The following is a 72,089-nucleotide window of genomic DNA, read 5'->3' as shown; positions in this document are numbered from 1 at the left end:
CAGATCAATATATGAAGGCGTTTTGAAAAAAGTCTGTATAACTGCTAATTTCATGAAATTTTCAAAAAGTCCAAAGCCCGTTTTTTCGACATTAATAAGCGGAGCGGAACCAAACATTAACTTGATCTGTAACTCATCAAAGTAAACTCACATATTAAAAATCAGCTCAATATATGAAGGCATTTACAAAATAAGTCTGTATAACTGCTAATTTCATGAAATTTTCACTCCAAAGCCAGTAATTTTGACAAAAATCTGTGGAGCGGAACCAAACGTAAACTCAATCTGTAACTCGTCATAGTAGACTCACATACTATTAGTCACCTCAATATGTGAAGGCGTTTAGAAACAAAAGTCTGTCTAGCTGTTATTTTCACAAAATTTTCGAAGCCCATATTTTCACCAAAAATCAATGGAGCGCAACCAAACGTATACTCAATCTGTAGCTCATCATGGTGGACTCACATACTAAAATTCAGCTCAATATGTGAAGGCGTTTTAAAATAAATTTGGTATAACTGCTATTCTCATGAAATTTTCAATGTCCAAAGCCCTACTTTCGGCAATAATCAGCGGAGCGGAACCAAACGTAAACTGGATCTGTAACTCATCTTAGCAGACTCACATACTAAAAACCAGCTCAATATGTGAAGGAGTTTGAAAAAAAGTCCGTATAGCTGTTTTTTCACAAAATTTTCAAAGTCTAAAGCCCCTGGTTTCAGCAAAAATCAATGGAGCGGAACCAAACACAGACTCAATCTATAACTCATCATAGTAGACTCACATACTAAAAATCAGCTCAATATGTGAAGGCGTTTACAAAATCAGTCCGTATAACTGCTGTTTTCATGAAATTTTCAAAGTCCAAAGCCCATAATTTCGGCAAAAATCAGCGGAGCGGATCCAAACGTAAACTCGATTTTTAACTCATCATAGACGACTCACATACTGAAAAATCAGCTCAATATGTAAAGGCGTTTAGAAAATAAGTCCGTATAACTGTCCATTACAGAATGACGGAATAGAGTAAAACTGTATGGCCCCGACAACTTTGTTGCGGGGCCATAAAAAAAAACAGTTGCAGATCGAATGTTCTGATCTCCATCAGTATCCTTCAGCTCAGCTAGTAAATCGATTCGACCTGAATTTGCATGCTTTATTTGCAATGGAACGATCAACAAGCGAAAATCTATTTTCTAGGTACTTTAAATTCAAATTTGCACTAGTTAAATAATATGTTGACACAGATATTTCTCGCCCGTATATAATTTCTGATGGGGCAGGACCGACCTCCATAGAAATGAGTTGTGCTTATTCTTATATAACTACATACCTGATATTATCGACTTAGTATTCGTGGTTCTCTTTAAACTGACCTTATCACAAACTTTAGCATGTAAACTATGCAAGGTTTCAAAGTCAATAAATCATGACTGAGGGGGCAGGGCCAAATAATCTCCATGGAAATGAGATGTGCCGATATAAATACAACTGTATACCAAATATCATTGATTTAATATTAATGGTTTCCCTTAAATTGACATAATCACAAACTTTAACAAAATGTTGACACCGCCGCTGCCATAGTAGCACTCCTAAGTCTCGCCTTTTGACTCCATCAAAGCTAGACAAAATTCCTGTTTGTTCAATGCATATATCACATACTCTGATGAGTCAATATTGGTTGATTGAACTTGATTTTAAATCCATCATATGGAAAAATTAATATAACTTAATCTTGTTGTGTCAAAGTTGGTATGTACAAGAAACTTTGGAACAAAACAAAAATGAAATTAGATATCAAGTTTGAAATATTTGTAATCTTATTCATTGGCTTTATTGTAGGTCTTGTTGTTGATCATTTTAACTGTTTACAGTTTATCCCTATCTATTGAAGTTTTAGGATGAAAACGTAACTGATGGCAAAATCAAATAACTGGTACGATAATTTGGCCATGTTAACATACTTGTAGATCTTATTCTACTGATCTTTCTTGCTTTTTGATGTTTCTCTCCGAATCCTATTTTTTTGAAATATGGATAAAATCATCATTCAGGGCAAATAACTTCTATAAGTAGATGACATTTTCGCCACGGTGACTGATTTGTAGATCTTATTGTGTGGAACATTTTTGTTTGTCAACTGTTTCTTGTGCAAAAACGGAGAAAACAAATCATCTTTCAATGACGATAATTCCTCTCAGGGATTAATTGGTGATTTCAACCATTATTGACTTACTTTCAGATCTACATTTGCAGAACATTTTTGCTATATATTGTTGCTCTTTATGTATCTTTGTTTCTGCAAAAGAGCATAAAATGGGTAAAAATTGTCGTTCATGGGCAATAACTCCTAAAAGGTTTCAGTTGACAATTTGGCCATGTTCACTTATTTGTAGGTCTTATTGTGTTTAACATCTTTGCTATTTCTCTTTATCTATAAATGGTTTCTGCAAAAAATGAAAAGAAACATCATTCAAGTTCAATAACTCCTCTAAGCAGTCAGTTAACAATTTCCTCCAAGTTGACTTAATTGTAGATCTTGATATTCTGAACATTTTTGCTTTAACCATTTTTTCTCTTAGTTTCTGTCAAAAATACAAACAATAGTAGGGGAAATTAACGATTCATCCTTTTTGAACATTTTTACCATTCAATGATTTTCTCTATTAACTATAGTTTCCTCAAAAAATGCAAAAAGGGTAAAAATCATCATTTAAAGGCAATAACACGTAGGGGTCATTTGACAATTTCTGCCATTTTGACCTCTTGTAGATCATATTTTTCTGGACAGTTATGCTGTTTGAAATTTCTCTCTTTCTGTTATGGTTTTCAACCGTAATCTGCAGAATTTGCCAAAAAATGACATTTCAGAGGCAATAACTCCAAATGGGTTGTCCAATTTTTTACTGAAACTTCCACAGGAGATAAATCTTGACCTGCTGATCAATTCTATGCACTTGAAGCATTGAACCCTCTTTTTGACATTTTTTAAAATCTTTATTTTGGTGTTTTAAATTGTTTTAGTCAATTAATATTTCTTAAAAATTTCAATTTTTTTTAAAGTTATTTAATGTTAATACGATTTTACAATATTAGTAGTTTAAACATGCTGTCTCTGTTCTTCTGTAGAAAATAAAGAGGGGCAGCATGTATAAACAACTTTTATTGTACGGTCTGATGAATAGGAGTAAGAATACATCAACTATGTAAAAATAAGTAGAAACTAGAAAAGAAAAACTAATCTAAACACCATGGGGATAGAAAAAAAGGTCCATGCCCCAAACGCACGTGGTTTCATCTACAGACAGATTAGGCGCTTAAATTGGCTCTAACGAACGCAAGATAACAGATACACACAGATTTAGACAATTTGTCAAAGATAACGGATTTGATTTAGTTACTGGTTCCGATTTCAGTTTTGAGCGATTAAAAATTTCAGCTTTTAGTTTGAATTAAACTGAATCTGTCTATTGACATACACTGATTATGATGCCAGAATCATAAATGAAATGAGCAATTTATACTTTTGTAAAGGAATATCATAATATTAAGATTTCTCAAGTCTTTTTCATCTTTTTCCTTTACTAGCACATATGGCAGAACAAACCAATTCATCGTTTTAAAGGCTTTAAAATCCTAAGATAGTTCAAACTACTTACTTATCAAACTAAAAAAAACTTATATATATATTTTTGAGATTTTTTTATATTTAACACTTCAGTTCTCAAAAGGAATAACATCCCTAATTCATAGCTCAGCTATTTTGTCTCAAGTTCAAATTAAGTGGCAGTCATTTCATGTCAAAATTATACCTTATCCGACTTTTATTGCATATTAGAGCGCATTTGTTCCCGGAAGTTTGGTAGTACAAAAACAGGTACTTATCTAACAAAGGGGGAAAATATATTTTAATTTCATATAATTTTTAATTATTCAAAAGAAACTATAAACAAGGGTTCTACAGTGATCCCAGGTCCTTAAACTTTCATTTGAAACCAATTGTTTTTTTATTTATTGACAAAAATACAACTATTTTGTCTAAAATATGTACCTCTTTCTTGTATGTTTTTTTTTCTGACTGGTCGTGAATTAGTGGTGCTATAACAAAAGGACCCTCCAACAGACATTGTAAGATACAAATCTACCGTATCAACTTGACTTGGGCTAGATAGGATTTTTTATGCCCCCACAGCTTTATATTGTTTTACCTTTGTCTGTCCGTCCGTTCCAGAATGGGTATATAGTTATTCCACATAACTCCTCCTACAGTTTGAATCCTAGGAAGTTTTCACTTTGCTGGCTGTTTGTACATATATTGAAGGAGTGCATGTGGTCAGGGTTTTGGTTTTTATTAATATTTGCTCTTTTGGGAGATATTTAAACTTTGTCATTTTTGGAGTATAAGAGGTGCATAACATTATATTTATTCCGCATAACTCCTCCTACAGTTTGAACACTAGTAGGATTTCACTTTGCTGGCTGTTTGTACATATATTGAAGGTGTGCATGTGGTCAGGGTTTTGTTTTTTTATCAATATTTGGTCTTTTGATGATAGTTGAACTTTGTCATTTTTGGAATATATACTTGCATAAGAGGTGCATAGCGTTTCCTGATAACTCCTCCTACAGTGAACCATAGACCTGTGTATGCCTGACTTTCTGTATTATAAAATAACACTTTCCATCTGCGGGGGCATCATTTGTGTCTCCCAGACACAATATTATCTCAAAGAAAGTCCTACATTGACTTTGTTATAATACAGAGTGCGGGGGCATCACTTTGTCTAGTTTTATTTTAATATATTTGAAATTCAAAAACTAATGTGATGTTTTTATTGAAATAAATGTTGACTTAGAGATATATCTCGCCTATCGGCATAAAATTCAGAAAAAGACAATCTGATGGACAACAACATTGCTTATTAATTCAGTCACTGGACTATGATCTAGTGGGAAGGGCCTGAAAATAGTGGACGAACTGAGATGTACAGACAGTAATGTAACTTTATAGAAAAATATTGTTGTTTATTGTAAGTAGTTTCTATCAATATAACTTAAGCAGAAAAACTCAACATTGAAAATTGGAAATTAATTCAAAGTCACTGGACCAGGTCCTAGGGGGCATTTTTTTTTTTTTTTTTTCAAAAAAATGCATTTTATGATAACTATTATATAGCCGAAAGCCGATAAAATACCATTAATCAGAACTAAGCGACTGCATAAGGGCGTGATGGTAGAATTTATAAGTTGTATTCTTCGTTTAAGTAGTTCATACTGTGTAATATCAGAAGTTAAGTTATTATGTTTAAAAAGGTTTCAGTCTATTCGTTTGTATGAAGTAACATATTGAGAAACATCTGCTGATCGCCTTTTGCTTTGAGTTCGTTCAGAGTTCGGTAAAAAGAGCTCTAAAATTCGTGAAATTTTATAACTTTCTCAGACTATTGACTATTAATATCATTATATAGCAACATGAATTGCAAAAAGATATATATACGGTAAATTAAAAAAAGTAACTGTTTTTGTCTATGATAGATAAAACTAAAAGGTCTATGTCAGGAGAACACTCCCCATATACATTTTGGAGTATTGTCCGAAAGGGTTTTTCAAGTCATTTTAGGGTTCAAGTGGGGTGAGAAAAAAAACTATATTAAACAGTTAACTTTTTTCGAACGGTATATTTGGACAAATGCCTCCTTAGACCAGTTAGGTGGTATTACCGAATATTGGAATGTAAATAATGAATAATGGCTCCTTTAATACTTGAACTTTTTATATAATGCATAATCATAATTTCGAAACTGTCCAATTAGGATGGACAAAACAATTTGCATTCCGTGCATTTGAATTATATTTCGAAATGATAGCTAGACCCCTTTTGTTAAAACACAAGTAAAAAGAAACCAACGGAGACAGAAAAAAACAGATAACACCATGGTCAAAAGTTAAATACGAAAAGTCAACCAACACTCCACAAATAACTACACAGAAAACGAAAAATTTAACATCAAATACCGTGGATGAACTCATGTGTTACGACGGTTAAGCACTTCTTATGTCACCATTATAATATTCCTGTCATGTATACTACGAGTACAATTGTTTTGGTATTATATTCATATGCCTAGTAGCTTCTATATGGTTACTGAGCTAATGCCAACTTGGAATTGCGAAATTTCAACTCGGGAATGAGATATCTCAAGTTTGAAATGAAGATTTACTAATTACAACAGAATCTCGACTACCTATCGGTCTTTGTACTAAACAGACTTTTATCTTTTTCTGTATTTTTAGTTTTTGATCCGGAGAAACATAATATTTCAATTTTGATTTGAATCAAGATTATCAATGGGAAATTGTTCTTTAATAAGGAAGCCATCAAAAGGTTTCTTTATAACAAATTATTTGTAATTCCTGCAAGTCAGGTATCGAGGATGAATTTCATTTTGTTATGAAATGCAAAGAATTAAAAGCAAATAAGAAATACACAATACTATATTCATGTCATATTACCATCATTTTAGATTATCAATACCACGTTACCAAGCTGCCAAACCCTCAGCAGTATTTGGAATGTGGTGTCTCCAACATGGTCAAAACCTGCGACCTTTTGGGTTCGACCTGACGTCTCATTTACAAGGACCTGTGACCTTTACAAATGTTCAAAACCTTTTTACTTAAATGGTATTTTTGCTTAAAAGTGACGTGTTAACCAGAGGCAATTTTCAAATGTGATCTTGCGACTTAAGTGAGTATCCTAGTGGGGCCCCTCTGTGTATATAGTAGTATTTCAAAGTTGCTATATTTTTAATTGCTCTCCAAGATTTGTCTTTTTAATGTCATCGTTTGTTATGTTGTTGATTACAATCCTATTTTTGATTTCATATAAATAAATAATTGTTTATTCTTTAATTTTTTTTATTTTTCAATTCTTTATTCTTACTTAGTGTAATAATAAGACTTACAAACATTCGGGCTCGTGGATCTTAACATCCCTTTTTGTTCAGATGTCTTTTAGTTTCAAAATTTACTTATCATTGAACTTTTACTACTGTGGATTCATTTTTATTCGTGGTATACCAATTTTCGTGGGTTTCGTGGGTCACAGTGAATCACGAATTTAAGAATTCAACGAAGAATAATCCCGAGAAATGTGTATGGGGTCGGATGTTTATTTCTGGTTATGTTATGCAGTTCTACTATATTGTTGACTAGCGATAAACATTGTAACATAACACGTGTTTTTATTGAAAGAAGATACAAGTATTTTGATTAAATCAATAATAAATATATCGAATATCAGTGATCATTTACTTTTTAAAATTGATTAAAACTGTTTATGGAAAATAACTGCAAGTTGTTAATTACCGTGTCATAGTTTGGTTTACTGGTGATTAAAAATCAATAGGATTAAGTACGGGGATATTGCCCTAGGTAATATTGTTTATGACAGGAACATTTATTTTCACACCTTTTACTTATATGACTGTTTATTATATCGTGATTAGGGAAATGAGCTTTCAATCATAGAGTTTGGAATGCCTTATAAAATTCCGACAAGTATTTATAAATTGTAAAACAAACAAATAATTAGAGTTGTCTCTGTCCATTATTGTAATAGAAGTTTTCAAAGAAATTTTTAACCTAGAATGACCAAGCGAGGATTTTGACAATTCAAAACTTTTTCAATGAATTCCTGCTTTTTTGTTTGTTTTATTATCGATCAAACCAAGGAGGTTATATGATCACCTAAATCAAAAAGAAATCCACGAATTACGTATCTGAATTTTTTTTTTTGTAATCAGCGATCCACGAATTTACGTATACCACGAAACGTCTTTTTTTCTCTATCCACGAAAATTGATACCCACGAAAATAAATGAATCCACAGTATAACAAAGAGATGGAGTTTGCGTTTCGTTCCGGTTGAGCGACTTTTTATGGAATTAAAATCTCTTTTTGGTCTTTTTGTGCCTTTGGATCTATTTACACTTGTATATATGATTACAAGCTAAATTAATGGCAGGTACAAGGTTTTAAGAACTTTTACTATCCTGAGTTCGTTGATCTAGACATATCGCTTGCAGCAGTGACACTGTTGTTTTGCATAAAACTTTCAAGGCTAAAAAATATATGATTTAAAAGATTAAACTGCCTACAGATCATTCAGTTGTTACAGTGACAAGACGTATTTAAGGAAAGGTGCAAAGTACATGTATCCTACCACCTTAATGTAACTTTCCCTGAAAAAATAATATTCATCTGGTTTTCGTAAATTTTGGTGATGGTAAATCCAGAAATCCTTATCAATCGCAGCCATTTAGACTTTTCCCGTGCAGCACCAAGATCAAGATCGAGGAGGCGTCCGTTTGGTTCTTCATGCGTCAAAAACTCGTCAAACATGCAGTCTTTGAAGGGCGGTCAGGGGAAATATCTACTTAACTAGATGTGTCGGTACATTCGGAAAAAAGCTTGGAGCCATTTTTTGGAGTGATAATTTGAGAATGAAAGTCCGTACAACTGTTATTTTCACATGATTTTCAATGTCGAAAGCCTTTAATTTCAGCAAAAATCAATGGAGCGGAACCAAACGTAAACTTGAACTGTAACTCATCATAGTAGGCTCGCATACTGAAAATCAGCTCAATATATGAAGGCGTTTAGAAAAAAAAGTGTATAGCTGCTAATTTCATGAAATTTTTTTGATCTGTAACTCATCATAGTAGACTCACATAGTAAAAAGCAGTTCAATATGTGAAGTAGTTTAGAAAAAAAGTCCGTATAACTGTTATTTTCACAAAATTTTCGAAGTCCAAAGCCCATAGTTTCAGCAAAAATCAATGGAGCGGAATCAAACGTAAACTCAATCTGTAACTCATCATAGTGGACTCACATACTAAAATTCAGCCCAATATGAGAAGGCGTTTACAAAAAAAAATCGGTATAACTGCTATTCTCATGAAATTTTCAATGTTCAAACCCCGTAATTTCGGCAAAAATCAGCGGAGCGGAACCAAACGTAAACTCGATTTGTAACTCATCATAAAAGACTCGATCACATACTGAATAAAAAGGTTCGCTGAGCGCAGCTGGATACGACCGCAGAGGTCCAACCCTGAACAGTTGGGGCAAAAATGGATACAATATTCGCGCTTGATACAGGTCTGAATTTGGATTGTAATTAAATATTTGACACATAATAGGTTTCTGACACCGAATAACTGTAGTCAAAGAACTTAGAATTGGTTATATGATTTGAATTTATATTCATTTTTTTGCTTTTGTGTAATACACTATGCTGTTGCGAAATTGACCCCCCCCCAAAAAAAATTGTTTTACCCCCCCCCCCCCCTTTTTTGTGCAAAAAGAAATAATAATTTAATAATTGAAGAAATTTTCTTTTTAATTTCTGAAATCTTAAATGAAAAAAAAATTGCCCCCACAATTTCTTTTTTCCCCCTCCCCCCTAAATTTTTTTTTTCACCTCCCCCCCCCCCCCCCCCCCCCCCAACCCCCATTTTCCAAAAAGAAAAAAAAAGATATGGTCATAATCTCAATTCAAATTTCCAATGGAGTTTGCAACCATAATTACCAATTTAAATACATCATAAAAGTCTTAAAATAAAAAAAAAATCCCCCCTCCCAAATTTTTTGAACCCCCTTATGATTCATCATCCCCAAACTCAATCCCGGCCTTCACTTTGTGGTATGGTACCTTGCAGTACAATTTCAGAGAGATCCATACTCTTGAACCCAGGTTATTGTCTGGAAACTAGAAAAATGCTTGTTTTTAGCCCCTTTTTTGGCCCCTTATTCCTAAAATTTTGAGGCAATTATCCCCAAAATCAATCCCAGCATTCCCTTTGTGATATGGAACCTTGTGGTACAATGTCAGAGAGATCCATACACTAACACACAAGTTATTGTCTGGAAGTTACAAAAATGCTTATTTTCGCCCCTTTATGGCCCCTTATTCCTTAACTGTTGGTACCATAACCCCCAAAATCAATCCCAACCTTCCTTTTATGTTATTGAACCTTATGGTAAAATTTCATAGAGATCCATTCACTTAAACTAAAGTTATTGTGCGAAAACCAATGTGTCTTCGGACGACGACGACGACGACGACAACGTCATACCAATATACGACCGCAAAATTTTTTGCAGTCATATAAAAATTAGCTAAATAAGTGAAGGGGTATAGAAAATAAGTCCGTATAAATGTTCATTGCAGAATGACGGAATAGGGTAAAACTATATCGCCCCGAAAACTTTGTTGCGGGGCCATAAAAAAATATTGTTTCAGATCCAATTTTCTGATCTCCATCAGTGTCCTTCAACTCAGCTAGTTAATCGATTCGACCTGAATTTGCATGCTTTATTTGCAATGGAACGGTCAACAAGGAAAAAATTTCTAGGTACTTAAATTCAAATAAGTCAATAAATCATGACTGAGGGGGACAGGGCCAAATAATCTCCATGGAAATGAGATGTGCCGATATAAATTCAACTGTATGACAAATATCATTGATTATAGGTTCCCCTTAAATTGACGTAATCACAAACTTTAACAAATTGTTGACACTGCCGCTGCCATAACAGCACTCATAAGTCTCGCCTTTCGATTCCATCAAAGCTAGACAAAATTCCTGTTTGTTCAATGCATATATCACATACTCTGATGGGTCAATATTGTGTGATTGAACTTGATTTTAAATCCATTATGGAAAAAATTAATATAACTTAACCTTGTTGTGTCAAAGTTGGTATGTATAAGAAACTATGGAACAAAAAAAAATGAAATTAGATACCAAGTTTGAAATATTTGTAATCTTATTCATTGGCTTTATTGTAGGTCTTGCTGGTGATCATTTTAACTGTTTACAGTTTATCCCTATCTATTGAAGTTTTAGGATGAAAACGTAACTGATGGCAAAATCAAATAACTGGTACGATAATTTGGCCATGTTAACATACTTGTAGATCTTATTCTACTGATCTTTCTTGCTTTTTGATGTTTCTCTCCGAATCCTATTATTTTGAGAAAAATGGATAAAATCATCATTCAGGGCTAATAACTTCTATAAGTAGCTGACAATTTCGCCACGGTGACTGATTTGTAAGTCTTATTGTGATGAACATTTTTGTTTGTCAACTGTTTCAATCTATTATTATAGCTTGTGCAAAAACGGAGAAAACAAATAATCTTTCAATGACAATAATCCCTCTCAAAGGTCAATTGGCGACTTCAACCATTATTGACTTATTTTCAGATCTAAATTTGCAGAACATTTTTGCTATATATTGTTGCTCTTCATCTTTGTTTCTGCAAAAGAGCATAAAATGGGTAAAAATTCGTAAGGGTTCTGCGGGACCCAGTGTCTCGCCTACTTTTGCTGTTAGTCGCAGGCTCAACAAAAATGGGGGAAAAAATATCAAAAATTTCTCCTCTAGATACTATCTTTTGATTGTAAGAAGTTCTGTTCAAGTTTGGTAAAAATCCAAGAAGGTTTATGAATCTAATAAATGTTTTAAAAACTTTAACTGAAGACTGTACGTAATGTTAACTGGAATAAAACTAAGTCCATCTATAAGTAATATACGGAAAAACAGGAAATAAATTTTTACAAAATTTCCTTCTAGATACTAGCTTTTGATCATAAAGAAGCTTCTGTCCAAGTGTGGTACAAATCCAGGATAGTTTAAGAAAGTAATTAAAATTTTGAAAGCTTTAACCACAGAGTGAATGAAATGTTAACTGGCAGAAAAACTAAGTCCATTTATAAGTGAAATACGGAAAAACCGGATTTTTTTTTACAAAATTTTCTTCTGGATACTATCTTATGATCATAAACAAGCTTCTGTCCAAGTGTGGTACAAATCCAGGATAGTTTAAGAAAGTTATTAAAATTTCAAAAACTTTAACCACAGGGTGAATATTTGTGGACGCCGACGCCGACGACGACGACGCCGACGGAATGTAGGATCGCTATGTCTCGCTTTTGCGACAAAATTCGCAGGCTCGACAAAAATGGTCGTTCATGGGCAATAACTTCTAAAAGGTCTCAGTTGACAATTTGGCCATGTTCACTCATTTGTAGGTCTTATTGTGTTTAACATCTTTGCTATTTCTCTTTATCTATAAATGGTTTCTGCAAAAAATGAAGAAAAAAAAACATCATTCAAGTGCAATAACTCATCTAAGCAGTCAGTTAACAATTTTCCCCAAGTTGACTTATTTGTAGATCTTGATCATATTCTGAACATTTTTGCTTTTACCAATTTTTCTCTTAGTTTCTGCCAAAAATACAAACAATAGTAGGGGAAATTAACGATTCATCCTTGTTGTACATTTTTACCATTCAATGATTTTCTCTATCAGCTATAGTTTCCTCAAAAAATGCAAAAAGGGTAAAAATCATCATTTAAAGGCAATAACACATAAGGGTCATTTGACAATTTCTGCCATTTTGACCTCTTGTAGATCTTATTTTTCTGGACAGTTATGCTGTTTGAAATTTCTCTCTATCTGTTATGGTTTTCAAACCATAATCTGCAGAATTTGCCAAAAAATGACATTTCAGAGGCAATAACCCCAAATGGGTTGTCCAATTTTTTACTGAAATTTCCACAGGAGATAAATCTTGACCTGCTGATCAATTCTATGCACTTGAAGCATTGAACCCTCTTTTTGACATTTTTTAAAATCTTTATTTTGGTGTTTAAATTTGTTTTAGTCAATTAATATTTCTTAAAAAATTCAGTTTTTTTAAGTTATTTAATGTTAATACGATTTTACAATATTAGTAGTTTAGACATGCTGTTTCGATTCTTCTGTAGAAAATAAAGCATGAATAAACAACTTTTATTGTACGGTCTTATGAATAGGAGTAAGAATACATCAACTATATAAAAATAAATAGAAACTAGAAGAGAAAAAAAAACTAATCTAAACACCATGAGAATAGAAAAAAAGGTCCATGCCCCAAACGCACGTGGTTTCATCTACAGACAGATTAGGCGCTTAAATTGGCTATAGCGAAGGCAAGATAACAGATACACACAGATTTAGACAATTTGTCAAAGATAACGGATTTGATTTAGTTACTGGTTCCGATTTCAGTTTGGAGGGATTAAAAATTTAAGCTTTTAGTTTGAATTAAACTGAATCTGTCTATTGAAATACGCTGATTATGATGCCAGAATCATAAATGAAATGAGCAATTTATACTTTTGTAAGGGAATATCATAATATTTAGATTTCTCAAGTCTTTTTTCATCTTTTCCCTTTACTAACACATATGGCTGGACAAACCAATTCATCGTTTTAAAGGCTTTAAAATCCTGATAGTTCAAACTACTTACTTATCAAAGTACAACAAACTGATGTATATATTTTTGAGATTTTTTTATATTCAATTCTCAAAAGGAATAACATCACTAATTCATAGCTCAGCTATTTTGTCTCAAGTTCAAATTAAGTGGCAGTCATTTCATATCAAATTTATACCTTATCCCGACTTTAATTGCATATTAGCCCGCATTTGTTCCTGGAAGTTTGGTAGTACAAAAACAGGTACTTATCTAACAAAGAGGGCATATTGTTTTACCCCTGTCCGTCCATCCCATTATGGGTATAATTATTCCACATAACTCCTCCTAGATTGAATGCTAGGAAGTTTTCAATTTGCTGGCTGTTTGTACATACCGGTACATTGAAGGTGTGCATGTGGTCAGGGTTTTGATTTTTATTAATATTTGGTCTTCGGATGATAGTTGAACTTTGTCATTTTTGGAGTATAAGAGTATTATAGTTATTCCGCACAACTCCTCCTACAATTTGAATGCTAGGTTTCACTTTGCTGGCTGTTAATACATATATTGAAGGTGTGCATGTGGTCAGAGTTCTGATTTTCATCAATATTTGGTCTTCGGATGATAGTTGAACTTTGTCATTTTTGGAGTATATACTTGCATAAGAGGTGCATAGCATTTCCGGATAACTCCTCCTACAGTGAACCATAGACCTATGTGCTCCCATGCCCAACTTTCTGTATTTTAAAATAACACTTTGCATCTGAGGGGGCATCATTTGTGTCTCCCAGACACAATATTATCTCAAAGAAAGTCCTACATTTACTTTGTTATAATACAGTTACTTCAGAGTGGAGTGCAGGGGCATCACTTTGTCTAGTTTTATTTTAATATATTTGAAATTCAATAAAATGCCCCGCTGGGGCGCAGCTTGATACGACTGCAGAGGTCGAACCCTGAACAGTTGGGGCAAGTATGGACACAACATTCAAGCTTGATACAGCACTGAATTTGGATTGTAATTAAATATTTGACACAGCATAGGTTTCTGACACAATGAATGTGGTCTAAGAACTTAAAAAATTTTAATTTACCTATTCAAACCATATCATTATTATTTGCTTTTATATATAAATCAGAAATAACCAATTTAAAATGGAAAATTTCAAAGAAAAACAAGGGAAAAAAAATCCCCTCCCCCCCCCCCAAATTTGTGGAACCCCGATATGATTCATCACCCCTAAACTCAATCCCAGCCTTCCCTTTGTGGTATGGTACCTTGCAGTACAATTTCAGAGAGATCCACACACTTGAACACAAGTTATTGTCTGGAAACTAGAAAAATGCTTGTTTTTTGGCCCCAAATTCCTAAACGTTTAGGGCAATTACCCCCAAACTCAAACCCAGCTTTCCCTTTGTGATATGGAACCTTGTAGTACAATTTCATAAAGATCCATACACTTACACACAAGTTATTGTCCTGAACTAGAAAAATGCTTGTTTTTTGCCCCTTTATGGCCCCTTATTCCTAAAATTTTGAGGGAATTACCCCCAAAATCAAACCCAGCCTTCACTTTGTGGTATGGTACCTTGCAGTACAATTTCAGAGAGATCCATACACTTGAACACAAGTTATTGTCTGGAAACTAGAACTAGAGGCTCTCAAGAGCCTGTGTCGCTCACCTGACTCTACTTTGGTTTTAGAAATCATGTAAAGATAGATAAAAATCATAACAGATACCCAAATAATGATTGAGGCCAAATTTTGATTAATATTGGTCCTGTTATTTAATAAAATATCCTGGTGGCCATCTTGAACAGTAAATCGGCAACAAAGTAGCAACACTTGGTCAGCACTTCATAAGGAACATTCATGCCATGTTTGGTTTCATTCCATTCAGTGGTACTCTAAAAGAAGACATTTGTATGTATTTCCCATAGGGTCCTATGTTAAACTAAGCCCCCCCCCCCTAGCGGCCATCTTGGATGATGGATCGACTGCAAAGTAACAACACTTGGTCAGCAACTCATAAGGAACATTCATGCCATGTTTGGTTCAATTCCATTCAGTGGTTCTCTAAAAGAAGACAATTGTATGTATTTCCCATAGGGTCCTATGTTAAACTAAGTCCCCCGCTGTCGGCCATCTTGGATGATGGATCGGCTGCAAAGTAACAACACTTGGTCAACATCTCATAAGGAACATTCATGCCATGTTTGGTTCCATTCCATTTATTGGTTCTCTAAAAGAAGACATTTTTATGTATTTCCCAAAGGGTCCTATGTAAAACTAAGTCCCCCGCTGGGGGCCATCTTGGATGATGGATCGGCTACAAAGTAACAACACTTGGTCAGCATCTCATAAGGAAGATTCATGCCATGTTTGGTTTCATTCCATTCAGTGGTTCACTAAAAGAAGACATTTGTATGTATTTCCCATAGGGTCCTATGTTAAACTAAGTCCCCCGCTGGCGGCCATCTTGGATGATGGATCAGCTACAAAGTAACAACACTTGGTCAGAACCTCATAAGGAACATTCATGCCATGTTTGGTTTCATTCCATTCAGTGGTTCTCTAAAAGAAGACATTTGTATGTATTTCCCATAGGGTCCTATGTTAAACTAAGTCCCCCGCTGGCGGCCATCTTGGATGATGGACCGACTGCAAAGTAACAACACTTGGTCAGCATCTCATACGGAACATTCATGCCATGTTTGGTTCCATTCCATTCAGTGGTTCTCTAAAAGAAGACATTTTTATGTATTTCCCATAGGGTCCTATGTTAAACTAAGTCCCCCGCTGGCGGCCATCTTGGATGATGGATCGGCTACAAAGTAACAACACTTGGTCAGCACCTCATAAGGAACATTCATGCCATGTTTGGTTTCATTCCATTCAGTGGTTCTCTAAAAGAAGACATTTGTATGTATTTCCCATAGGGTCCTATGTTAAACTAAGTTCCCCAATGGCGGCCATCTTGGATGATGGATCGGCTACAAAGTAACAACACATGGTCAGCACCTCATAAGGAACATTCATGCCATGTTTGGTTTTATTCCATTCAGTGGTTCTCTAAAAGAAGTCATTTGTATGCATTTCCCATAGGGTCCTATGTTAAACTAAGTCCCCCGCTGGCGGCCATCTTGGATGATGGATCGGCTACAAAGTAACAACACTTGGTGAGCACCTCATAAGGAACATTCATGCCATGTTTGGTTTTATTCCATTCAGTGGTTCACTAAAAGAAGTCATTTGTATGCATTTCCCATAGGGTCCTATGTTAAACTAAGTCCCCCGCTGGCGGCCATCTTGGATGATGGATCGGCTACAAAGTAACAACACTTGGTCAGCACCTCATAAGGAACATTCATGCCATGTTTGGTTTCATTCCATTCAGTGGTTCACTAAAAGAAGACATTTGTATGTATTTCCCATAGGGTCCTATGTTAAACTAAGTCCCCCGCTGGCGGCCATCTTGGATGATGGATCGGCTACAAAGTAACAACACTTGGTCAGAACCTCATAAGGAACATTCATGCCATGTTTGGTTTCATTCCATTCAGTGGTTCTCTAAAAGAAGACATTTGTATGTATTTCCCATAGGGTCCTATGTTAAACTAAGTCCCCCGCTGGCGGCCATCTTGGATGATGGACCGACTGCAAAGTAACAACACTTGGTCAGCATCTCATACGGAACATTCATGCCATGTTTGGTTCCATTCCATTCAGTGGTTCTCTAAAAGAAGACATTTTTATGTATTTCCCATAGGGTCCTATGTTAAACTAAGTCCCCCGCTGGCGGCCATCTTGGATGATGGATCGGCTACAAAGTAACAACACTTGGTCAGAACCTCATAAGGAACATTCATGCCATGTTTGGTTTCATTCCATTCAGTGGTTCTCTAAAAGAAGACATTTGTATGTATTTCCCATAGGGTCCTATGTTAAACTAAGTTCCCCAATGGCGGCCATCTTGGATGATGGATCGGCTACAAAGTAACAACACATGGTCAGCACCTCATAAGGAACATTCATGCCATGTTTGGTTTTATTCCATTCAGTGGTTCTCTAAAAGAAGTCATTTGTATGCATTTCCCATAGGGTCCTATGTTAAACTAAGTCCCCCGCTGGCGGCCATCTTGGATGATGGATCGGCTACAAAGTAACAACACTTGGTGAGCACCTCATAAGGAACATTCATGCCATGTTTGGTTTTATTCCATTCAGTGGTTCACTAAAAGAAGTCATTTGTATGCATTTCCCATAGGGTCCTATGTTAAACTAAGTCCCCCGCTGGCGGCCATCTTGGATGATGGATCGGCTACAAAGTAACAACACTTGGTCAGCACCTCATAAGGAACATTCATGCCATGTTTGGTTTCATTCCATTCAGTGGTTCTCTAGAAGAAGTTCAAAATGTAAAAAGTTAACGCCGACGACGGACGACGCCGGACGACGGACGACGGACGCCAAGTGATGAGAAAAGCTCACTTGGCCCTTCGGGCCAGGTGAGCTAAAAATGCTTATTTTTGGCCCCTTATTTCTAAATGTTTTGGGCAATTACCCCCAAACTCAATTCCAGCTTTCCCTTTGTGATATGGAACCTTGTAGTACAATTTCATAAAGATCCATACACTTACACACAAGTTATTGTCATGAAACTAGAAAAATGCTTGTTTTTTGCCCCTTTTTGGCCCCTAATTCCTAAAATTTGGAGACAATTACCCCCAAAATCAATCCCAGCATTCCCTTTGTGATATGGAACCTTGTGGTACAATGTCAGAGAGATCCATACACTAACACACAAGTTATGTCTGGAAGTTACAAAAATGCTTATTTTTGGCCCCTTCTTGGCCCTAATTCCTTAACTGTTGGTACCATAACCCCCAAAATCAATCCCCACCTTCCTTTTGTGGTATTGAACCTTATGGTAAACTTTCATAGAGATCCATTCACTTAAACTAAAGTAAAAGTGCAAAAACCAATGTGTCTTTGGACGACATCGACGCTGGACGACGATGACGACGCCGCCAACGTCATACCAATATACGACCGCAAAATTTTTTTGCAGCCGTATAAAAACTAATGTGAGGTTTTTATTCAAATAACTGTTGACTCAGAGATATATCTCGCCTATCGGCTTAAAATTCAAACTAGAGGCTCTAAAGAGCCTGTGTCGCTCACCTTGGTCTATGTGCATATTAAACAAAGGACACAGATGGATTCATGACAAAATTGTGTTTTGGTGATGGTGATGTGTTTGTAGATCTTACTTTACTGAACATTCTTGCTCCTTACTATTATCTCTATCTATAATGAACTTGGCCCAGTAGTTACAGTGGAAAATATTTTGCAAAAATTTACAAAATTTATGAAAATTGTAAAAAATTGACTATAAAGGGCAATAACTCCTTAAGGGGTCAATTGACAATTTTGGTCATGTTGACTTATTTGTAGATCTTACTTTGCTGTACATTATTGTTGTTTACAGTTTATCTCTATCTATAATAATATTCAAGATAATAACCAAAAGCTGCAAAATTTTCTTAAAATTACCAATTCAAGGGCAGCAACCCAACAACGTGTTGCCTGATTGGTCTGAAAATTTCAGGGCAGATAGATCTTGACCTAATGAACAATTTTATCCTTGTCAGATTTGCTTTCAATGCTTTGGTTTCAGAGATATTAGCCAAAAACTGCTTTTTACCCTATGTACTATTTTTTAGCCATGTCGGCCATCTTGGTTTGCGGGCGGGTCATCGGACACATTTTTTAAACTAGATACCCTAATGATGATTGTGGACAAGTTTGGTTAAATTTGTCTTAGTAGTTTCAGAGGAGAAGATTTTTGTAAAAGATTACAAAAATTTACGAAAAATGGTTAAAAATTGACTATAAAGGGCAATAACTCCTTAAGGGGTCAACTGACCATTTTGGTCAAGTTGACTTATTTGTAGATCTTACTTTGCTGAACATTATTGTTGTTTACAGTTTATCTCTATCTATAATAATATTCAAGATAATAACCAAAAACGGCAAAATTTCCTTAAAATTACCAATTCAGGGGCAGCAACCCAACAACGGGTTGTCCGATTCATCTGAAAATTTCAGGGCAGATAGATCTTGACCTGATAAACAATTTTACCCCGTGTCAGATTTGCTCTAAATGCTTTGGTTTCAGAGATATAAGCCAAAATCTACATTTTACCCCTATGTTCTATTTTTAGCCATGGCAGCCATCTTGGTTGGTTGGCCGGGTCACCGGACACATTTTTTAAACTAGATACCTGAATGATGATTGTGTTTAAGTTTGGGTGCATTTGGCCCAGTAGTTTCAGAGGAGAAGATTTTTGTAAAAGTTTACGGACGACGGACGCAAAGTGATGAGAAAAGCTCACTTGACCTTTCAGGTCAGGTGAGCTAAAAAAGACAATCTGATGGACAACATTGCTTATTAATTCAGCAATGGACTATGATCTAGTGGGAAGGGCCTGAAAATGGTCGACAAACTGAGATGTCAGTAATGTAACTTTAAAGAAAAAATATTGTTGTTTATTGTAAGTAGTTCCTATCAATATAACTTCAGCAGAAAAACTTAACAATTTTTGACACCTGAGCCATCACCGGAAAAGCAATTCCTATGTCTCGCTGCCTCAGTAGAGTCAAAAAAGTTTTTTTTTTTATATAACTTGCATTTTGCTTTTAATCTTTCTAATTTCATTGAAAGATCCATCTGAACCATATCTTCAGTCATCGTTCAACAATTTGTAAAAATAAATGCATATAATAGTTTCCCCAACTATTAAACAGTAGTAAATATTGACAGATGCAGGGAGATATGTACAATCATACACCATGAATACTATATACCCGAAGTGGACAACCGTCTGCGAAAATAAAAATAAATACAAGCTCTGTACTGGTATCTGATTTTAATTTGTAACCATGTTACAATGACTAAAATGATCTCATCATGTATGATAAAAATTTCATGTTTATTTTACAATGGCAACCTTTTAATTCTATACACAAAACAATAACAAAACATTTATCAAATGGCTTCCCATCATGCTATTAAATGCTGAAACATAAAAGCTGTTACATAGTGAACTGTAGATTCATTATTATTCTGACATGGAAAACAAATTTTGTGGATTTCTTAGGCAAAGGTGAACTACGAATATAAATATTTAACAAAGTGCACATTTTCTATAGGCTTGTGCAGACTTTTGCAAACCATGAAATCAAATATCCAAGAAAATATATTTTTGTCTAAATCCACGAAAATTGGTACCCACAAAAATAAATGAATCCTCAGTATGTACATGACTAATACACAGAACATGTACTCCATAGCTAATTTTCTCTTTAACAAAGACTTAAAACTTGCCTGGTAGTGTATTTCTTAATCACAAAATCTTGGGCAATAACATAGCAATCATTAACTGCTTTAGAAATTATCAGCTGCTTCAGAAAATAAAACTTGAATTTATCTCGTCAGAAAGAAGTCAATACTTGAACTTTACAGTTTATATTTAGTGATTACAGTTGGTAAGGTAAGGAAAATAATTTGTATAATGTAGTTTCTAGCAAAAAATCACTACAAAAAAAAAAGATTCATATAAAATAAAGTGAGAATGTGTCCATGGGACACAGATGATGCCCCCGCTTGCATATCACGTTATAAAGGGACATAACTCAAGAACGGTAAAAGTGATGCTACCCAAATTCATACGTGATCTGAATTTTGTGGTAATAAGCATTGTGTTTAAGTTTCATAACATTTGGTGAATGCAAGAGAACAGAAACGAAAAATTCAGCAATTTTTCCATTTGTAAAGGGGCATAACTCTTGAACAGTAAAAGTGATGCCACCAAAATTCGAACTTGATCTGTGTTTTGTGGTAATAAGCACTGTATATAAGATTCATAACATTTGGTTGAGGCAAAGTAAAATTAGAGAACTGAAACCAAAAAATCAGCAATTTTTCCATTTTTAAAGGGACATAACTCTAGAAAGGTAAAAGTGACGCTACCCAAATTAGTACTTGATCTGAATTTTGTGATAATAAGCATTGTGTATAAGTTTCATAACATTTGGTGGAAGCAAACTTAAGTTAAAGAACCGAAACAAAAAATTCAGCAATTTTTCCATTTGTAAAGGGGCATTACTCTAGAACAGTAAAAGGGACGCCACCAAAATGCAAACTTGATCTGTGTTTTGTGGTAATAAGCATTGTGTATAAGTTTCATAACATTTGGTTGAGGCAAACAAAAGTTAGAGAACGGAAACCAATTTGTGGGATGTACAGACGTACGTGCAGACGGACAAGGGTAAAACTTAATGCCCCATCCGCTACCGCCGGGGCATAAAAAAAAAACAATCAGCAAGCTGCTCCTGAGATGGTTGAATGCAAAATTACCTGTTGTTCCATTCAAATTTTTATATTGTGGAAATACATGCAATAGAACACTACAGAAATTATCATCTAATTGAAGATTTCAACTATAAGATCTAATAAGGATTTTTTCGCGACATATTTCTGATGTCTGTAGTTGATCGATGTTTTAATTCACTTGTGACAATAATTATCATGGGTGTGGGTCTCTAACAAACTAAAAAGCAAGCAAAATTATTTGAAATGCAAGCCACAATACTCAAATTCCAAGAAAAATATATCTTTCATATTTTCCAATAAAAAAAACCATACAACAGATAAAATATTTTGGTATTGGTTTGAAAGTAGTTTATATAATATTGAAAGCTTAACAACGAATAAAATAAGTACATCAGCAGGGTTCTTAAAAAATCTAAATATTTGATTTCTTCCCTGTAATTTATTTGGTCATAACGGCTCAGCATTCCAATCTAAATTCTTAATGAGGACCCTCCTCAGGCAACTAACTATCATTAAAATTAAAATGAACAGATTTTAAGCACAGAACAAACCTCATTAACAGCTATCAGTACAGCAGATACATTAGGATCTGGGTTCCCCATTGCTATTAAAATCATTTATTTTGGCTTTCTTGTACAGCAGATTTTTATATACATTTCTTATTGCCATTGCCATACAATGGGTTTTGCAATTGTGTATTGTAACATATTTTGATCTGTGTTTCCTAATGCATCTGCCGTACTGAAAGCCATTTATAGGGTGTGGAGAAATTATGGAAGAAATCATAGAAGGCTATGACTGAAAACAACAATTAATATATTTCGAAGTGCTTTACTGGATTTACCTTCATCAGGAATGCTCAAACCTCAACATTTGAAAGCCAGGGATGAATAAATAGGTAGAAACGTTTGGAGCAAGATGGGTGCCATAATAAGCAATAATACCATTTATGATTGACATAATTTAAAAACATCTAATTGTTTGCTACATAATTAATTTAGTGTAAAATGGTTTATACAACAATCTACATGTATCATACAAAATAAAAATTTCTTCAATAATGATATAAGTATTTATTTACACTAACAATGCAAAATGACACAATATAATTTATGTAATGCTCAATGCCCAGTTATGAAATATGATAAGTATATAAAATGGTCTTTTCCTGCAGTACATTGTATTCAAATATATAAATGCTTCTTCATGAATGAGATTTAAACTGTACAGTCAATGGTTACAGGTTATGTAGGTTATTAACCAATGAAAATCCTTCTTTTTTAATAACCAATGAAATTCCTTCTTTTGTATTCAGCTTTTGTTTTCAAGATGGTAGATTATAAAAATCTTACTCTTAAATTCTAAATTTTTTATAAACTTTCACTGCTGTTACAAATCTGAGTAAAATGTAGGTTATGAATTAAATGTAATGTGTTTAACCAACATGTGTTTATGTAACCAACATGTGTTTATGTAACCAACATGTGTTTATGTAACCAACATGTGTTTATGTACACCAAAGTAAGTTTGTAACAAATCTACATTTGAATGTTTACTCCTACAATAGATCAAATAAATTCAAAGGTAATATTGCTGTTCACACTCTTATGGTTTTTCACCAATGACAGATTGTCTCCTTTTATCAGAAAGCTTCTAAATACCTGGTCTTTCAAAATTTTTAATTCTCAACACTTGTTTCCTATTTTGAATATGCATGTAGATTTTACTGGTGTATCAATAGAGATGTAATTCATCTTCCATTTCATGAATGTTAAATTATCACAAATTTTAATATTTAAAAATTTAAACTTTTAGGGTGGATAAATATCTTTTTTGCATGAGATAGGACTGTAGAATTTGTTTCTCTACATTATTTTTACCGTAAAAAGGCAAACTTTGATATTCCTTTTCCTAAAGTTCTGTTTTTTTCTGTTTCCTCACAAGACATGTTCATCTTTTTTCACATGTCACAATGGCAAAATCTCAATAAATAAATAGGAAATTTAATGTCGTAATTGAATTCTAAACAATTAAGAGACCAGAACAAGTAAACAACTTAATAACCAAAAAGTATTCAAGCGGTCAGAACAAATATAAATCATCTGAATATTATACTATAATTTGTAATGCATGTGTTGACTACTTTTACAGATTTATTCACCGTTAGTTAGACATTCTGAGAGATGATATTGTACAACATTGAGCAGATCATTGCTTTAATACAAAAATGTAAACAAAAACAAATTTCCGTACAACAATAATACATAAATTGCAGAACAACTACTGACCTTATATGTACACTAACAAATTTAACAAAAAGAACTCCTTTGGCACATGTTAATAACATACATTGTTTTATTTAAGGTTATGTCTACAGACTAAATATATTTTTCATATTACCAAATTCAGAATTTTTTGCAAACACAAACATATTAAAGAGAGGACCATTGAATTGGGGTTCAAAATGCATAGGTATTACTACAGCAGGACCGGACAAAAAGAATATTACCTTACATGACATGTTTTTGCTAAATAGAGTTCACCTTTTTAGCAGGTATCCTCAAATATATTGAAAATGATTGTTCAATTCAGTCAACTATTTTCCTTGGGACCCAAACAAGTTTCTCAAGCCTTTTTTCTATAATTTAATGTGGGTGGTTTTTGTTGTTTTATTTTCTTTTCTTAAAAATATGCATGGTTACAAATTCGGTCTGGATGTAAATGTCTTGTCGAAAATCTTATGAATTCCACAAAAAGTCAGTTAAAGACATTTCTCTTTAAATATGCACCCCTCTGTTGATCAGTCACCTTTATTTTTGCCTTACTTGTGTTAAATTTACTCAAAATAGTAATCATTTTTTTTCTCCAGGGAAATAGCTCTAACCAGATGTTTTGGGAAAAATGCTTTACAGATATTACATCTAAAAATCATTCATCCGTAATATTCAAAGTGAATGTTCTCAAACCCTTTTAGATATCTGATCATGAATAAAACTTTGAATGATTTCAAAAATAGTAAAATATATTTAATTTGCATAAATTAAAAAATAATGAGAATTCTTATAGATCTATACAACAAAGGAAAGATATAAAAACAAAAAAAGGAAGTCATGTCTCTTGCTATCCCCAAATAATTATTTAAACAGTAATGGTAAGAAAATCCCCAAAACCATTCAGATCAAAATTAAAACAGCATATGCATAACCTTATATCCTGTAAAAGAGTCTGTGCAAGTGTTATTGAATTTTGTCAAGATATTTTCGAAGAAGTGTTGATTAACAGAGAATAACCCTGAAGAAACTGTTGTTACAGCTTTTATGTCCAGGCCTGCGTTCGACAAAATATCTGAAGACTAAAATCAATCGTAAGTAATGAACAATTCAGTATACTTACAATCAATTTTAGTCGTAAGCCAGGAGAAACAATAAATTGACTATATTCTAATTAAAATTATTACAATATCTATGGTGATGATGCTTTTAAAGTTGATTTAAGTAATGACATAGGTTCTTTTCGTCTTTCTGAACACGTTGCAGAAGTAGCATGGTCTACAATGCTAAATACAAACTGTAAACATCCAACTTTTATATAACTCCCATGATGCAATAGAGCTGTACCTTCCCATCCTGCACCACTTCCTCCTATTAAACTGGAACTACTTCCTTTGCAGTTGCAAGGTTTTTTAATCTGAAAAGAAATTGAGAAAATTATTTAACAAAAGGGAGATAATCATTAAAAGTTAAATTCAAAATCTTTGAGAGTAAAAGAATCCAGCTTTAAATTGATAGCAGTACTTTTGACAATTAAACATGATTTTTTTTCAATTTTTTCAATATCAAATTACATTTTAAATATGTGATTTATGCTGCATGTACAGTACATCTCTTTTATCAAAGGAAAATATGTTGATTAGTAATTAAGTCTAGCTTGATATGTAGTGAATGCATTAAGATGCTTACAATGTTTATACATATCAACTCGTTATTTCTATTGATTTTTTCATCTTGTAAATTCAGTATTATGCCAAGCACTAGCATGTAGATATTATGTTTGAATTCAGCATAGTTCTTTTTTTTTCCTTTTATTTTTTTTTTTTTTTTTTAAATATATCCATTGTTTTGATTGTTGTATGTTGTGCATCAGTTTAAATCTGTTTCAACTGGCAGTTTTCTGATATCCCTATGGTGTTTAAGATTTCCAACACTTCAACTAGTAACTGTCAATTTATTTTTATTGAGTTTGGGATTAACAAAGAAACTCTGTAACTAACCAGAAACCCTTAATTGGCTCCACACCAGCCATAACAAAAAAATATGCAAAAACTATTGAGATATCAGAAAAACAGACATGTGTAACACCTTTTGTCAGCCATTGATTGGCCAGGGTATAAATAAATATGCCGAGATATGAATATTACAAGAGTGATCATCTACATGAAGAAGGGCCTTTAGAAAAACTTACATCATTTGCTCTTTGACTCATTGTTATTCTGTCTTTCTCCTTTATCTCTTCTTTGGGTTCTTCTTTCACTTTTTGTTTATTTTTACCGATTATTTTTCTGACAGCTGCCACAACTTTCGTAGGTTGTGGTGTGGTGGCAGGTTTGTCAGAAAAGTCACATGAATATAAAACATTGTCAACAGTTGTTCCATGTTCACTGTAGTTCAAAAGTTCATAATGTCTTGTTGTCTACAATAAAGGTTTTTCGTATATATATGATATTCTGACTGAAGACAAGATTATCACCATATTTTGTAATGTCTTTAAATGTTGTTATGAAAATGATCACAACTTTTTTCTTTATATGTGATATTTTTTTCAATTTTATATCTATTATAGTGTAAGCATTTTTATTCATGGAGAAATCTTGTTCTTGCATTTGTAATCTATAAAATATGTAAATTGACTGCATCTTTCAATTTTGGCAAATGCAGCAGATAGCCTACAAACTATACTTATGTGGTAATAGGTGGTGTTCTATAGTTTAATCCTAAAAACACTACCTAAGCAAGGCCTTTCATAACCTATTGTTATAAATCATAAGGTAATATATGGTTGTAAGCACCTTTCAAAATGTTACGGAATTAGCAAAGAAGAAAACATATTCAAATGTTATGTATTAATTAGCGTTGTGATCCCGTCAATGCACAATTTTTTATACCAACTACAATGCATATTAATTTATGAAATCTTTCAAACACCTGTTAAAGTTACTTGATACAGTAAAGTCATGTGATACAGTAAAGTTATGTGATACAGTAAAGTCATGTGATACAGTAAAGTCATGTGATACAGTAAAGTCATGTGAAACAAGTGTCTGGTATTCATAATGTTAAGGAAATTATTGAACCAATGCATGCATATATAATAACTTAGTCCTCTAGGGTTTGAGCATGATTTTTACAGTTATTACCAATTATAAAGTATATTCGAAAAAAAATATTTCATTCAGTGATTATTGGTCGAAAACTTTGGCTATTTAAAACTTCAGTTTTGTTGCAGAAGCTTTCCAATTGAGCTCGGTGAGTATGTGTATAATAAGTGAGATGATAGAGCGATGTTTATTTATTTTTTTTTATTATATTTTCCTTGTGTTCCTATTTGTTAATTAAATTTTGTCAAAACTGTTGAAACTTTTAATATAATCTTCCTTCCACGTTTATTTACTTTTTCTTCCATCATGGTTTTTCCCTTTCCACTAATACAGTGCAATTCCCGAATTTCTAACATTAGGTGTCATGTTGAGGTCACCTGCATACGGAAAAGCTGTTGGCAAATTAGAGTACATGAAGAAAATTATTCAATAGCAGCTCATTTCCTAAAGATTTGAACAAAATAAAGTATAGGTACCTGCTATATATGTTTAAGTTAAAATTATCTTCAAACTTAAAAAAAATAATAATCTCAAGTCAATTAAAAGTATTGGAAGGAAAACCTTTATACTCACTTCATCGTAGAAAACCATTGCATGTTTTGGTGATATGAAATTACAATGTCCATATTGTGATAAACACACATCCATATCAGCACCTACAAAAGATCAAATTTATTACATTGGAAATCATAACTAAACAAAAACATTAAGACAATTCTTTTTTGGTTGCTTGGCTGTTGATTCGTGGGGTTAAATTAAGTTTTCTATGTAGTGTTTTGTAAACTGTTTTTCTTTTCCAACTTTTTTTATATTTTGATGTAGATTTTTCTTTGACTTGTAATATATTTTGATTGTCCTTTGGGTATCATCCTCCTCATTTTTGTCTCATTGATGTATACCACATACATGCGTTTTCTTTCACTTTGTATGTCCAATACTAATTCTTAATGATATATATAACCATGCGTATATGGAGCAGAATGGTGGCTGGAAGCAGGCTTACCAACCACAATTATCGAAGAGCTTAATAAGACGGGGTACCCTAAAAACCTGAATGCAGACCTAATAAAATGCTTCGCTGGGGCGCAGCTTGATACGACCGCAGAGGTCGAACCCTGAACAGTTGGGGCAAGTATGGACACAACATTCAAGCTTGATACAGCTCTGAATTTGGATTGTTATTAAATATTTGACACAGCATAGGTTTCTGACACAGAAAGAATGTGGTCTAAGAACTTGAATTTTTTTAATTTACCTATTATGGTCCAATGTCCAAAATCAAAATACATGGTTAGATTCAGCATATCAAAGAACCCCATATATTCAATTTTTGTTAAAATCAAACAAAGTTTAATTTTGGACCCCAACTTGGACAAACTTGAAAACTGGGCCCATAATCAAAAATCTAAACACATGTTTAGATTCAGCATATCAAAGAACCCCAAGAATTCAATTTTTGCTAAAATCAAACTAAGTTTAATTTTGGACCCTTTGGACCTTAATGTAGACCAATTTAAAAACGGGACTTAAAATTAAAAATCTAAATACACGGTTAGATTTGGAATATCAAAGAACCCCAATAATTCAATTTTTGATGAAATCAAACAAAGTTTAATTTTGGACCCTTTTGACCTCAATATGAACCAATTTGATAGCGGGGCCCACAAATAAAAAATCTAAATTCATGGTTAGATTCAGCATATCAAAGAACCCCATATATTCAATTTTTGTTGAAATCAAAAAAAGTATAATTTTGGACCCCAACTTGGACCAACTTGAAAACTGGGCCCATAATCAAAAATCTAAACACATGTTTAGATTCAGCATATCAAAGAACCCCAAGAATTCAATTTTTGTTAAAATCAAACTAAGTTTAATTTTGGACCCTTTGGACCTCAATGAAGACCAATTTAAAAAACGGGACCAAAATTAAAAATCTAAAAACACGGTTAGATTTGGCATATCAAAGAACCCCAATAATTCAATTTTCGATGAAATCAAACAAAGTTTAATTTTGGACCCTTTTGACCTCAATATGAACCAATTTGATAGCGGGGCCTACAAATAAAAAATCTAAATACATGGTTAGATTCAGCATATCAAAGAACCTCATATATTCAATTTTTGTTGAAATCAAACAAAGTTTAATTTTGGACCCCAATTTGGACCAACTTGAAAACTGGGCCCATAATAAAAAATCTAAATACATGTTTAGATTCAGCATATCAAAGAACCCCATATATTCAATTTTTGTTGAAATCAAACAAAGTTTAAATACTGGACCCTATCTTGGACCAACTTGAAAACTGGGCCCATAATCAAAAATCTAAACACATGTTTAGATTCAGCAAATCAAAGAACCCCAAGAATTCAATTTTTGTTAAAATCAAACTAAGTTTAATTTGGACCCTTTGGACCTCAATGTAGACCAATTTAAAAAACAGGACCCAAAATTAAAAACCTAAATACACGGTTAGATTTGGAATATCAAAGAACCCCAATAATTCAATTTTAGATGAAATCAAACAAAGTTTAATTTTGGACCCTTTTGACCTCAATATGAACCAATTAGATAACGGGGTCCACAAATAAAAAATCTAAATACATGGTTAGATTCAGCATATCAAAGAACCCCATATATTCAATTTTTGTTGAAATCAAACAAAGTTTAATTTTGGACCCCAATTTGGACCAACTTGAAAACTGGGCCAAAAATCAAAAATCTAAATACATGTTTAGATTCAGCATATCAAAGAACCTCATATATTCAATTTTTGCTAAAATCAAACAAAGTTTAATTTTGGACCCTTTGGACATTAATGTAGACCAATTTGAAAACTGGACCCAAAATTAAAAATCTAAATACACTGTTAGATTCGGCATAACAAATAAATAAATGTGATCAAAGATTTTACAAATCTAATGCGCCATACTGTGCAATTAAAGATTACTTCTTGAAATTTTTCAATATTTGAAATTTGAAAAAAAAATAATATTTGAAGAATAATTCTTTTTAATTTCTGAAATCTGAAATGAGAAAAAATTGGCCCCCCACAATTTCTTTTTATCCCCCCCCCCCTTTTTCCCCCCAAAAAATTCTTTCCCTCAAGATATGGTCATAATCTCAATTCAAATTTCCAATGGAGTTGGCAACCATAATTACCCATTTAAATTTACCATAGTGCTAACTTAATCTATTTTATAATAGAATTAATAAAAATATAGTGTCAAATCTTTCATATGGATTTTTTTGTAAAAAAAAAAGATGAAAACATTTGCAGATATTTTTACTGGTCTTCCTTTATAAATATGCATTTCTTTAAACATAATTTAAAAGCAGTGTAAGGGAAGTAACCAAAACGTTGTATTTGGATTACCTCCCTTACACTGTTTTAGATTATCTTTATTGTTCATTAACCATTACTTTATACATAATTTAAAAGCAGTGTAAGGGAGATAATTTCAATGATGTATTTGATTTATCTCCCTTACACTGCTTTAAATTATGTTTTGTACTAAAGTATTTGTCCATTAACCAGGACAACCTTGTTTTTCCCCCTTTTTTGCCCCTAATTCCTAAACGGTTTGAGCCATAACCCCCCAAAGCAAATCCTAACCATCCCTTTGTGGTATGGAAACTTGTAGTATAATTTCAGAGAGATCCATACACCGTTCCACAGTTATTGTCTGGAAACTAGAAAATGCTCATTTTTGGCCCCTTTTTGGCCCCTAATTCCTTAACTGTTGGTACCATAACCCCCAAAATCAATCCCAACCTTCCTTTTGTGGTATTTAACCTTATGGTCAAATTTCAAAAAGATCCATTCACTTAAACTAAAGTTAGAGTGCGAAAACCAATATGTATTCGGACGACGACGCCGGACGACGACGACGACGACGACGACGACGACGACGACGACGCCAACGTCATACCAATATACGACCACAAAATTTTTTTGCGGTCGTATAAAAATTCAAATTTGTACAATTTTTTATACATATATATTGTTTCTTAGATTTCATTCAAATTTGCATACTCTTAAAAAAATCAAAATTAAGACATTTTATAACAAATATTTTATGGAGGTCTAAACTCTGACCTGAACAGTAAATATAAGGACCTGAATAGACCGTACCTAAATAGACATGAAAAGATATTTGTCAAACTGAGAAGATATTTTTTTTATGGCCCTAAATATGCTACTTATATAAATCCCACTTTCAGATGATGAAAAGAAAATTGATATGAAAATTTGTTCTATTTCTTTTTCTTTCAAAAGTTTAATCCCATTTTTTCAGACTAGTTACATCCAATATAGGACAAGAAAGTTTTGATATATTTTTGTCAGATTGGAAAAGTGAAAAAAAGTTATTGCAGAGGCGAGTTAATGTTTAATCTTTTGTATGACTTTGTTATTGACAAGCCTTTACTTGTCAGGGGAAACAACTCTAACTTACCTGTGCCATTAAGTGTTCTGTAGGACATTGGTATTTGCTGGCCTTTACTTTTCAGGGGGAACAAATCTAACTTACCTGTGCCAATATTATGTATTCTGTAAGACATTGGTATTGGCTGGCCTTTACTTGTCAGGGGAAACAACTCTAACTTATCTGTGCTAATATTAAGTGTTCAGTAAGACATTGGTATTGTCTGGCCATTACTTGTCAGGGGAAACAACTCTTTCTTACCTGTGCCAATATTAAGTGTTCTGTAGGACATTGGTATTGGCTGGCCTTTACTTTTCAGGGGAAACAACTCTAACTTACCTGTGCCAATATTAAGTGTTTTGTAAGACATTGGTATTGGCTGGCCTTTACTTGTCAGGGGAAACAACTCTAACTTACCTATGCCAATATTAAATGTTCTGTAAGATATATATATATATTGGCTGGCCATTACTTGTCAGGTGAAACAACTCTAACTTACCTGTGCCAATATTAAGTGTTCTGTAAGACATTGGTATTGGCTGTCCTTTACTGGTAAGGGGACATAATACAGCTCTAGCCTGTACATCTGGATTATCTACAATCAAAATTGGTTTTAATTTCAAACAAGCTAGAATGAAACAAAACCTGCACATTATCTTAATTCTATTTACAGCATAAAAGTTTTACGAAGAAAACGTTTTTTTTGCACCTGTACATACTCTTACCATTCTCTATTTTAAAGCAATCCTAAGTAAATGTTCTGTTATGACAATATACTAACCCAAATGTGAGGAAAATTAGAGAAATACATCTGTTTTCAGCTGCCTGTCTGGTCAATAGGTCAGAAATTTTATTTTTTCTACACTCTTTCTTATCGCAAAATCTAAAACAGTCTGATCCAGATCTGGACTTATTTCCACTAATGCATCTTTTAATTCACACATGCACGACAGAACTTTTGCCATCTCTAATGTAATGACAACTTTCTCACCTGCTTTTAGACTATTTCATCACAAATTAAGGATTCCCATCGACACAAAATGCTATATCTTTAATTTTTTTGCAATTAAATGTTTAAGGATTGATAGTCAAACATTGGCTTGGTTGATTGCTGTTTGCCTAACATCCAGTCTCACATTAAGCCTTTCGAAATACCTTTTAACAAACTGTTGACATGAACTTTGAGATTATAAATCTTACTGAAACAAGAATGTGTCCATAGTACACTGATGCCCCACTCACACTATCATTTTCTATGTTCAGTGGACCATGAAATTGGGATCAAAACTCTAAATTAAAAAGATCATATCATAGGGAACATGTGTACTAAGTTTCAAGTTCATTGACCAAAAACTTAAAACCTGAAGCGGGACAGACGGATGGATGCACAGACCGAAAAACATAATGCCCCTCTACTATTGTAAGTGGGGCATAAAAAAACAATCCATTCTGACCCCTTTCTCTGTGTTTTTGAGACAATACACTGTCTTGATGGAGAAACATGCTATTCAAATCGCTTTATTCCTGACTGATAAGACAAGACAGTTTCTTCAATGAAAACAATCCATTCAGAAAACCTTACTTTTAACTATTGAGACAATAAACTAACCTGACTGTAAAAACCGTCCATTAATTATAAGAACTCTTATTTTTTTTTTACTATTGAGACAATAAACTAACCTGACTGTGAAAACAATCCATTGAGAACTCCTTTCTTTGTGACTGTTGTGGTAACTGACTGTTTGTTAGGAAGGAGCTGTTGTAATCTTTGCCATGCCAATATCTGTATCAACTTTTCATCAAGTTTGCTCAGTTCTATCTCTAAAAAACAATGCTAAATATAACTAAGAAATATCCCATTAATTTCACTCAGTACCTTATTATCAGGTTTTCTGATCAGTCAGGGTACTACTTACACAATTGATTTCAGAATCACCATTTTAAGTGATTTCGGCATTGAAAAATTGTCAATGTTTGACCTTGCTCTATACAGACACATTGACTAATTTTTTTTACAATTTATTTGAAACATCTCCTGCAGGGGTTCAAATTAACATTTGGTACTGGAAGGTCAAGGACCTTTGACACTCCAAACTGAAAGGTCCACAACCTAAATCCCAGGTCCTACATTTACATGAAATATTTCATAACTCAGTAAGATACAAAATTAAAGTGCGTTTGGAGTAAGGTTACTGTAAATTCAGAAATTATTGCGAGGTTTTTATTATTGCGACAGAGTTGTAAACGCAATAATTTAAACTCGCATTTTGAAATATTTTATATGAACTAAACAGGATTTTTCTCAAAATCGTAAAAATTAAAATCGCATTTAAGTCTAAAATGACAAAATCGCAATAATAAATGCACGCAATAATTTCTGAATTTACAGTAGTTTGTTTCATCATACTTGAACAGCATGTGATGTTTCTTTTTTTATATAATGGGCTGTTAAGCGAACAAACAGTTTACAACCTTCAATATTGAAATACTGCTTACACATCAACACTATTTTTGCACTGGATTTCAAGAATAAATTCATAGTCACTGAAGGGTTTCCCATTTTTGCAATACTGTATGCAGTGTTGAAAAGAACCTTATATCTATTTAACTGATCAGGCTTACATTGCTGCTTGACTACATTGTCCAAGTTTAGTGTCTGACAAATAATCTTTAGACTTGAAATTTGGGTCACTTTCATGGATAAGATAAATGCTGGGGTGTCACTTCGTATGTTTTTATTGGGTCTATTTTAAGATTTTGTGTTCCCCTTACTTTCTTTTTCTGAATGGGTAGGGAACTTCTGGCAGTATGTCGTGACATAAGACTAGTTGATTCATCAAAATATAGCCACGGTTCGATCGATTTTCCAGTGGGGCTTAAATGTCTGTTCCCATTTTTCACGATCGCATTTTTGGTCTTTAGTGAGATCTTCATTTGATTTCTTTTGAAGACGTCTGTTTCTATCGATGGGAAGGTTGAATATCCTTCGATATGTTTATGGATAGTCGACCTTCCCATGGATAGAAACAAGTGCCTGTGGTTGAAGACCGTTCATGATCTTCAGGCTTTCTCTTGGAAGACGTGACACCAAAGTGAAACGGACTCAGTTTGTTTCGAAAATGTCTAAATGATTAAATGATTTGTCACATGACTTCTCGCACATATTTATAACCTTGTGTTTCCAAGAAATACAAGGTTAAAAATAACTTTTATCACTCGTCGCAAGGTCAGGGATGAAACATTTTTTTATCTCAATTTCAATAATAATATGGCTTGAAAATGACGATACAGATGGTTAAAAGGGTCAGCAAAGATCATTTTTATTTCCTTTAAAATCGAAGGTCCGTTTAAATCAATATTTGGAATTCGTTTCTTTAAAGTTGTTTCAATCCTTATTGGAACGATTCTAATAACTAAATTGTAAATTAATCGAGAAAAGATCACGTTTACTTTCGATTTTTAAACTAAATGAAAATGGGAAGTGACAAGTGGATAATAAGTTCAGAATGAATCCAGATTCATCTACAGATTAGTTCGTGTTTAACAAAAGGCAGGAAATTATCATTTTTTAAAATTAGTTGCTTAGTAAGAAATATATTTGTCTCTCTTGTTTAATTTTATACTAAATGATTTCGAATTTTACATTTGAGTGTCTATAAATTTATATGAATACTTTCACGCATGCGCAGTAAATAGTAAAGGAAGCACTTGTTTGACTCGTGAAAAGATTTCTGAACGGTTTTGAATAAAGTTCCATCTTTTTAATCGAAATTGTGGAAAGGTTTTGATGAAAAGTTATATCAAATATGTTCATATGACGAAACCACGACAAACGAACTGCAAATTGTGAACGTTGGAAATTAAAACGCGAACTGTCCGGGGGAAAACAATTTTGTTCAAATGACGAAACTACAATAAATGGACTGCAAATTGTGGTCGTTTGACAAATATTGAAATTGAAATGCCGACTGACTGATTTTACTGGAATAAATAATTATGATGGTCAATTATGAGGTTTATTAATAATTAACGGATTACTGACCCATCTGATGGCGATCAGCGGATTACCTGTAATCACAACTTTTAACACCTGTTGTAAACGTTAATTAGCTGAGGGTCATAACTTGTTGTTACATGCGAAAATATTTTTACACTTTCAAAATTTAAGTGGCGAAATTGATTTGAAATACTTTCGTCATTTTGAAAACTGTTTGGTAAATGACGAGCGCTAGCAAAATCACTGGTTAACTGGTCCTTGTGTAAATATAATATCATGCCAAAGTTAACACTATTGACCTACAGCTGCATGTGGCATTAAACATATATACCCCCATCACCATCAACAAATTGCTTCAGTAAGTATTTCAGAAATACTTTTACACAAGAATGGTGTGGCAATATACATATATATACAGTTACCATCAATACCCTGCTGCAAATACAATTGAGTAGTGTAGTTATTTTGACAGTATATACAAACCTACTAAGACATTAAAACACAAGAGCAGTTATTTGTATATTACTTCATTGGCAAAGTTCTGTGGATTTATATTCTTTTCAGATTAAAATTATTGATGCAGTATATTTTTAGAGTTTGTGGCATTGGTGACCCAATGATGGCGTAATCATGTGATGGTATACATACCTCCAGAGCCATCAAGACATTGCTGCAGTGTGTTATTGAGAGATACTATTGCATTGGTGGAGTTTTGTGGATTAGCCGTGGATACCTTTGGCGTTGAGATCGTTATACTTCCTGATGGTTTTGCTGCAAACAAATATCAACATTTATCACGTGTGTTAAATACCACATTCTGGTACCATGTATTTTTTCAGAATTTTTATCTTTTTTTTAATAAACATGATAAATGTAATTGTGTTTTACAAAGTGTTTTTAGAACCATTCCTATGAAAATAGTGCAAAGAAATGTTTTTAAAAAGTTCCTGAATCTAACAATTACCTAAAGATGTCTTAACAATCTACAAGACTGAACTACTTATACTAACAATAACTACCATATTGAAATAATCATTATTTTTCAATGTCTTTATTTTAAACCTGAATTTTAACCTTTTCTGTAATAGGTAAAAACTTTTTGAGTCTCAAATGACAATTTAGAACTTGATATATTGTACAAACAATAGTCTATTGTTGTACAAACACATTTACAAAGCATTGAAGGAATTATTCAATTTGTAGATGACCAGATGCCGATATGTCTTGCAATGATTCATCTAATAATAAATTACTTGATTTTTTTTTCAAGGTTAAATCGTTTGTTTCAACATTAAAAACAAATCTTTTCAACATCTATAGCTAAAGCTATAATATTTTTGCTAAAAAAACAGCATACAAATTTGAATGTATTATGATTTACAATATCAGATGTGTTGAAGTTCAAATGTGCTTAGAATCCAACAAAATAATTGTTCAGAAAGGCATGCAGGAATTTAATTCAGAAACAAATGAACTTATGATTTTATAATATTCAATTATATTCAACCATTAATAAAGACCTTGATAATAAAACACAGAGAAATGTCTCCCCCATGTAACCTAATCTCAATAACAATTGTTGACATCCCATACAGAATGCCCAAGTCCGTCTTCTGAGACAAGTCATGGGCCAGACAAAAAGCAAAGGGGTATGAAAAACTATGAAGTATAATGATGAAAAGTAGCTAAAAGTAACTATCTAGATTTTGGTGTTTAACAACTTTGTATAAAATCCTTTCCCATGTTATTTTGCATAAGGCCTTGATATATGTCAAGGATTGCCAAATAACATTTCCTAATAATGATCAAAAATCTTAGGTGAACATCTATGTTGGTGATGAGAAATTGAAGGCTGGAGGAGAAAAAGTTGATGATGTTCCCTCTACAGTGATCCCTTATAATCTTACAAACCTGAAGGAGGAGCGGACACTGTGATGACTTTAGCTGTAGATGAAGTGGCCACTTTCCCTTGAACATTGCTTACTTTGACTGTTGCTGCCCCTCCTCTAGGAGAGAGAATTGACGTAGGATTGCTGCCACTAATATTTTTACCTGCCAAATTATTGCCTGTTGCCTTGCCCGCTTGATTGGGACCAAGGACTTTAGTCACTACTGAGTTGTTGCTTTTGTTTATAGCACTAATTACAATATTTTTGCCCGAAGGCATCGTCACTGCTGATGATTTGTCAGAATTCCAATTTAAGCGCACTATGTTTGGTTGAGGGCTGTCAACACTATTGCTCCGTGATTTGGCTCCAACATTTTCTAATTTCTGAGATGTGTCAGTTTCAGAATTTATAGCACTTGCCCCTGAGTTGGAAAAAGAGGTTCCAGGTGGATGCAACAAAGATATGGCACCACCTTTACTAATATCTAAAGGTCCATTTGAGAAACAGTCAGGTGAGCTTAATGATCCATTGAATGATGTTCGTTCATTTTCTAACACTGATGTTTTACTATCACTCCCACATATCACATCTGAGACTAAACTGTCATTTGAGGATGAATCCATACTGTCTCTATGTACAACTGGTTGTATTGCAGCAGTGGGTTTCTCTGGTTTAGATGTTGAAGATGCAGACGATGTTGGTTTTGAACCTTCTGAATTTTTCTGTGACCGACTTTGTGCAAGATGACGTGCTATACTTGTTTGCAGGCATACAACAGATGACAACCACTATGGAGAAAAATAAAATATTTAATGAAAAAAGAAAACCCAAACTTTAGTCAATTTTTGTCTCTTTTTTCTTGCAAACCAAAGTATTTTTAAAATACAGTAAGCATTTCATTTTCTTTCATTTACTTCATTTTGTTTGATCTATCATAAGTATATGTATATGCATGCACCAAATTGTGGCACTAAAAAAAAAATATTGTCTTCTTTTATTTCACATCCTATACAATAACACCTGTATTTACTACTCAAACCAAATTGTATCTTTTATCCCGAATATGAATTCTTATTGTTGAATAAAGACAAGAAATCAGGGAGTGTGAAATTAGTTTGATGTTGAATTCAATTTTCACCATGAGCATGATAAAACAAGCTGAAAAATATTCATGACAAAAATATCTATCACCTACACTACTAATTTTCTGTATAATATTTAAAATATAAATGTGGATAGTGTCCACATGTGGACACAGATGATGCCCCCCTTGCATATCATATAGTTATAAAGGGACATAACTGAAGAACGGTAAAAGTGACGCTACCCAAATTTGAACTTGATCTGAGTTTTGTGGTAATAAGCATTGTGTGTAAGTCTCATAAAATTTGGTTGAGGCTAACTTAAGCAGAGAACAGAAACTAAAAATTCAGCAATTTTTCTATTTGTAAACACACATAACTCTAGAACGGTTGTGTATAAGTTTTATAACATTTGGTTGAGACAAACTAAAGTTCAGCAATTTTTATGTTTATAAAGGGACATAACTCAATTATGGTAAAAGTGTTGCCACCAAATTTCGTACTTAATCTGTATTATGTAGTAATAAGCATTGTGTATAAGTTTGATAACATTTGGTTGAGGCAAACTAAAGTTAGAAAAACGGGAACAAGAATTTGTACTTGATCTAAGTTTTGTTGTAAATGAATATTGTCTATAGGTTTCATAATGTTTGGTTGGGGCAAACTTAAGTTACAGAATGGAGACTAAAAATTTTGCAATCTTTCGATTTATAAAGGGGCATGACTCAATAAAGGTTAAAGTGACACTACTCAAATTCAACTTGATCTGTGTTTTATCAGTGGAAGTCAAAATTAAACATTGCATTGTATAAAGCATTGATTGTAGTTGATTCAACTATAATCATGGACAAAGGAAGATAACTCCAATTTTAAAAATAAAATGCTCCGCTGGGCGCAGCTTGATACGACCTCAGAGGTCAAACCCTGAACAGTTGGGGCAAGTATGGACACAACATTCGAGCTTGAAACAGCACTGAATTTGGATTGTGATTAAATATTTGACACAGCATAGGTTTCTGACACAGAATGAATGTGGTCTAAGAACTTAAAATTTTTTAATTTACCTATTCAAACCATATCATTATTATTTGCTTTTATATATAAATCAGAAATAACCAATTTAAAATGGAAAATTTTAAAGAAAAAAAAAGGAACCCCCCCCCCCCCCCAATTTTTTGAACCCCCTTATGATTCATCACCCCCAAACTCAATCCCAGCCTTCTCTTTGTGGTATGGTACCTTGCAGTACAATTTCAGAGAGATCCATACACTGGAACACAAGTTATTGTTTGGAAACTAGAAAAATGCTTGTTTTTTGGCCCTTTTTTTGCCCCAAATTCCTAAACATTTAGGGCAATTACCCCCAAACTCAAACCCAGCTTTCCCTTTGTGATATGGAACCTTGTAGTACAATTTCATAAAGATCCATACACTTGAACACAAGTTATTGTCTGGAAACTAGAAAAATGCTTATGTTTGGCCCCTTTTGGCCCCTTATTCCTAAACGTTTTGGGCAATTACCCCCAAACTCAATTCCAGCCTTCCCTTTGTGATATGGAACCTTGTAGTACAATTTCAGAAAGATCCATGGACTTACACACAAGTTATTGTCATGAAACTAGAAAAATGTTTGTTTTTTGCCCATTTTTTGGCCCCTTATTCCTAAACGTTTTGAGGCAATTACCCCCAAAATCAATCCCAGCATTCCCTTTGTGATATGGAACCTTGTGGTACAATGTCAGAAAGATCCATATACTAACACACAAGTTATGTCTGGAAGTTACAAAAATGCTTATTTTTGGCCCCTTATTTCTTAACTGTTGGTACCATTACCCCCAAAATCGATCCCAACCTTTCTTTTGTGGTATTGACCCTTATGGTAAAATTTCATAGAGATCCATTCACTTAAACTAAAGTTAGAGTGCGAAAACCAATGTGTCTTGGGACGACGACGACGACGTCATACAAATATACGACCGCATAATTTTTTTGCGGTCGTATAATAACTTGATATTTAGAAGAAAATAAAAATTTTAATTTTTCCATTTATAAAGGGGCATAACTCTAGAACGGTTAAAGTGAGGCCACCAAAATTCAAACTTGATCTGTGTTTTCTGGTAATAAGCATTGTTTATAAGTTTCATAACATTTGGTTGAGGTAAACTCAAGTTAAAGAACGGAAACCAAATTTGGGACGGACGTACGTAGACGGACAAGGGTAAAACTTAATGCCCCCACCGCTACGGCGGGGGCATAAAAAAAATGAAATGGATTGATTGTAATTGACACACCCAAATTTAATCACAGTTTCTAATCTTAAGTTTGAACTATCAATTCATGTCAGGATAACTAATCTACAAAGCTTACATCTTCTTCCTCTTCAGGAGTAATTTCTGACAACCTTTCTTGACCAGGCTGGGTGGTCTCCCCTAGATTGGAACATAAAGGTTCTGTAACTCTGGGTAATAATGCTGGTGGATTGAGATAATGATCTTTTATTGCCTGAGGAATCTGTAAATAAAACATTATAATATAATATGAATCACTGAATCTTTAACATTGTATATACTTATAATACTGTTATTTACAAGTTGTGCTTTTTCCTATCTTTATTGCAAGTTCATTTATGTAACTTTTGTTAGTCTACCGAAGTCAATTTTTTAAGCCCCACTTATTCATGTGCCTGCCTCATCAGTAGTTGTCTTAGGTTATATCTTAATAATTTTTGTTATTTGAATGATTTTGTTTTGATGGCAATCTTTGATAGTTTCTGTTTAAATGCTTTACAACTGTTTATATCCCGAATGAGGGAGCTTCACATATTGCATATTCAGTGGTGGACCTCATTTCTAACTGATATTAAGGAATCGGTGTTGGGGACTTCATTCTTTCCCTCTTTTAGATTTAAAGTTGTTGTAAATACTGTGCAAAGACAACACAGGAACATAACATATTTCATGTATTGTAACGTAAAGACTTTGTGACATTTTACTTGTATACTTGGGCATTGCAGATCAATACAATTTATAATATGTAGAACGTCTTCTTTATTTCTTCATGTATTCTTGACAAAAATAGCTTCACACATGGCATTACACAACTCTCTATCAGGGCTATTCCATTAAAATGTATGTGGGAGGGTAGGAAGGGAAGTTTAATTATTGAATGTGGGTCATGGGTCTTTTTTCAGTATGCGTCTATTACCATTATGCAAAATTATGTAAAAAATGGTTCTTGGTTGTAGGGATATTTTGAAAGTCCCTTCCTACCCTCCCACATACATTTTAATGGAATAGCCCTCACAGATGACCATATACTACAGACTCATCACAGATGACCATATACTACAGACTCATCACAGATGACCATATACTACGGACTCGCAGAAACTTGGACCTGTCAATCCTGACTGCCAAATTTTCTTCAGGTCCTGCCCTTTAAAGGTTTAGTACAGTTCTGATTATTGAACTTCACTTAATTGATAAAATTCTTATTTAATTTACCGCAGTTGTTTTCCGTAGTGGATGTTTAATTTTGATTCTAAATGGAGGATTTTTTCTGTGAGCCTTCTTTAAAAAGTCAAGTTTTATTCCATCTTGGTTTATATGACCACTAAATCTGTTCCAAAGTTTTATTCTCTCTGAATAACTAACAGTCTGTAGTAGGTTCTGATCCTGAAAAGAACACAAAAATTGTTCCCATAAAATAAAGCAATTTTAGTGCTTTTGAGGAGCATTCTATACATTTATAGATTGAATTCACAAATATTTAATTAATTGTATCACTGGAAGATATTCAAATGCAGTTGAGCAAGTTCCAAATTCTAGAAATCAAAAATACCTCCTTATTTGATATTTAGAATGAGAAAATATATATCTATAGGATGCACACTAACCACTGTCCATTTGTGATGTACATCTAATTGTGTTACACATTTATTCTACAGTTTCGTATGAGTTATCTTTCTTGTATCATAAAATTAATCATTAAAATGTTTCCCATTTTTTCTATTTTCTCACCTATCATGCCTATTGCAGGAGAACTGTGAAAGATGGAAGATACTTTATCAAAAATGTAATAATTTTTCAACTTCTTAAGTGCTATCTTTACACAATGTAATAGTGAGCTCAATCTACAAGAATAATATGTTAGTATGGTAAAATGTCTTATAGTGGACAGTAAGCTTGTGAGCTAACACATTCAAAATTCAACTCCACCCACAAAAGAAGTGTCATTCGTATGATATCATTTGTATGGTCCTGAATATGTTTTTTTTCACATTTGCCATGTTTTGTTTAAAACCCATTAATCGATCAATCATTAGCTGGTGTTGTTTCAGTAATGACTGACCCTCTGATAGTTCCTAGCAATAACGCTTTTACTGATTGAATAACATACAACAAAATTCTCTGGATGATTTGGACATATCCATCTCACAGTTGGCAGGGATGTCATTGGTGGGTCCAGACAATCCATATGGTACAGTAGAGGGCAATAGTCACATTGGACCAATGGCCCAACTCTACAACTCCTGAAATAATAAAATGTTTAGATTATGTGACATTTAGTATTATAGGGGGGCTTTCAATTGATGTGACATCATAGGTGAGACTTTTAATTGATACGACATTTAGTTTCATGGGCAGGGCATTCAATTGATGTGACATTTAGTTTCATAGGTGGGGCATTCAATTGATATGACATTTAGTTTCATAGGCGGGGCATTCAAATTGACAATGGACAGTAGCTTTGCAAATTACACTGTAATTCAATTAACAGTAAAGAGCAAATTAAAGTGCTTGTGAGCACTGAGAGTAAAGATTTTCATTAATTTTGCAGTGGCAACTAAAAATTAAAACATTATATTGCATTAAGCATTGGAAGGTTCAGCTACAATTATGGACAAAGGTAGATAACTCCAATTTTAAATATTACTTTAACAATGACATCATTGATATTTTTAGAGCAAATACTTAAATAATACAACATGCATAATGTATGTTCATTTCTTGACAAGTATGGTTATAAACATTCACATTATTTTGTAACTTAAATACCTGAGTGTATATTTCATTGATACAGTTCTTAAAATTTTCATGGATCAAACATAAATAATGTTGTACTGAATGCACTATTTTTTTTTATCTCAAAAGTAGTGATAAAGTTTGGAAAACTAATAGCTATCAAGCCAGCCCAATGAGGGCTTTGATTGCATGAATGCAACAGAAATGACAGAAGTTATGTTAAACAATATAAAATAATACTGCCTTAGCCGTTGGATAAAAATCTATAACAATGATATTGGCTACACAGCTGAAATTCGGAAACTGCTAATTTCTCAATCAATACCTATCAACCATGTTTTTAGCTGACAATGGAACCAACTCATTGTCTAATTGGTGTGCCAGTTTCTTACCTATCACTCATGTAGCATGTTTAAAATGGTAATAAAACAATCCCATTTTCTAATTCATGTGCCAGTTTCTTACCTATCACACATAAAACATGTTTTAGCTGGTAATGGAACTATCCCATTGTCCAATTCATGTGCCAATTTCTTCTGTGTATTCCTATCTCGTCCCCACCATTTCCTCTTACTAGACCCTATTAAATACATTTTAAAATTGAATTCAATATTGAAAATGTTCACTGGAAACATAGAGATACTTGAGATAGCATCAAATGTGCAATATGACTTTCATCACTGAAACCAGAGTTACTTACAATTAATTGATTTGTAGGTCTATACATGTTAATGTATTCACTACATTAGTTCTTAACAAAATAACAAGAGTTACAAACCTGGCATATTCATAGTTGGAGCAGTATCTTTGGGGAGTTCAAACTGTGTTGGATTCATGAGCTTTGCAGCTCTAGCTAAAGTAAATAATGGGTTTTTGTCCTGTGCTATTTCAACCTCCATGTCCTCCATAAGTTCCAGAGCTGTATTTTTTGATGAACGAGATTTCTTTGGCTTGTTACTCTGAGTACTGCTCCCACTGTTAACTGAAGAAGTGTCGTCATCCTTCTGTAAAAAGAATTTTTTTTACGTAAATCATTGCTGCTGATCATCATGAACAATTCAAATAAACTGCTTCGCTGAGCGCAGCTGGATACGCCCCGCAGAGGTCCAACCCTGAACAGTTGGGGCAAAAATGGACACAATATTCAAGCTTGATACAGGTCTGAATTTGGATTGTAATTAAATATTTGACATATTATAGTTTTCTGAATAAACGTAGTCAAAGAACTTGAAATTGGTTATATGAATTGAATTTATATTCAATTAAAGATTTCTTGCTGTTGTGCAATACACTGTGCTGTTGCGCAATACTTAGTAAATCTGTTGTCAGACTATAAACAAATAAAGTTCAATTTCTTCTCAATGTCATATTTGAAATTTATGAAAATCAATAGGGAGATTACATCAATAGCTATAAATAATTCACCAAAGTTTCATGAGAACAGCTGAAAGCATTTTTGAGTTATTGTCCAAAAACTGGAAAATCCCCCCTTTTTTAATGAATAAAACACCATAACTCAGAAATGTAAAATCTAAAATCTATAAAATTCTAAAGGGAGCTTACATTAACAGATATAAACAATTCACCAAAGTTTCATGAGAACTGCTGAAAGCATTTTTTAGTTATTGTCCGAAAACTGGAAAATCACCCTTTTTTAGGAATAAAACCCGAAAACTGGAAAATCACCCTTTTTTATGAATAAAACCCTGTAACTAGGAAACGTAAAATCTAAAATTTATAAAAATCGAAAGGGAGCTCATGTCAATAGATATAAACAATTCACCAAAATTCCTTGCAAGTTGGTGAAAGCATTCTTGAGTTATTGTCGGAAAACTGGAAAATCCCCCCTTTTTTAATGAATAAAACACCAAAACTCGGAAACGACAAATCTAAAATTTATAAAAACGAAAGGGAGCTCACATCAATAGATATAAACAATTCACCAAAGTTTCATGCATATTGGTTAAAGCTTTTTTGAGTTAATGTCCGACATGTTGACGACGGATGGACGGACAGACAGTCAACGGTATACCATAATACGTCCCATAAACGGGCTTTTAAAAACCTTCATAACTTTTAGGGTTAGATGATTCAATGGTTTATTTAGAATTGATATGGGACTGAAAGATACACAGACCAGAAAACATAATTTCTCTCTGCTATCATAGGGAGGACATAAATAAATTATTTTGTCTTGGTAAGGCCAAATAAAAATATCTGTGTGGTTCCAGTTACCTCACCAACCTTGGTTTAAACCCCCCCCCCCCCCCAACCCTAGAACTTTTTTTTTGCATTTCTAAAAAATAAATTTTGAACAATCCTATTTTTGTGGAATATGAATTTCAATAATTAAATTCACAGAGTTTTGTCATCTGAATTCCAATTAGAAGTAGCCACTACGGCTAAAAATGCAATAAATTCTTAACAGAATGCCAAAAAATAGACTAAAAACATAACATGTCTGTTTATTTTATAGCCAAACATATAAAATGGCGAACTTCAGGTAGGAAGTGTATAATACTGAAATCTGCTACAACTAAAATGCTGTGTAAATAATACATGTACCTTAAATGTTATCATATAATAAAATGCTTCGCTGGGCGCAGCTTGATACGACCGCAGAGGTCGAACCCTGAACAGTTGGGGCAAGTATGGACACAACATTCAAGCTTGATACAGCTCTGAATTTGGATTGTGATTAAATATTTGACACAGCATAGGTTTCTGACACAGAAATAATGTGGTCTAAGAACTTCAATTTTTTTAATTTACCTATTATGGTCCAATGTCCAAAATCAAAATACATGGTTAGATTCAGCATATCAAAGAACCCCATATATTCAATTTTTGTCGAAATCAAACAAAGTTTAATTTTGGACCCCAACTTGGACAAACTTGAAAACTGGTCCCATAATCAAAAATCTAAACACATGTTTAGATTCAGCATATCAAAGTACCCCAAGAATTCAATTTTTGTTAAAATCAAACTAAGTTTAATTTTGGACCCTTTGGACCTTAATGTAGACCAATTTAAAAAACGGGACCCAAAATTAAAAATCTAAAAACACGGTTAGATTTGGCATATCAAAGAACCCCAATAATTCAATTTTTGATGAAATCAAACAAAGTTTAATTTTGGACCCTTTTGACCTCAATATGAACCAATTTGATAGCAGGCCCACAAAATAAAAAATCTAAATACATGGTAAGATTCAGCATATCAAAGAACCCCATATATTCAATTTTTGTTGAAATCAAACAAAGTTTAATTTTGGACCCCAATTTGGACCAACTTGAAAACTGGACCAAAAATCTAAAATCTAAATACATGTTTAGATTCAGCATATCAAAGAACCCCATATATTCAATTTTTGTTGAAATCAAACAAAGTTTAATTTTGGACCCCAACTTGGACCAACTTGAAAACTGGTCCCATAATAAAAAATCTAAACACATGTTTAGATTCAGCATATCAAAGAACCCCAAAAATTCAATTTTTGTTAAAATCAAACTAAGTTTAATTTTGGACCCTTTGGACCTTAATGTAGACCAATTTAAAAAACGGGACCCAAAATTAAAAATCTAAATACACGGTTAGATTTGGCATATCAAAGAACCCCAATAATTAAATTTTTGATGAAATCAAACAAAGTTTAATTTGGACCCTTTTGACCTCAATATGAACCAATTTGATAGCGGGCCCACAAATAAAAAATTTAAATACATGGTAAGATTCAGCATATCAAAGAACCCCATATATTCAATTTTTGTTGAAATCAAACAAAGTTTAATTTTGGACCCCAATTTGGACCAACTTGAAAACTGGGCCAAAAATCTAAAATCTAAATACATGTTTAGATTCAGCATATCAAAGAACCCCATATATTCAATTTTGTTGAAATCAAACAAAGTTTAATTTTGGACCCCAACTTGGACCAACTTGAAAACTGGGCCCATAATCAAAAATCTAAACACATGTTTAGATTCAGCATATCAAAGAACCCCAAGAATTCAATTTTTGTTAAAATCAAACTAAGTTTAATTTTGGACCCTTTGGACCTTAATGTAGACCAATTTAAAAACGGGACCCAAAATTAAAAATCTAAATACACGGTTAGATTTGGCATATCAAAGAACCCTAATAATTCAATTTTGATGAAATCAAACAAAGTTTAATTTTGGACCCTTTTGACCTCAATATGAACCAATTTGATAGCGGGTCCACAAATAAAAAATCTAAATACATGGTTAGATTCAGCATATCAAAGAACCCCAAGAATTCAATTTTTGATGAAATCAAACAAAGTTTAATTTTGGACCCTTTTGACCTCAATGTGGACAAAGTTGATAACGGGGCCCAAAAATCAAAAATCTAAATACATGGTTAGATTCAGCATATCAAAGAACCCCATATATTCAATTTTTTTTTTAATCAAACAAAGTTTAATTTTGGACCCCGATTTGGACCAACTTGAAAACTGGGCCCATAATCAATAAAATGCTTCGCTGGGGCGCAGCTTGATACGACCGCAGAGGTCGAACCCTGAACAGTTGGGGCAAGTATGGACACAAAATTCAAGCTTGATACAGCTATGACTTTGGATTGTCATTAAATATTTGACACAGCATAGGTTTCTGACACAGGATGAATGTGGTGTAAGAGCTGGAAAAAATTTAATTTACCTATTATGGTGGAATATCCATAAACTAAATTGTTTGTTAATTTCAATATATCAAAGAATATGTAGAATTCAATGTTTGATGTAATGTAATAAAGTTGAAATTTGGACCGTTTTTGTTCAATGTGGACCAATTTGGTAACATGTATAAATAATCAAAAATCTAAATACATGGGAGCCCATTTAAATACATCATAAAGGTATTAAAATAGAAAGTGACATCATAGTCATGGCTAAAAATAAACAAAAATCCTTAATCAGCAACATTTAAAGTAATATCTAAAAATAAAATTCCTTTGTAACCATAAAAGCCCATTTAAATACATCATAAAGATATTTAAATAGAAAATGACATCATAGTCATGGCTAAACATAGCAAAAAACCCTTAATCAGCATCATTTAACAGTAATATCTAAAAATGGAAATTACATCATAAAGGTATTAAAATAGAAAATGACATCATAGTCATGGCTAAAAATAAACAAAATCCTTAATCAGCATCAGCAACATTTTATAGTAATATCTAAAAATAAAATTCCTTTGTAACCATAAAAGCCCATTTAAATACATCATAAAGATATTAAAATAGAAAATGACATCATAGTCATGGCTAAACATAGCAAAAAACCCTTAATCAGCATCATTTAACAGTAATATCTAAAAATGGAAATTACATCATAAAGGTATTAAAATAGAAAATGACATCATAGTCATGGCTAAAAATAAACAAAATCCTTAATCAGCATCAGCAACATTTTATAGTAATATCTAAAAATAAAATTCCTTTGTAACCATAAAAGCCCATTTAAATACATCATAACAGATATTAAAATAGAAAATGACATCATAGTCATGGCTAAACATAGCAAAAACCTTAATCAGCATCATTTAACAGTAATATCTAAAAATAAAAATTTCTTTGCAACCATAAAAGTAAAATAGAAAATGACATCATAATCATAGCTAAAAATAAACAAAAATTTTTTTTATTGGCAAATTTTAAATGGAGTTTATTATACTAAAACAATAAATTTGCAACCATAAACATGATAAAACCCCATTTAAACACATCATAAAAGTATTAAATAATTCAACTACATCATAAGGCTATAAAAATAGAAAATGACTTCATAGTCAAGGCTAAAGGTAAACAAAAAACCTTCATCAGCAAAATTTTATATTGGCAAATTTCCAATGAAGTTTATTACACTAAAATTGTTGGCAAATTTCCAATGCATTTATTAACAATAAAGTTATTGGCAAATTTCCAATTTACATAATTTAAAAGCAGTGTAGATGAGATATTTAAATGAGTTTGAATTACCAACCTTACACTGCTTTTAAATAATGTTCTTTACTCAATTATTTGTCTATTAAAATGGAAACCCTTGTTTTTTAACCTTTTTTCCCCTTATTCCTTAAACATTAGAGCCATAACCACCACCACCCCCCCCACCCCCCCCCCCCCCCCCCAATGCCAATTATTACTTTCCAATGTAACTTAAATTTCCAATATACATAATTTTAAATTTCAATTCCTCATGATATATAACCGTATCATTATTATTTTCTTTCATATATAAATCTGAAACAACCATCTTTAAATGGAAAATTTTAAAGAAAAAAAAGGAAAAAAAAAATCCTACCTCCCACACATTTTTTCAACCCCCTTTTGATTCATCATCTCCCACCTCAATCACAACCTTCAATTTGTGGTATGGTACATTGCAATACAATTTCACAGAGATCCATACACTTGAACACAAGTTTTTGTTGCAAACTAAAAAAATCCTTATTTTTGACCAATATTTGGCCCCTTATTCATAAATGTTTGAGCAATTAACCCCAAAACTCAATTCCTACTTTCTCTTCGTGATAAAAAATAACTAACTTAAAATGTAAATTTTAAACAAAAAAAAAAGAAAAAAAAAAATTACCCCTTTTTTGACCCCCGCCCCCCTTATGATTCATCACCCCCACCCCCCTTTCCCCCCAAACCAAGCTCAATAACAGCCTTGCCTTTGTGGTATGGTACCTTGTAATACAATTTTAGAGAGATCCATACACTTGAACACAAGTTATTGTCTAGAAACTAAAAAATGCTTATTTTAAACCCCTTTTTAGGCCCCTTATTACTAAACGTTTTGGGCAATTACCACAACACTCAATTCCAGCTTTCCCTTTGTGAAATGGAACCTTGTAGTAAAATTTCAGAAAGATCCATACACTTACACACAAGTTATTGTCATGAAACTAGAAAAATGCTTGTTTTTTGCCCCCTTTTGGCCCCTTATTCCTAAAATTTTGAGGCAATTAACCCCAAAATCAATCCCAGCATTGACCCTTTGTGATATGGAATCTTGTGGTACAATGTCAAAGAGATCCATATGCTAACACACAAGTTATGTCTGGAAGTTACAAAAATGCTTATTTTCGGCCCCTTTTTGGCCCCTAATTCCTTAACTGTTGGTACCATAACCCCCAAAATCAATCCCCACCTTCCTATTGTGGTATTGAACCTTATGGTAAAATTTCATAGAGATCCGTTCACTTAAACTAAAGTTAGAGTGCGAAAACCATTGTGTATTCGGACGACGACGACGACGACGCCAACGTCATACCAATATACGACCTCAAAATTTTTTTGCGGTCGTATAAAAACAGGACCCAAAATTAAAAACCTAAATACACGGTTAGATTTGGAATATCAAAGAACCCCAATAATTCAATTTTAGATGAAATCAAACAAAGTTTAATTTTGGACCCTTTTGACCTCAATATGAACCAATTAGATAACGGGGTCCACAAATAAAAAATCTAAATACATGGTTAGATTCAGCATATCAAAGAACCCCATATATTCAATTTTTGTTGAAATCAAACAAAGTTTAATTTTGGACCCCAATTTGGACCAACTTGAAAACTGGGCCAAAAATCAAAAATCTAAATACATGTTTAGATTCAGCATATCAAAGAACCTAATATATTCAATTTTTGCTAAAATCAAACAAAGTTTAATTTTGGACCCTTTGGACATTAATGCAATTTGAAAACTGGACCCAAAATTAAAAATCTAAATACACTGTTAGATTCAGCATAACAAATAAATAAATGTGATCAAAGATTTTACAAATCTAATGCGCCATACTGTGCAATTAAAGATTACTTCTTGAAATTTTTCAATATTTGAAATTTGAAAAAAAAAAATATTTGAAGAATAATTCTTTTTAATTTCTGAAATCTGAAATGAGAAAAAATTGGCCCCCCACAATTTCTTTTTATCCCCCCCCCCCCCTTTTTCCCCCCAAAAAATTCTTTCCCTCAAGATATGGTCATAATCTCAATTCAAATTTCCAATGGAGTTGGCAACCATAATTACCCATTTAAATTTACCATAGTGCTAACTTAATCTATTTTATAATAGAATTAATAAAAAATATAGTGTCAAATCTTTCATATGGATTTTTTTGTAAAAAAAAAAGATGCAACATTTGCAGATATTTTTACTGGTCATCCTTTATAAATATGCATTCCTTTAAACATAATTTAAAAGCAGTGTAAGGGAAGTAACCAAAACGTTGTATTTGGATTACCTCCCTTACACTGTTTTAGATTATCTTTATTGTTCATTAACCATTACTTTATACATAATTTAAAAGCAGTGTAAGGGAGATAATTTCAATGATGTATTTGATTTATCTCCCTTACACTGCTTTAAATTATGTTTTGTACTAAAGTATTTGTCCATTAACCAGGACAACCTTGTTTTTCCCCCTTTTTTGCCCCTAATTCCTAAACGGTTTGAGCCATAACCCCCCAAAGCAAATCCTAACCATCCCTTTGTGGTATGGAAACTTGTAGTATAATTTCAGAGAGATCCATACACCGTTCCACAGTTATTGTCTGGAAACTAGAAAATGCTCATTTTTGGCCCCTTTTTGGCCCCTAATTCCTTAACTGTTGGTACCATAACCCCCAAAATCAATCCCAACCTTCCTTTTGTGGTATTTAACCTTATGGTCAAATTTCAAAAAGATCCATTCACTTAAACTAAAGTTAGAGTGCGAAAACCAATATGTATTCGGACGACGACGCCGGACGACGACGACGACGACGACGACGACGCCAACGTCATACCAATATACGACCACAAAATTTTTTTGCGGTCGTATAAAAACTGGAAAAGGGAGATCCTAACCTAACAGATATATATATTGTAGTGGATCCTTTTCACAGATAAGAAGTTTTTAAGCAATATAATATATATATATATATATATATATATATATAAATCTTTATTTACATCACTCCCTAAAATGCATAGGTTGAGATACATACACGTACAGAATTCAATTGAAAAATCATTGCAAAATATCTTAACTTTTGTCAGACCTCACTTTAATGTAAATAAATGGGGAATGTGTCCATGGGACACAGATGATGCCCCCGCTTGCATATAACGTTATAAAGGGACATAACTCAAGAACAGTGAAAGTGACGCTACCCAAATTTGTACTTGATCTGAGTTTTGTGGTAATAAGCATTGTGTATAAATGTCATAACATTTGGTTGAGGCAAACTAAAGTTAGAGATCGGAAACCAAAGTTAGAGGACGGACAACGGTAAATCTTAATGCCCCCTTCGCTACGGCAGGGGCATAAAATAATGTGATAGCACCAAAATTCTAACTACATGTATGTTAATCCCTGTTCATGTACACTCAATATTTATCTAACTTGTGATGAAAGATTGTCCAATACTTAATGTTTTTATAATGTATTTCCACATTTAAACTATAAGTTAACCTTTTAATTGCATTTCCTATCCTATATACAAATTTATATTGACTTACATCTTGCTGCTTAGGAGCCACTCGACATCTATAACATATCCATTCCCCAGGGGGTACATCATCTTCTTCTAAAGGAGGATTACTGCAATCAAATAGGATCAATATAAATTTTATTTGTATATCAGTTAACGTTATCATAAAAAAAAAGTCAATCTTGAAAGGTTGATAGTAACAAGATACTTGTGCTGTTTTGAATTTCTTGTTTTATAAAATGACTCAAGAGACAAGCACTCTACCATGAGACCATGAGGCAGTTCAAAGGACATTTGAAAATGAGAGCCAATGGATGATTTTTTTAAACTGAAATCAGATCATGTAAGCATATTCTTACCTATATGTAGACATCAAATTTTGTTGCAATCTGAGGAATCTGGCTATCTTGAAAATGGGAATGACCAAACAAAATCTACACATGGAATTAATTTAGGATATCATTTTCTATTAGATATCATATTTTGTTAAAATCCTAGACAATATAGATAAATAATGAAATTAGATGGCCATTTTTAAATGTATGTTGTTGTGTAGTTTATTACACTTAAACATTAGTTTTTGTTGAATCTTAACTTAAAAATTTTGTGAATTGATTATATATATGTTGTAAATTCAGAAATTATAGCTTGCATTTATTATTGCGATTTTTGAAGAATGGACAATAATGCGAGACAAATTATTGTGATATCATCAGGAAAAGCTGCATACTGATAAATGCAACAGATATCATGATACTAGTTCTTATTATTGCTATACTCACCCAGTCGCATGATTCCCATTAATAAAAACCTTGCAATAATTATTTCTGAATTTACAGTATTATATATAACCAACAAAAAAATTTCTGAATACAAGTTTTGTTATATTTTGACAGTTCTTGTCTTGTATATGTCATTTCAGAGTATTGTAAAAATTAATTATGTTAATAGTTAATAGCTAAACATTCATTATCCCACACTTATAGAATTGAAAGGGATAATACAGTTGTGTACTTGTTAAATAAAGAAATCTGCTTGAAATGTTGTCATCTGAATAATTAGTCATGTACATTTAATTGTATGAAAATTGTGATACTTGGTTTACCAATAAGCAATAATTATTTAAAAGTCCTATTTACACATGCATATGTTACAAAACAATAATTATATATATATATAATAAGTTCAACTTTTACTAAAAAACAAAAGCAATTAATGCTTGAAATTTAGAAATTAAGAAATTAAAGTATCAAATTAGTGCCTTAGGCAAGATGAATTTATAAATCATTTCTTGATTTATGATTGCTTAATGTCCAGTGGTAAATATTTCATGCATTTCCAGGACGATTTCTTCATTGAAATTTTTAGCCTTTCCTTTCAAACTAAATGGTGACCTTGTATCCTTGTCTATGGTCTTTGGTGGATAGATTTCTCATTGCAAGGATGGAAATCAAAATATTTAAGTGGTAACCCAGATCAAGCAAAAATGTGGAAACAATAAGTAGCCATTGGCTACTGGGCATTTGCAAATTTCCATCCCTGCTCATTGGAAATCATACTATGTAAATCTCTCTATCTTTCTATCTTTCTATCCATAATGAGTGAAAAGTTCTTGCACAACATGTATTGCTAATGTATTACATTTGTAATAGATCATTCAGTTTTCATAAAAATATTCATGACTTGATCCAGTTTTTCATATTGCCCAGTATTATTACCCAGTAAAACCATGGTTTTTCCAAGTTTTTCCCATTGGGCTTGGCAATATTCGTAAAAATCTAGATTTTTGCCAACCATGTTCATGATGTTTCATTGGAAATTTGACCTTTTTTTAAAAGATTAAGCAATCAATATTTATACATGAGTGTTTGATTGAAGTCATCAACATCCCATTTGTTTAGTTTAAACATATTTGTTCTGCTAAATTTAGGCCAAATGCATAGGACACAGGTAAAACAAACTCATGAAGTCTATTCCAGAATACAATAAAATGGAAATATAACAACATGAGCATGCATTTAAAGAAAACAATTCATCAAATATAGTACATACTATGACACAATGAGGAATGAAAGGTAGTTTCAGTGATGGTGAGAATGATGATGATCAGAACATGTCAGTTTTGAGTATATTTCCCATTGAATTGACTCCAAATATAATAAACATAATTGATCAAACTAACAAATGGTTTTATACCCAAATATTACTAATGAGAATCATCATATGCAATAAACTCATTTGATCTCTGGTAGAGAGTTGTCTCATTGGTAATCATATCTCATCTTCATATCTCTATATTTAAGTAATACATTATATCATGATTTAGTTGTTAGAAACTTAGTCAATGCAAACATGATAATGAGGCTGACCTACAATTTCACAAATGTTGATTTAATGAGCCCCATATGGAATATGCTGGCAACGACCTTTTTGGCATTTGTCTAATAAAATTAAAATGAGAATTATACTGTAACAGCAAAAATATCCAAGTTCAAGCCTTTCCCTTGTCTGTAAAAAAGTCAAAAAAAAATTTTCTTATACAATCTGATTGATTTATTATATTTACCCTGGTGTAAATAGCACCTCCACCCCAGTTCACACAGGGATAATATTTTGCCCAAATAAAAAAAAATGTTAAAAATATAAAAAGAAAACTTAAAAAAATATTTTTGCCAAAATTAAATTGTTTTTCCCCCAAAAGAACTTTTTTTTCAAAGTTCACAAAAATTTTACAAAAGGAATGCTTCATAAGAAATTAATTTGATATATTGGTGAAATCAGGGGTATACAGAATTTTACACCAGTGTAAAATTCTGTATACCCCTGATTACACCAACTACTAATCGTCCATCTGTCATGCCTGTATTAATTGATTTATTTAAACTAGTATGATTAAGCCTGGAACGATTCATCATTATACTAATTACAGATATATATATATATACATATTTGCATGTAAATATATTATTTAAAATCAGATTTATACTTGTATCCTTACAAAATTTCACACTCTATCTAATTAAAAAGATAGCGTTTGACGTCTTTAGCCGAACAGTTTTATCATTTTTACTTTATTATATTCCTGTGTGCTGGTCCATATTATGGACGCCATTCTTTGCTCCTTTCAATTGGGAAAAACGGATAACAAAAAACAATATTTTGGAGTTAAGTATGACGTCCATTTCCACTGAACTAGTACACAATTTTATTTAGGGGCCAGCTGAGGACCATTTCTGGGTGCTGGATTTTGTCGCTGCGTTGAAGACCCATTGGTGGCCTTCGGCTGTTGTCTGCTCTATGGTCGGGTTGTTGTGTCTTTGACATATTCCCCATTTCCATTCTCAATTTTATGCTACTTTATTTCCTTCTTGGATTAATTTCTCAAAACCAAAATGATTAATAGTACACTCAATTGACAGCAGAAGACCCTGGAACTATTTTTGTCATACATGTACATGTAACCAATCAAAATTCATGAGTATGGATGTTACAATAATAATTCCCGGACTTACAAATGGATTTAAATAGCAAAATATTTTTTAATGATATGTGTGATTCACAGATGTAGAACTCTGCCTTAAAACTGTGATTATTTGAGAGGACTAGCACATGTAGCAGACCACCACTAAGTACCCTCTATAGATTTCTATGACAAAAAAGACTGAGTTCAACACTTGTGAAACATACATTTGTAAGGCCTTGAAAAAAAATACCTATCTTTCTGCGAATCCTTCCTACCCTAATATTTAGTGTCTTCACTTAAGATTTTTTTGTCATTTTTGAACAATCACCTGTTTAAACCAGTCAAAAACTTTTGAAAATATGAAATTTGTTATCTATCCTAATTTTTTTAACATGTAAGCGGAAACACAGGTTTTATTTTTAAGTCCCAACACATACATGTAAATTACACCTGTCCAAAATAGACGATTCATGTACACATCTTCTATATTATGTATGCAATCACTGAGAAGTTTGATTAATGTTAAGAAAAAATAAATGTGGATAGTGTCCACATGTGGACACAGATGATGCCCCCGCTTGCATATCATATAGTTATAAAGGGACATAACTGAAGAACGGTAAAAGTGACCCTACCCAAATTTGAACTTGATCTGTGTTTTGTGGTAATAAGCATTGTGTATAAGTTTCATAACATTTGGTTGAGGCAAACTAAAGTTAGAGATCGGAAACCAAAGTTAGAGGACGGACAACGGTAAATCTTAATGCCCCCTCCGCTACGGCGGGGGCATAAAATAATGTGATAGCAGCAAAATTCTAACTACATGTATGTTAATCCCTGTTCATGTACACTCAATATTTATCTAACTTGTGATGAAAGATTGTCCAATACTTAATGTTTTTATAATGTATTTCCACATTTAAACTATAAGTTAACCTTTTAATTGCATTTCCTATCCTATATACAAATTTATATTGACTTACATCTTGCTGCTTAGGAGCCACCCGACATCTTGCAATTTTTCTATTTACAAAGGGACATAACTCTAGAACCGTTAAAGTGACGCCACCAAAATTCAAACTTGATCTGTTTTTTGTGGCAATAAGCATTGTGTATAAGTTTCATAGCATTTGGTTGAGGCAAACTCAAGTTAGAGAACGGAAACCAATTTTGGGACGTACGTACAGACGGACAAGGGTAAAACTTAATGCCCCCACTGCTACGGCGGGGGCATAAAAAAAGTTAAATCTACAGGTGTGAGCAAACCAGGTACCCTCTTCGGATGGACAGAAAGGAGTGTTTACTAAATCTCCACCTCCTTGCCAATACAAATAATGGTTGGTATTAACTTTATTTTCTCAAGGACTCAAAAGAACATAAAAGTAAGAGTAAACTAAGATCCATAACTTTTTATGACCTTAAAACTGATGTGTAAAATCAAAACCTATAATGGTATATAATTCTACATTTTTTATGTCTCTATCAATCAGTTCATTTTATAATGTTCACATTAAATTATCCAAGCAGTAGATAACATGTAAATTAACAAAGAAATTATAATTCAACTTTAATTATTCATAACCTTTTCCCTAATTACTGAACTTAAATCTAAATTTATATCTTAATGATAATAAAATACCAGTTCTCAAGACAAAATTATGATTAATGTGTGTCTGGTCCATATTGTATATTTCTATGCTTCACTTGAAAATGTATGTCCTTGATCTTGTATTAGTTTCATATTGTTTATTATTAATTAAGGTTAATTTTCTGTTTCGTATTGTTTATTATTAATTAAGGTTAATTTTCTGTTTCATATGGTTTATTTTTAATTAAGGTTAATTTTCTGTGAGTAATGAAGATGTGGATTCTCCCAAAAAAAAAATGTTGCTCTTGGGTCTTATTAAGACTACAAGTCAATGTTAACCTTTATATAATTCAAATATTAAAATGTTCAGTTTGGAAGGATGCCAAATCTCTTTATGTGTATGTATGTACAGCATGTACAGTGTACAAATGTACACATATTAAACTTTATCATGAACAACATTTATCTTATCTAAAATTCATTGCAAAGATCAAATGAGAAGGTGATTTGACTAAACTTGAAATAAGCACAGAAAAATGAAAAACAATTGACTTAGCCAGGGACAAAACAATTTTCTCCACATGTGTTATTAGTGCTAATTACTACTTTGCAAATGTTACAATCTTCTCCAATGTATTACAATTTTCAACTCAAGTGCTGTACATGTATTTTCCCTTCATTACCTCAAAATATGTAGTCAGTGTTTGTTTTTACATCTTTATTTTCACAAATAACACAAAAATAGAACTGAATACAATGTACATGTATGTAGTAATTACAATTCCAACACTTACATTGACTAATATACCTTTAGTTCAGCACAGGACTTCCAAAAAATATTTGAGCAAGCTGCACATTTTATGTGTGATCCCGATTTTAATCCCTTAAGACTTAGTAACAAAAAGCAATTATAGTAATCAGTCGGCCATCATATAACCAATGATTGACATTAAAAAAACGATATTAAACTTTACTTTGATATAAATTCGATGTTCTGAAGTAAACTGTTAAATGACAGTGCTAATTCGAAGTGTGCAACATTAGCGTACTAATATCTGCCTTACTCTTTTTTTGTGCAAAATAACGTCAAAAGCTTTACTTTTGTTTTTAAAACGCACATTTGCCTAATACCGGATGTTGACTTGACAATGATAAAACATGGACCAGAGACGGATATGTAAAATCCATGTACGTTTTCAAAGCATGATTGAGTTTAAGTAGCTCTTTCCACGTTATTTCTTCAAGAAAATACTCGAAATGAACCTTAGATAAAGGTATCAATGATAATTTTAACATTTTTGAAAAATTAGTATGCATATTATTAAATTTCCCACCTGGGCACATGTGTACTAGTTCAAACAACGTTTCTGACGATTTTTGGTTTAAAACCTTTTTAAATTTTTCATCAAATCATATTTATAAACGTATTTCTGATAATTTCAATCTTTTTGACTAAATTTATTAGATGCAGACTGCTAAAATGTAAGAAAATAACTTTGAATAGACCGATCAATGTCCGGTACAAAATAGCTTACCTGTTGCCTGAACAGGTAAATTTTAGCCGTCTGACAACTAATTTACCTTGATTAAAATGAGGGTTTGTTTTTTTTATAGTACTTATTCATCATGTCACTTTTATGACCGGAAATGTGTGTCTGTTTAAAGGCAAAAGGTCGGGTCAAAGAGATCGCATAAACTATTTAAATTATGTTAAAATGTATTGACCCTCTCTTAGGAAAACCTTGAAAACTAAAAGAAGATTCTATAAATAAATCTATAAATGTCAAAATATATGACCGTTTTGGAAGCCATGGTTCAGCATGATCAGTTCTTCAAGAGAACGTTAAATAAAATATTTTGTCCGTTTTAAGTTAAAAAACTTTTTTGCAAACAGTACTCTTATCATGTGGACAACAATGATGGCCAATGAGCACAAAAATAAAGTTATATCTCTCTATTTTCAAGTTATGATAACTTGCAATTTATAAGAGGTGCTACACGTATGCTGAAAATTCTGTGAAAATTTCTTTTGCGAATAAAAGGAAATTAAAACAGCAAACAAACAAAACAACAAGACATTAAATCAATTTTCATGTCCAGAAATCTGAAATCACATACAGTTATTCATGTTTTCTATATTAAATGAGTACTTAGTATGGCCAAAGATGCCAAAGGGACATTTAAACTCATAAGTCGAAAACAAACTGACAACACCGTGGCAAAAAAAGAAAAAGACCAAAAGACAAACAACAGTATACAATAAACTGCTTCGCTGAGCGCAGCTAGACACGCCCGCAGAGGTCCAACCCTGAACAGTTGGGGCAAAAATGGACACAATATTCAAGCTTGATTCAGGTCTGAATTTGGATTGTAATTAAATATTTGACATATTATAGGTTTCTGAATAAATGTAGTCAAAAGAACTTGAAATTGGTTATATGAATTGAATTTATATTCAATTAAAGATTTCTTGCTGTTGTGCAATACTTAGTAAATCTGTTGTCAGACTATAAACAAATAAAGTTCAGAGTTCGCGAAAACTTATTTTGACCCGTCGGTCATGGGACCGACAAAGCATGATTATTTGTCAGTCCTACAAAATTTTAGCCAGTCCTACAAAATCTGTCAATTTTATCCTGAAATAAAATTAATAACATATTTTATCGAAAAATAACTTTATTAATATTAGTTTTATTCTTCGCACCCACAGGCAAATTAACAATGAAGGACCAGTTCAGGAGGTCTTCTGATTGTTCTTATTTAAAGTCATCTTCACTATCCATTTCATCATCTGAATCACTTTCTCGGCTGTTACAGTATTTGTTTGCTCCATTGTAGGGTTCAATCGCCGATTGTTTGCCAGGGATGGCTCTATGCACAAATTTAGTAGGCCACGTGTAGATCGCCGCTTTGGTTTGTTTATAATAAATCCGTAAACCAGTACCGGAAATTGGCAGCGGGTACATCTGATAACCGATGTAAACACTTATTGGAAACAGTTGCGGTACATCTAATAACCGATGTAAAAAAGTGCCGAAATATGTACTACAACGGCCGTTTTTACATCGGTCATCGGGACCGGCACTAGCCTTCAAAATACTGGTCCGAGCCTCATTTTGACCGACAGGACCGACAGGACCGACCATTTTCGTGAACTCTGAAAGTTCATTTAATTCTCAATGTCATAATAGAAATTTATGAAAATAAAAAGGGAGCTTACATCAATAGATATAAACAATTCACCAAAGTTTCATGAGAATTGGTGACAGCATTTTTGAGTTATTGTCCAAAAACAGGAAAATCACCCCTTTTTTTAATGAATAAAACCCCATAACTCAGAAATGTAAAATGTAAAATTCATAAAATTCTAAAGGGAGCTTACATCAATACATACAAACAATTCACCAAAGTTTCATAAGAATTGCTGAAAGCATTTTTGAGTTTTTGTCCGAAAACTGGAAAATCCCCCCCTTTTTTTATGAATAAAACCCTGTAACTCGGAAACGTAAAATCTTAAATTTATAAAAATCGAAAGGGAGCTCATGTCAATAGATATAAACAATTCACCACAATTTATTGCAAGTTGGTGAAAGCATTCTTGACTTATTGTCCGAAAACTGGAAAATCCCCCTTTTTTGAATGAATAAAACCCCATAACTCGGAAACGTAAAATCTAAATTTTATAAAAAACGAAAGGGAGCTCACGTCAATAGATATAAACAATTCACCAAAATTTTATGCAAATTGGTTAAAGCATTTTTGCGTTAATGTCCGACATGTTGACGACGGACAGAGGTATACCATAATACGTCACGTAAACGGGCGTATAAAAACCCAACATACAAAACTAGAACGAGCAACAAGAACCCCAACAAAATCCAGGGGTGATCTCAGGTGCTCCGGAAGGGTAAGCAGAACCTTCCCATATGTGGCACACGTCATGTTGCTTGTGTAATTACAAACCAAATGAAAGTCTAAGTTGGTAGGTCACATTCTGGGAAAAGGAGGACGGGATTGTGGTTATGAGGATTGGAACATATTTGTTGTCATCTGAGAAACAGATATTACATAACAGCCAACCAACTCATGATGGTGTCCGTTAAATTTTCTATGGGATGATTTCAACTTCACCACTCTTAACTATTCGTCTAATACATGTAATAGCTTCCTTGTGAGCAGCAACCCTCTATCAAGGAAATCGTGATAGAAAACCTAAGCCCTGGAATATTCTATCAACTGGGAGATATAAACTCCATTTGAGGTGCTGCTGGAATGTTGCTACATAGAAATGGAAAGTTCGCAGTTGGGAAGCTGAAATCATCTCTTTGTCATTAAGTTTTGTTTTCAACCGACCCTCATTGTCAATTTCTAATTGTAAGGCAAACTATGAGGCAGACATACGTAACTGTATCTGTTGTACTTACTGACATTGAAGATGGAACGATGCTGGACATTTGTCACAACAGAGAAGGTCACCTCCTTCTTTACAGCTGTCACAAGAGTCATGATTGACTGCACGCCCTGGTCTACGATATTCTCGCTCCTCACGTCTTTGGCGCCGTAAAGTTTCTTCACTTACTGGAGGAGATACAAGCTTCTGAATCTCCTAAAAAAATAAAAATGGATAAAGTTCAATAACATTGTATGTACATGATCATGATGATGTATAAACACTCACTTAATTCACAGGGTAACAGTCCACAGGATGACATGAGACCCTATCCAGACACATTATTCTGACTATAGGTGAACCAGTCTTTGTTCTTACTCCTATATGCTGCATGCTTACCGCAGCAGCAAATACCATTTTTTAATAAAATGCTCGGTGGGGATAAAATTATGGAATGAAATTGGGCCTGAATTGGTAATTGTGGTTTATGGGATTGTTATTCTTAGTGGTTGGGATGTCATTTTAATTAGATTTGTGAATTTGTGGTTAGAATTGTTCTGAAAAGTTCTATCAAAAAGTGACACTTATGTTGTGTGTTTAAGAGTGGATTATAATTAAATTTTGGTTTGAGTTATTTCCCTTTGAACAGAAATGTCAATATTGAGGAAATTGTTTTAATGTATATGTGGGAAATGTTTAAATTATTTTTGAAGTGGATTGATGTTTGAATGAGAATGATGATAATTTGATAATTTTGGTGATGCATCTTTTTACCTGTTTAAAGTGCAGAAGACAATTGATGTGATGTTATGGGGGAGGAGGTAATTTGTCATTGTTCTATTGGTTTTATGTTTGACTTTGATCATGTTGATTGATAGAATGTTATTTTGAATTATTTATTCAATAAATTTGTATGGACCAAAATTCCAAATACACAGTAAGCATCTCAAAGAACCCTAATACTTCAAGATTATTAAAACCTCATTGAAATTAGTCAGAAATAAGCAATTCAAACCAAGTTTAAATAAACTGTTAACATAGAGATATGTCTCACCTTTTTATATTTTTGATAGTAAAATGCAAATGTTGAAATTAAAATAGCAATACATTAACATGCAAGTTTTATGCAAAATATTCAAAGTCAATTAACCATGACTGAAGGCACATGGCCAAAAAAATCCATGGAAATGAGATGTGCCAATGCTAATACAGCTGCATACCAAATATCATTGACCTACCACTAGTGGTTCCCTATAAACTGACCTAATCACAAACTAATACATATAAACTAAGCAAAAGTTTCAAAAGTCAAAATAGCGGGGCTGTAATGAGATGTGCCAATGCTAATACAGCTGCATACCAAATATATCATTGATCTACCATTAGTGGTTCCCCAAAAACTGACATAACGACAAACTAATACATTGTTGAAGACAATACTGACGCCAGAAACAGCAGACTGTACCTATGTCTCACTTTTTGACTACCTTAATTCATGTAAAAACATATTTTCAACTTTTGGGATTATTATTCTTCTGTTATCTATGCTTGCATCTGTAGTTATTATCATAAGAATACGGATTTCAATCATAGTTGGTCAACTCTGACCCATGGTTCGTATAAATTTGTCAATGCCAGATGAAGAAAAATTTACAAAAATAAACAACGTTTGAAAAGCCAATTAGAAAGGAAAGTGATGTTAATCAAATGAAATCAATGTGGATAGTGTCCACATGTGGACACAGATGATGCCCCCGCTTGCATATCATATAGTTATAAAGGGACATAACTGAAGAACGGTAAAAGTGACGCTACCCAAATTTGAACTTGATCTGAGTTTTGTGGTAATAAGCACTGTGTGTAAGTCTCATAACATTTGGTTGCGGCAAACTAAAGTTAGAAAACGGAAACAAAAAATTTGTACTTGATCTTAGTTTTGTGGTAATGAATATTATGTATAGGTTTCATAATGTTTGGTTGGGGCAAACTTAAGTTACAGAATGGAGACTAAAAATTTTGCAATCTTTCGATTTATAAAGGGGCATAACTCAATAATGGTTAAAGTGACACTACCCAAATTCAACTTGATCTGTGTTTTATCAGTGGAAGTCAAAAATACATTGCATTGTATAAAGCATTGATTGTAGTTGATTCAACTATAATCATGGACAAAGGAAGATAACTCCAATTTTAAAAATAACTTGATATTTAGAAGAAAATAAAATTTTGCAATTTTTCCATTTATTAAGGGGCATAACTCTAGAACGGTAAAAGTGACGCCACCAAAATTCAAACTCGATCTGTGTTTTGTGGTAATAAGCATTGTGTATAAGTTTCATAACATTTGGTTGAGGCAAACTTAAGTTAGAGAACGGAAACTAAAAATTTTGCAATTTTTCCATTTATAAAGGGGCATAACTCTAGAACGGTTAAAGTGACGCCACCAAAATTCCAACTTGATCTGTGTTTAGTGGTAATAAGCATTGTGTATAAGTTTCATAACATTTGGTTGAGGCAAACACTAACGGGGGGGGGCATAAAAATGAAACATCAATTAACTAAAGGCAATTTTCATCATGTTCTAATGAAGAATCAAATTTATTTTGCCAAAAATTAGAACGTTTTAATGAATGCTCTTCAGAAACAAGTACCTGAAGTGAAAGAAAATATTTCATGAAAGTTTTTTTTTTAAATAATTATATACCATCAATCTGCAAAGTCAATGCTTTCACTGTATTTTAAAGAAATTAATTTATGTCTTTAAATCTCTTACATATAAATGGGTAGTTGCTGTTTCATTATTTTGCCAGTAACCAAAGCAACTGAGGCGACAAGATATCGATTTTGACAGTCAAAAGTCGATTTCTTCGCCACAGTCACCCGCTAGCGTGAGCCCTGGTACACAAGCCTAAAATTTGTTCATACTTAACAGGGCTCACGTTACCAGGCGACTAGGGCGAAGAAGTCGCTTTCCCAGACCCTCAAAAGCGAAAACAACTCGCCCTGTTGTTTACGATACTCGCTTTCAGTCGCTTTCGTCATCGACAATATTCAATTTTTACCAAGTCGATGAAACAGCAATTTTTCATTTAAAAGTAAAGAAATTTAAGGCATACACTATTTATTTTCATCAGAAAAGAGGTTAAAGCATTCATTTTAAGTTAATAGCATGTTATTTTTATAAAAACAATTTTTTATCACTTCCGGTCTTTTCCCCTACTAGAGAGCGTTTTCAAATCATTCTAACATTCAACAAATAAGTTGTTACTTCATTCGAACTTGATGAAATTTGCCTGAAGTAAATTTGTTATCCATGTATTGCATTAAAAACATCATATTCCTTTCCAAATAGCGTGTCAAACATCGTTTATTTTTGTAAATTTTACTTCGTCCGACATTTAAATTATTGGGCATATTATTGTACTACTACGGATCGGAGTTGGGATTTCACTGGAAACGGACCAGCTATGACCGAAAACCGGATTCTTACGATAATGATTACAAACACATGAATGGCACTGCTGACAGACAAAAATTTATCCCAAAAGGAAAAAAATACGCTTTCTACATGCATTAACATACTTTTGTTTAGATCTTCTTGATTAATGTATATATTTCCATGTATATGCATAGTTTCAATTTATAACTTAAAGTTGCTCAACTCTGGGACTATTACACTTATATAATTATATTATGTCCAAGCTTAACTGTTAAATTTATATATTTTTTTAATGAGAAATACTTAATTTCATGAACGTGCAAACAGAGTAGTTTTTTAATTGAATTTTAAATGATATAACAACTTTCTTTTTCATTTTGATATAAAAAAAAATCCTTTTTATTATTGCCAGATATTTAATTGTTTTTTTCTGACAAGAGGACTCATATGATTGTGCAACTAAATATGATAAAATTAAACAAGTTATTTTAATTGTATATCAAAGGTACAATTTAAACAATATAAAAAAAAAAATAAGATACATATTATTATGGCACTTAATGTATTATAGTAAAAACCAAACATTGTAGCACCGCGAGCAAACAAGCACTTCTCTTTCAAATCTCACCACTTCTCCCTCTCAATTTCAAAAAGAGAAGTCACTTCTCCCTATGATTCTGAAGTAGTGTGAGCCCTGACTTAATATATAAGATTAACTGTTGGCCAGGCCCATAACAAGTAAGAAATAAATGACATTTAAGCATATTTTGGTTCTGTGTGAAACAATTTGTCGAAACTAGCCATGGCATAATAAGGGGATGCCTTTTTGATGATATCTTGTCTCTTTATCAACAATCAAACCTGTGTAGTTTTTTTTAAACCAAAAGTTTTCTTCAAGTTTTGCAATCAATTCAACGATGTTGAAAAAAAAGTTTGATCAATTAGGCACTGTTTATTTGGACCCTAAATAAAATGTTTTTATTGACAATCACAGTCTGTGTATTAAACATGGTACTGTTAAATAAGTTCTTTCATCTCATCCTTTGATATAAAATTGAGAATGGAATATGTTTATTTTAACGACAAAATGAACTATTTCATAAAGAGTTACTCCCCTTATTTTTAGCCTTTTTGAAATAATAGTGCTGAAAATGTTTTTTTTTCAGTAAAATAGTGGTTGCAAAATATTAAAATAATGTACATGTTTACTTTTATTTGTAAAAAAGTAAAAATAGAAATAATACATTGTAAATAAGAGATAATATCTTCAAAACAAATGATCATGATGATTTTAAATCAGTGTGATATTTATCAAAAGGTCTTAACCATTTATTGATAATGAGTTAGTGCCATTTAACTAGTTGTATTTATCACAGAAGCTTCACAGAGGTTTAGTTTCTCTTCCATAACTTTAATTTAAGTATATTCAGAAAACCATATCAAAGGGAAAACATTGAACACAAATACTCCATTAAAATGTATAAAAATGTTGTCATACACAAAAACTCCCATGGGAATTTTCAAATAATTTGGACATGCGCACAAGATCTACAACAAGTGTTCTCCATATTTTAAAGAAAAATTTAAGAAAAGTTGACAAACATCATAACATACAAGAAATGAGTACGAGTTGGTAACAGTGGAACTTCAGCTTGGTGAAAATAGGGCACAAATTGGTTGAAAATGCGTTGTTGTGTACCCCTACAAAAAGGCCCCAGTAATGACAAATTGTGAAACAATTCAGGTCACTTGTTAAATGCATAATACTTGTCTTAATGTTGCAAAATAAAAATAAAACAGCATTTATATATATCATGCACACAGGCTATATGTATTTACTTGCATACATGTGTACATTTGTTTACAGAGGCTTTACATGTTTAAGTTAAGACAACATATGTGTATATCAAACAATGTCAATTTTATGTTTAATTTACTTTAAATATAAAAAATATGGATTTATTAGATTAGTGTCGGCCATGTTTGCATCTGGCAGCCATGATGAATTTCCAGCTTTTTAACTTATTTGGTTATATTTTTGATGAATTTCTAGCAGTAACAAACCTCCATCAATCCACCAGATGTGTCCAAATCGTATTCAACAGCTGCCATTTTACAATAATGAATGAATACTCTAACAATTATCTGTATGGTTATCTTTATGTCATCAAAAACCAATTATTTCCATTATGTCCCAAAGAAATGGGGAAAAGTTAACTTCGGTTGCCATGCGAAAAATTGAAGATTTTCATATAAAGGAGCAATATTTTATCATTATAATACATTCATTAGGAAGCTAAATTCCACAGTTGATGATTGCTGATCAGTTATCGATTGCAAACTTAAACCCTTAGCAGAAATTCGTCTTCATTTCAAATTCGCTAGCCTGTAGCCGTCTTCTTGGCGCAATATGTCGGCCATTAATAATACGCATGCGTATAAGTCTGGATTTCTTCAATGCGTTTGCGCATTTGGTGGTATCCGAACAGCGGAAGTTTATAAGGTGAAGGTCAAAATTAACGCGGGTAAATCTATTATCTCCCATTTCACATGCAATTAAATATTTCAAGGTTTTATCTTAAACATACTATATGTATTAAATACTTTAAACGATAAACGTCTATCCATTTCATATTTTCATATATCTTAAAGTAAAGCTTTAAGAAAAAAAACCGTGTCTATTTACTATAAGTGAAGATTTTTCGTTTTAAAGGGAAAACTTTTATTAATTTCAATTAAAAAAATAATGTCGATCTATAAATACTTGAAAATATATTAAGGTTCATTTTTCAAAATTATCTGTCTTTTTATCCATTAATTTGAGGTAGTTGTTATCTTTGAAAGAGGGGGAAGTTCGTGTAAATGACTATTTATATGACTTTTTTTTTCCAAAAATAAAACCACAGCAAAATGATTTTGCATCTTAGTGGTAAGGCCATCAATTATTTTTAAATTTTGCAAATTAAGACAGTAATTGATTCACTAGTCACTTATATTTATCTTTATATTGATCTTCATGTTGTTATTGAGGACTTCGTCCTTTTATTATTGTTTGTGTACTGTGGCACTACTTTAATCTAGAACGGTTTTATTAAAGGGTGACAGCAGGTGCTACTTGATGAGCTCGGGAGGTTATTGGTGCATGTTTTTTTTTACTGATCATCATACTTTTCTGTAATCAGATATTCAAATTTCAGGGAATCGTATCATGATCCGATTTGGTCATCAGATACAAATTAGTGGGAAATCGTATGCTTCTTTTTGATGATTTGGGAAAAATTCTACATACCCCCCCCCCCCCCCCCCCCCCCCGAAAAAAGAACTTTCCGCCATGTTGTAAAAGCTCTTTTAGCATAAAAGTGCGTATACAGTATAGACCAAAATCAATCATGCTACCATTTGCTACTTCATTCGGGGCATAGAATAATAATAAAAAAAAACCGAGAAATAGAATAGATGCGTCGCCGGTTTAGCTGAGCGTTACGAGTCTGCTGCGCTGTTCGGGAAATACTTATTCTGTTACAGTTTTTACTTATACATAATTATCATTTCTACCTGATGAGCTACAGTTTATAATTTGTGATGAATTTATTTTGTAAAGTCGTAATACATGCCTTTATACTTTTCGATAATCAGATATACAAATTTGCGGGAAAGCATATGCTCCTTTAAAATGTTTTAGGACAAATCCCCCCAGAAAACTGAAAATATGAAGTTTTCCGATCCAGATTTTTCACTACCATAGTGGTCTGGACCCAGATCGACCCTTCTACAGTGTTCACATCGGGAGCATGTAATTATTATATATCATATATATATATATATGAATGAGGAAATAGTATATGCTCCTCAGATACAAATTTGCGGATATCGTATACTTCATTATACTGTTTTATTTGCGGGTAACATATAAGATACGGGAATACGTCAATGACGGGTAACATATAAGATAAAGAAATACGTCAATGACGGGTAACATATAAGATACGGAAAATACGTCAATGACACAGCAACCCAAATAAAGCAAAAACAAAAAATAGACATCTAGTGGTCAGCACGATATTATCAGTCTGAAATTTCTACTATATTAGCTGAAAGGTAAAATTGTCTGAAAATGATTGTAATATTGGCTGCTGGATTTTGACAAACAATAATTTTGTCAATCTTTTGGAATAGTTTGATAGTCTTTGACCGTTTCAAATTCACTTGAGACGTAAAGCACGTGTACCCCATGTTTTATTGGAATTATAACATGGCTTTGTATACAAAGCGAGAGAGGATTGTCATATAAGAATCAATACCATTTCTCGGTATATATTATTGGTCATATCGCTCCGCAAGTATTCAAGTATTTCTACATGGCTTGCATGGATTTCTTATTGTTTATGGTTATTTGGCATTCCAAATGCATGCATGAAGGTTAATCCGGAAAAGCGTTTTGGATGCAATACATTTATAAAGTTTTTTTTCATCTTCTTTGCAATAATTCACGTAGGTGACTTGTCCAATATGTTTTTTTAAATAGGTCTATACTTGTACTACGGAAGGGTTTTGCATGGTTAAAACCAAACACTGACCTGCAAATGTTTAATGCTTTTCCACAGGAACTTTAGTCCCCAAAAATTGAGCGAATTGAATTGAATGACCTAGCATCCTTACGACATAAAAAAACCAAAAGACATATCTTTTAAGATAACTTTGCCTGAAGGAATCAATGACTTAGTTTCAATACAAATAACACAAGTTTTTCAACTAATAATGTATCTCCTTGTTATGTGAAATATACCACGTTATAGATGAAGCACGGACTGCTGTTTGGGATATTAACCTTGATAACTTCGGTTTATCGGACACTTGGGAACTTATATCCAGCAATGCTATCAGTATCGAAGTACTAACTACATGATTGTGTGTCAACCTTGGGTACTAACATCCACCAATACTGATATCAGTATTGAAGCACTGTTCAAGTGACAATTTTGGGAAATAACATCCACCAGCAATAATGTCCGTGAAATCTGTATCGAAGCACTAACTACTGTTCGGGTGACCCTACTGGGTACTAATATCCACCAAAAATGATATCAGTATCGATTTTTGAACTACTGTTTAGGTGTCACCCTTGGATACTAACATGCTCTAGCATTGATATCAGTATCGATGCGCTAACAACTGTTTAGGTGACACCCTTGGGCACTAACATGCTCTAGCAATGATTTCAGGGATACATGTATTAGTTTTTATGTACTAACTACTCTTTAGGTATCACCCTCTATAACTAGCATCCATCATCATTGATATCAATGATATCAGTATCGAAGCACTAACTACTGTTTAGTTGTTACTATTGGGAACTAATATCCACCACCGTGTAAAGCATTTGATATAAGTATCGAAGCAGTAACTACTATTCAGGTGACACCATTATGAACTTAAAATTCAACCAGCAATGATATCAGCGATATCAGTATCGAAACATTTGCTACTCCTTAGGTGTCGCCTTTTGGAACTATCATCCACTAAAATTGATACCACTGATATCAGTATAAAAGCATTAACTGCTGTTCAGCTGACACCTTTTGGTACTGAAAAAAAGCTCAAACACATCAAACGAATGGAAAATAACTGTCATATTCCTGACTTGGTACAGGCATTTCCTTATGTAGAAAATGGTGGATTAAACCTGGTTTTATAGCTAGCTATACCTCTCACTTGTATAACAGTCATATAGAATTCCATTATATTGAAAACTGAAATGCACCAGCAAATATATCAGTATCGAGGCATTAACTACTGTTCTTGTGACACTCTTGAAAATTAACTTCCACCGGCAATAATATCAGTAATCTTAGTACTGAAGCCCAAACTACAATTTAGATGACACATAGAACAACGGTATACCATAATACGTCCCGTAAACGGGCGTATAAAAATTAACATCCATTAGCTATTATATCAATATTTAATCAATATAATGTTACCCTTTGAATCCAACACCCACCAGGAATGAAATCGGTTATATCAGAATCGAAGCACTAACCACAATTTAAATGACACGTTGGGCATTGCACACATCAGCACCAAAGCATTAACTAGCTGTTTAGATGACACTATTGAAAACTATTATCCACTGGCATTGATATCAGTATCAAAAAGCAATAATTATTGTGTAAATTAAAAATAAGATTAAAATTC

At 32.9% G+C, this 72,089-nt stretch overlaps 1 protein-coding gene across 3 annotated transcripts; it reads right to left on the bottom strand.

Annotated features, from left to right (window-relative positions):
- Window positions 1-20,235: 20,235 nt before the first annotated feature.
- Window positions 20,236-68,310, bottom strand: LOC127710529 (PHD finger protein 12-like). Of its 3 annotated transcripts, none has more exons than XM_052216457.1 (15): window positions 67,959-68,310; window positions 62,490-62,671; window positions 53,043-53,124; window positions 44,289-44,514; window positions 43,976-44,090; window positions 42,885-43,017; window positions 41,990-42,160; window positions 40,854-40,997; window positions 37,427-38,192; window positions 36,164-36,286; window positions 33,199-33,339; window positions 32,018-32,113; window positions 27,664-27,746; window positions 26,178-26,405; window positions 20,236-25,403 (listed from the first exon to the last, which is right to left on the bottom strand). In XM_052216457.1, exons 1-15 carry the CDS (start codon window positions 68,004-68,006, stop codon window positions 25,179-25,181), a joined length of 2,763 nt encoding a protein of 920 aa, XP_052072417.1. In that variant the 5' UTR covers window positions 68,007-68,310; the 3' UTR covers window positions 20,236-25,178. The 3 variants fall into 3 exon arrangements, with proteins under 3 accessions (XP_052072417.1, XP_052072418.1, XP_052072419.1); XM_052216458.1 differs by having other exon boundaries at window positions 37,568-38,192; XM_052216459.1 differs by lacking the exons at window positions 53,043-53,124; window positions 62,490-62,671; window positions 67,959-68,310 and adding an exon at window positions 57,461-57,738.
- Window positions 68,311-72,089: the final 3,779 nt, after the last annotated feature.

This window comes from Mytilus californianus, unplaced genomic scaffold (assembly GCF_021869535.1).
Source record: "Mytilus californianus isolate M0D057914Y unplaced genomic scaffold, xbMytCali1.0.p SCAF_8, whole genome shotgun sequence".
Lineage (NCBI taxonomy): Eukaryota > Metazoa > Mollusca > Bivalvia > Mytilida > Mytilidae > Mytilus > Mytilus californianus.
Note: the sequence above shows the minus strand (reverse complement) of the source record. Positions and strands in the feature narration are given on the sequence as shown.

Bases quoted from the DNA above. Each gene is read 5' to 3' on its own strand.
- LOC127710529 (XM_052216457.1), bottom strand. From the start codon at position 68,006: ATGGCAGCTGTTGAATACGATTTGGACACATCTGGTGGATTGATGGAG. The intron at 33,340-36,163 runs GTATGTATACCA...ATTGTTTTTTAG, and splicing joins ATGTCTTGATGGCTCTGGAG to AGATAGAACTGAGCAAACTT. The intron at 32,114-33,198 runs GTTAGTTTATTG...TTTTGATTGTAG, and splicing joins TGGATTGTTTTCACAGTCAG to ATAATCCAGATGTACAGGCT.